We start from the raw sequence: 54,248 nt of genomic DNA, 5'->3' as shown, positions 1-54,248 counted from the left end.
TGCCTTAAGGTGAACTTTAATAGCAGTCTGTCCACTGGTAAAAAAGGCACGGATATTGCCTTTGTGATTAGGGATCATGAGTGTAGGGTGATTGGGGCCGGTAGGCGATGCACCTTCGAGTCATCTATTCTAAAGGTAAAAAAAGCTCAGGGCAGCATGAAAGGGTGTCTCCTATGTGAGGCGTATTCTGAAAGCCTAGTGCGTCATCCTGGAGGGAAACTTAGTGGAAGTGGTAGAGTAGATTCTACAGAAAGAGCCAGAGATCTTCGACCATCCACTTCTAGAGGACGTCAGACGGTTGCTACAGAAATGTACTATTTTTCAGATTGGTTACATGTTTCGAACGAACAGAGCCGTTGACTGGATCGCCTCTTCTGCTGCTCATCATTCTTGAAAGATTTTTTAGACCCACCGTGTACCTTTCTTTCCACCGCTGTAAAATATTTTGTCTTTTGACTCTACAATAAAATATTCACGTGAGATCAGTGTGGGCGGCCGGTTTACCAAAAAAAAAAAAAAAAAAAAATCCGTGCGTCACTGTTGAGCCATTGGGGTGGGGGTGAAAGGAGGCTTACAATGACCGAAGTGAAGGTAACGGATTTGAGTGTTGATCTGGGGCAGCGACATCGGGGGACGAATAATAGGGTTAGGTGGCGGGTGAGAAGGGCCCGAGCGGGGTTTCTTAACGCCCGCTTTTTAGTTGGGAATGGCAGCTGGCGGACGGTCCGCCCCCATGCTCGATGATGACTGATGAGATATGAATGGGATGCTAATTGCAGGTCGGTTCGCGGCCTTTTCTCTACTTTTTCTCTTTTTTATTTGTTTCTTGGAGGAGTGTGGGGCCTGCATGTTTTGGAACTTTTGCGTTTTAATTACGTAGGTTGTTTGTTTGTGAGAGGAAACATTTGATGGTCGGATTTGATCTCTTTAATCATGGATGTTGGAAGAAGGTAACAAATATTTTATTTAAGAAGATGACTTGTACACCAACCAAAGATAAAAAGAAAGGCTTAGTTACCAACTTTAATTGATAAATATAATCTTTATTTTAAATTATATTATTCTCTTTATTAGCGGAGAGATTAGAAGAGAAAGGACTTTCATGATGAATCTTTTGCTATTGTACATGGGACCAAAGACGAGTACTTGCAATGCACTTGAGAGAGAATATGGATAGCTAATGAGATCCAAGCTAATAAAGAGAGATCAGAAAAGGAAATAATAATGATAAATTCGATTAAGAGGGGCCAACAACAATCTTAGATTTGATTATGAATCTTTACAGCTATATCATCCGAAGTAAAAGCTGATATTAGACATCAAATTGTCATAGTATCAAGATGTGGTAGCATTCAAAGTAGAATAGGTGAAAAAGAGGAGAAGGTTTGCCTCAAAAGAACGAGGAGAAGGTGGGAAGTATGGAGGAGAAGGGAGGACGCTTCAAATGTGAGAGAAGAGTGACAACATGGGTATTTTAAATTCAAAGGGCTATAGGAGGGGGACAATTGCCTATAAAACCCGGGTGTTAGAGTATTAACAAGATAATTCATGTTTAAATATTATGATGACACGTGCTAAATTATTGTCTACTCCCAGTTGTTTAAAGCATAAAAGAGATGTCTCGAAGGGTCACAACCCTCTAGTTAGCAATCAAAAGTTCTAAGTTGCATAGTTTATTTCTAGAAAAATAAAAAAAAGAGTGTAGATAGATTTTTTCCGCACCCTCTCCCTTAAAAAAATAAAAAACATAAAAAGACTAACCAAATTTATTAATTTTGTCCAAAAAAAATATAAAAATAATTTTGCAGGAAAAAGTCATATTATTTGATTTTGCATTTTTGTCCAAATTTTCGCTCCTGCGTATCGCATTGATCCTTGGTCATATCTACCTGGATATGAATGAGACATCGTCATCCTATAATCCAAGGAATGGATAGAGAAAATCATGATTTATTCGGTGGAAATGTTATAATGTTCAAACTCTCTCTCTCTCTCTCTCTCACTCTAATTTTTCCGTCATCTCTTTTAGAGATTTCTTATGTCCTTAATCTTCTCTTTTTGGCCCAAGTAAATCATGCTTACTTATCTTAATCATGACGGAGAAGGATAGTGCAAGAAAAGATCCCACAACCATGGTCACACTTGGCATCATTGACCATCTACAGGCAACGAGGTGGGATAGAAATATCGCAGCGGCTGGAGATTTGCACACCATATTTTTTGTCCATCTGAAATTGTTGAAAAGTGTATATCGTTAAATAAACTCTATCCTTAGGATTTGTTTCCTCTAGATTTGTTAGTCAATTGTCCCTATTTTCCTGCCTCCTCTTTTTCCCGGCATGTCCTCTACTCCATCAGCATTGGCTAAGAAAACCACAATTTTTGAATCGGACTTGTTACTGGAAATTGGACCCGGAGGCGACCGTCGGCTGAGAGGGAGGAGCTCCGGTGCTGGAACGGCAGGAGGAGGCGGTCCGTCGGCGGGCGGCGTCCTCCGGAGGACCTGCGAGAAGCCGGTGGCCGGGGTTTCCGGCACCGGTCCTCCGATGCTTAAGTCAGAGGGGGCTAATGTGTAAGGGGAGAAAGGAGATATGCTTTTCTGAGTTTTTTGAGTCCAACCCCCTCTAAGGTGGAGGGATTCTCCTTTTATAGAGGGGTATTGTATTACCTGTGAAGTGATGGGGCGAATGATTCTTTTTTGGTCATAATTGAACACGATCGTGTACATTAATACAGTATCGTGGGAGATCAGACCGGAGCCAGTGAGTCGTCGTGGCAGATCGGACGTGGCGGAGTAGTTCAACTGCCTGCCGTGGAGGGCTTGAGATATGTAGATAACACGCGCATTAATTGTTGAGTAAACCGGAGATCAGCAGAGGCCATACGCTTTAATGGTTGAGTGAATCGGAGATCAGCAGAGGCCATACGCTTTAATGGTTGATTGAACCGGAGATCAGCAGAGGCCATACGCTTTAATGGTTGAGTGAACCGGAGATCAGAACAGGTCATGCGCATTAATTGTTGACGGCAAAGCAGGGTATGGTCTCCGATTGAGCTGCGGAAGGGCGTGACATTAGTAGGTGAGCGGTGAGGTTGGACTTTTGAAACTAGGCTCCCAAAGGAGATTAGACCGAGGTCTTATACTATGACGGGGCATCTCGGAGTCCAGCATCTGGCCGGGCGTCGAGCTAAGCTAGTCGCCTTTAGGTTGGGCGCCTCCGAGTCGGGCGTCTTCTGGTCGGTCGCCCGAAGGTCGGGTGCTTTCCGGTCGGGCGCCTCCTCATCGGGCGCCCGCAGGTTGTTTTGGAATAATTTAGTTTTTCTCACTAATCAACGATCATGGAGTGGAACTCATGCCTTTCCACCAAATTAAGCATTACTTCTCTCTCTGATTGATTGTACAGTATAGAAAAAGTGATATGCATTCTCAAAGTGCAGGACACACAGATCACACGGTGTATGCAAATATCTTTATGGTCTGATATGCACATAGATTCCCGCATCTTTGTCCCTTGACAAGCTTCATGCAAGTTTAGTACACGTGTGCATTCGTAACTTATCGCTACACATATTCTTAATATCTGATACATAATGACAAATTTGTGGTTGCACTTTCAACACAGGATGATACATGCATCTTAAGTAGGCAATACATGCCTTTTTGTCTCACATGGTGTGCAGCTTCTGGTCAGTTTGATATACACATTCCTCCATCGACCAACAATTGTACACTTACGAATAGGTACAGAGAGCATGCATATATCTTGAAGGAGATTCTGCTATAGTAATTAAATGGATTCAAGGCTAGCATAGATATGACGACGAGCACTTGCTGCTTCGGAGCATACACTGGCTTTTAAGAAAATGTAGCTTCGTTCAGGCCATTCATATCTGTTGGGGGAAAAGCAAGTCATCTCGGAATACATGGGCGCATGACCATCACATGCCTGAAGACGCTCGACCTGAAAACGCCCGACCTTAAGACAAGCAGCCGGGCCCGGCGTCCGACCAGGCGCTCGACTCCGAGACGCCCCATCCAAGCACTCAACCTCGGCCAGATCTTCCTCGGAAGCTTGACTTCGGAAGCCCGACCTTACCGTCCACCTACTACAGTCACATCGTTCTGCAGCTCGACCCGGGGCTATGCCCAGCCACCGCCATCAACAATTAATGCGCATGGCCCCTGCTGATCTCTGGTTCACTCAACAATTAATGCGCATGGCCTCTGCTGATCTCCGGTTCACTCAACAATTAATACCATCTACGGATCTCAAGCCCTTCACGGCAAACAGCTGACTCACTCGGCTACGTCCGATCAGCCACGACGATTCACTGGCTCCGGCCTGATCTCCTACGGCAACACAATAATTCGCACGATCGTGCATTAATTCGGACGACGTGCTCAATCATGGTGGTAATCCGTTCGCCTCGCTACATCACCGGTATACCTGTATCCCTCTATAAAAGGAAAACCCCTCCTCCTTAGAGGAGGTTGGACTCTGAAACTCAGGAGATATATTTCCTTCCTCCTTTTACACATTAGCCCCCTCTGACTTAAGCATCGGAGGGCCGGCGCCGGAAACCCCGACCACCGGCTTTTTGCAGGTCTTCCAGAGGACGCCGCTCGCCAACAGACCGCCACCCGCTATTTCTGCACCGAAGCTCCTTCTTCTCAGCCGACGGTCGCCCCCAGGTCTAATTTCCAGCAACAATATCTATCAGGAGACAAATAGCGATTGTCTTCTTTGTTGCACAACACCTGGAATGAATTTTTTAGAAAAAAATCATAAATCTATTCTATTTTCTTCATCATTTTTTTTGTTGACTTTACTTATGCACAGTCAATATGAGTCGTGGTTGTATAAAAAGAATATAAACTTGGTTATACGTGAATACGTCGTTCAGGATACGAAATCCAAGAGCCACCGCTCCCCTTAGAATACATGCGGAGGTAAGAGTAGAACTAGCTCTATGTTCGTCGAGTCTCCTTCGCCTAGGATAAGATAACGGAGGAGTAAGGATAGCGAGGTTCTAACATAACGCCTTTTATGACGTTATAACGGTTTCAAAGGCTGAGGTGTTAGCTCCCTGATATTAAGGCGCCCTGGCTCCCAAGATATTTCGGCTAGATATGCCCTAGTGCTATATATGTGTATGTGTGTGTGTGTGTGTCTTCGTTATCCGTTGGAAGACACCCCGCTCTGCGGCTGCGAACCCCTGACGAGAAGTCGAACAGCAATGGCTCTCCTCTTCTTTCCTCTCCCCTCCTCCACTTTCTCAATCCCTCTCAAAAGAAGCCCTGAAGCCTCCTCTCTCCGCTCCATCTCCATCTCTAGAAACCCTAGTGCCGCCTCTTCTCGAAAGCCGCTCCTTTCCGCTCGCGCGGCGATGCGCCTCGCCGAGGAGGCGAGGACGGCCGATGCCTCCGCCAACCTCGATATCTCGAAGCTCGGCATCTCTGAACAGATCGTCTCCGCGCTCTCTCGTCGGGGAATCACCGAGCTCTTTCCCATTCAGGTAAACGCTATCCGTTTCTCATGGCAAAAAGTTATCTTTTTGATGGAATTTAATGCGTTTGGATTTTAGGTTTTAGTCAGAAGTTTTTTGTCTTAAGCTTCAAAATAGTGTCTACTATATGAAGAGAAAGAAGGGGATATGTGAATTAGAAAGCGAAGACCATTAGAAGTTAAATGGAGATTTCTTCTTTTTTATTTCCTAATTATTACATGTGAAATTTCTTCTCGTTTTTTTCCATCAGAATTATCTATAATTGAAAGGAAGTTTAGACCGCTATACTATTTGAACTTTAGGTATCAATTTCGGGGCGAAAGACCTTCTGACCGTACCGTTGGTGAGCACTGTATTAAATAGTTTAACTCAGTCCTGCATATGATAGGATCATCTTAGAAATTGTTGCATGTAATGCCCTTCAATCCATCAGGAACTAGTATTTAAATGAAACAGGATTATAGTTCAGTGAAAATGAATTTTAGTACGTTCTGGGAAGTTTTTAAATTTCCATTCTTCAAGAGACATTTTTCTTCCACAGTATAATGAAAACCTAGTTCAGCAATGGACTCAGAATGCCTCAAAGATCGTGTTATATCAACATTGGAGCATGGATGATGATTACAAATATGTATCACATCACTAGTTTGCTAATAATATGGGTTCTAGGGCCCAGATTTGGGAGTTTCTGGGATCTGGTTGTTTAAAAAAGTTTTTGGGTGCATTGGAGATGGAGAATAGTTTGGACCTGGAATGGTTGCTTTTGGAGGTTATTTTTTGTTGCCATCTTTCTCTTTAGCTAATGTACTTATGCTGGACTGTATATAGTGGTGTTGCCGGTGGTTGTTCAGTGGCTGGATGCAACGAGTAGAGGTCCAATATTTGGTGTTTGAGTTTGATAAAAATCTTAGGATGTTGACTTATAAAAGTACATTAGGTCATTACACTGCTTCAATTTTCCCAATAAATTAGAGAGCTTGTGAATTGTGGTGATAGGACTTGTCCGCTCTCTCGAGGGTTTCTTCATCGTGTTGTTTTTCTTGCTTGTTCTTATATGACCAGACTCCTATGTTAAGTCCAAGCTGTGGGATCTTATTGGATTGTCTAAGGTCATGGGTAGTAGGATAATAATACACAAAAATATATTGCGCAAGTCATAATTTTGCATGTTCGGATATTTGATGAAAAGCATGTGGCTTTCTTTTAGCTTTCTAGATATTTGAAACAATCTTCTCTCTGTTAAATGGATTTATTGATATAAGTAAAATACTGCTACTGAGTGTAGAGAGCTGTCTTGGAGCCAGCTATGGAAGGTCGAGATATGATTGGAAGAGCTATTACTGGTTCAGGGAAAACCCTAGCCTTTGGCATTCCCATCTTGGATAATATTATTCGACATCAGAATCACCACAGGTTCATTTCTGTCCTAATTATTACTTTGCTTTTGCTCGAAGATATCAAATTATATATGCATGTGTTTTTGCTTGTAAGTAAGTGAGCAAATGGTATGAGCAATTTGATTTTGAGTTCCCTTCTTCAAAATTCTGAAATAGAACCATGAGATTTGTTGCGTAGGTGTATGTGATTTAGCACACTAAAGGGGCATTTTTAATTTAATCGTGAGATATGTTGGAATATGATCCCAACAATATGGTGTAGTATTGAAGTACAAAATATATGATATCCTTAATAAATGAAATCATCTAAGGCATGAAATTGAATATTGAAAACTGCACAAAAATATGATGCAGAATCAAATGGAATTTTTCTTAAAAAGATTTGTTTAGAGAATTTCTTGGAAAATTTAAAGGTTGGAGACAAGCATGTCAAAAAACTCAGTGTACATTAAAGAATGAGTTTCTTCTTTTCAAGGGATCCCTGTCTTCTTATACTCCTACATCAATTTGGGTTTAGAGTTTCATCTCTTAGATTATCCTCCATTATTTCCCATATGTTCCTCACAAAATTTCTCTGCCCAGGAATTCGTATGCGTTAAAAACTGTTACAATCTTTGTAGCTGTCTATAGTTTCACTGCTGAAAAATTAAAGACTCAGAAAGTTCAGAGGCAGATTGTGTGTCTTTATGATACCCTTTTGGTACTTAGAAAGGCAATATGCAGTACCAAAAATAGACTTAAACTCCTAATAGAAAATTAGGAAGTAAGCTTTAGGTTTGATATTATTTCTCTTTTCTAACTATCCAACAATAATTATTTGTTATAAATGAGTTGTTAATCTTTTGTCATAGATACGTCTAAGGTTTTAAATCTGGTGGGACGGGGGTGTCCTGGTTTCTCCATGGAACAGAACGCCACTGCCCCATCCTGTCCCGGCAACAGTTCCGGTCATGCATCCCAATAGATATTCTCCGTCTCTCTCCCCTTGTTTCCTTTCTTTCCTTCTTTCTTTCTTTTTCATCTTTCTTTCTTTGTTTCTTTTTGTTCTTTCTTTCCTTCCTCTCTTTCTTTCTTTTTCTTCTACCTTCCTTTCTTTCCTATCCTTTTTCTTTCTTTTCTTAACCCTTTCTTTATTTCTTTATTTTTTCTTCTCTTTCTCTTTCCTTGCTTCCTTCTTTACTTTCTTTTTCTTCATCTTTTCTTCTTTTTTTTCTTTTCTCTTTCTTTGTCTCTCCCCACATGGATGGGTTTCGGAGTCCTGACCCCATGCCGGTCCCTTTTTCTCATAGGAATGGGACGGGATGACCGGGACGCCGCCTGTTCCACCAGGACTTAAAAACCTTGCCTCCAAGTATCACCTGTGCTATTTGCAATTCTTAAGGTTAGTGACACATATTTGTATTGTGCTGCAAGTAACAATTAGTAATCACTATTGTTCAAAATTTTGTTTCCTAGAGCGGTTTATGCATGAATTAATCATGCAGATCTGCTTCTACCTAGCCCTCCCCTCAGTGTGCTTGCTTGCAAGACTCCTCAAGAGCAACATTGGTACAATACTTCCACACCAATTCCGAAATCACATATTTTCAAATCATCAATGCTGATGCAAGTAACTTCAGGAAAACCAGAGTAAGTGTGGAAAACTTAAACAAAGCATGTTCAGATTTGAAGCCTAGCCTTAAGCAAGGGTATGTAGTAATAAAGTGATTGGCATATTCATACCTGCATGAAACTTAAGCCTGGTTTCTGGCAGGCTTCGGTCCAACCAATGTCCAAGGCTAGCATATTATTAAAATTACCCTGCACTAGGGTATGATCCAAGCCAATATCTGCCAAGTGATGGATTTTAAAAATAAACATTTGGCAGTTCTCCTTAGGGAAACAAGGGTTTCAAGAGAGAGCTCTCTCTAAAGTGTGGGGCCAGTCAAACAATGGTTTAGAAAAAACAACTCAATGATAATATCACATGGATATTGTGATGCATGAAGTTCATCTTTTGGCCTGTGGCTCATGTGAATGTGCACGTGCATGAAACTGATTTTCTGAAGATTTTTTTTTTGGCAAAAATTCCCATGGAGGGGAGTCAAACTCATAACCCAAAGTTTCCAAATTAGCAACTAACGAGGAGTTAATGCCCCTATTGGTGAAAGCCATGCGTAACAAATTACATATATATATATATATATATATATATATATATATATATATATATATATATATATATATATATATATATATATATATATATATATATATATATACATCTCTTACAACCAATGTCTGTGTGTTTCAGTCATCATACTTTCAGTATGCAATGCATAATGAAGATACAATTGCATTTCAGCAGATGATGTGGGTACTTCATTTAAGCGGGTGGTCATAATATATCCTGAAACATATGAACAAATTGCTCTTTGCTTGTATATTTTGTCTATATTTTGGAGCAAAAGGTCATTTATCTCTATTCTTCAAAGCCTGTAGTGATTAGGAGGCACTTGTCTATCTTATGTTTTCCCTTATTCTTCTATGGGATATTAATAAATTGTTGATATCTAGCCTGTAATTTCTGTGAGTTCTTATGGTTCTGCAATTGATTTATGTCATAAACATTTGGAAAATTCACTATGCTTGCTTGTGGCTGTCTTTAAAAAAAAAATTCTTACTGTTTTGTGCCTTTGAATTATAGGAGAAAACAAGTCCCTTCTGCTCTAATATTAGCACCTACACGGGAACTTGCACGCCAGGTGCAACGGGAGTTTAAAGCGTCTGCTCCAAGCTTGAGCAGCACATGTCTCTATGGAGGAATACCAATCATGAATCAGGTGCGAGCTCTGGGATTTGGTATGGATGTTGTTGTTGGGACACCTGGAAGAATTATCGACTTAGTTCAAAGGGGTGCCTTAGATCTCTCTGAAGTCAAGTTTGTTGTGTTGGATGAGGCTGATCAGATGTTGGCTATTGGATTTCAAGAGGATGTTGAATGCATTTTAAGTTATTTACCTTCAAGGAAGCAATGTATGCTGTTCTCTGCAACAATGCCTTCATGGGTCAATGGTCTCTCAAGAAAGTACCTGAAAGATCCTTTTGTAATTGATCTGGTGTGTTACCCTTTGTGCCTCATTTCTTTCTCTGTCCTTTAACACATAATATGCTTGTTTTATTTATCATGCCAATCAATTATCTCTACACTCCATAAAACAACTTTACACTTTTAAAGTTTTCTTTGACGTGCAGGTTGGTGACTCTGATCAGAAGTTAGCTGAGGGTATCTCTCTCTATTCTATTGCAACAACAACTCCTAATAAGCATAATCTTCTGCCAACTTTGATCTCTGTAAGTAAAGCTATCTTAAGGAGAGGTACTTGTAAGCGTAGAAAGCAGTGCTCTTACAATTCTCAAAGACTTGCTAAAGGTTGGAGAAAGTACAAAATTAAGAATTATCTGAAGAATTATATTATAAGCCTTTTGTTAAAAGAAAGTAAGAAAGCTTGGGTGTTTGTATGCCATGAAGAAAGGAAAATATTTCAAGGAGATAAAATACAAATAGGTTGGTTGCCCTGTCCATTTCATTTGTCTTACTATTTTCGACTTCACTGTTTGGACTCTACCTATTTTATATTTTTCGGATATCGGAGCCCTCTGCAGGCCTTCTTTTCCCGATATCAGAGACCCTCAACTATATTTTATTCTATATATGTATTGTTTACTTTTCCATGGGGTATTCTCTTTCTCTAAAGAAAATTCCCGATTAGTTGATTAATTGTAGTTCCCCTTTCACAGGGACTTGCTCTCTTTTAAAAAAGAAAAAGCTCCTTGATTTATTTGCTCCAACTCCCAGGCTTCCTCTTTATCATGACCCTTGGTCTTCACAATCACTGTGTAGCACGTGCAAAAGTATAGTTATCTTGTAATTGGGGAAGGCGAAAAGGAGGGGGGAGCTATGGGCTTAAATTAAGGTGGGAACATTAAGCTTAGTTTATATAAAGCCTTTTCCCATCATATTTGGGGTTGGCTACAGGAGTATCTTTAAGTTGAAAAGGCTCCATGGAAGGATTGAGTAGATTTTAGGACTGCTTGTTAGCCTTATTTCAACCTTTTGGACAAACTAGAGACAACTTGCTAGGCTTGGCAAATAAAGGTAAGCGAGGCCCTGCCATAAAACCTATATTCCAGTTGGGTGGTAGAGAGGTCTACCTTATTGGTCGCAATAAGCTCAAGAACGAAAATCCATTAGGATGCCCCTAGACTTGCAAGCAGTCTATACAAAGGATTAAAATAACTTTTGATACAGGGAGCTGTGAGTTCATCTAAAAAGACTTGAGCTAGTCAAATGAAATGAAGTCCCAACACGTTGTTGCTAAGTATGTTTACTGATTCTCATTATGAATAACGAGATCTACTTGCTGCCTTTGAGTTGTAAATTAGTTGTTTTGTATCATTAAGATATATTATATGTTCTCATTTAGTTATATTATTTGACATATATAAACTAGTACTTTCTTTCAACTTTTTTCCTGACTTTATAATTCCTTCTATTTGACGATTCTCCTTCATATACCTTGATCAGTGACTTTGTTGTACCTTCTTTCTGTGATTAGTGCCAAAATGGTTCCATTAACCTGATTCTACTTTAGTTTTTATTTTTCTATTGCTACCATTTGAATCTATTATTTAATGTTATAGAGGTATGCACAACGAGGTAAAAGTATAATTTTTACAAAGACAAAAAAGGATGCTGAATCACTTTCAAGGTCCATGGCAAGAATCATTGGAAGCAGACCATTGCATGGGAACATGCAGCAATTTCAAAGGGATAAAACTCTTGCTGCTTTCCGTGATGGACAGTTTAATGTGCTGGTTGCTACTGATGTTGCTGCACGTGGTCTTGATATTCCAAATGTTGACCTGGTACTGCAGCCTGTGATTTTCAAGCAAATGATTTTGTTTAAATCTGGTTGTGTTGTCTAGAATGCTAATCCTCAGTCATATTGTCAGGTTATTCATTTTGAAATGCCAAATACTTCAGAGATTTTCCTTCATAGATCTGGTCGGACTGGTCGTGCTGGGAAAAAGGGGACTGCTGTTCTTATTTTCACTCGAAGCCAGCAGCGTGCAGTCAGAACTATTGAGCAGGATCTATGCTGCAAATTTGAAGAGGTCTCTTATTATCCTAAGAATCTAGATTATTTAATTTCATCATTATTGTCTACAACATGATATATAAGTTTACCTGTTTTATGCTTAAGATTTTCAGTTCGGTAGTTCTATGCTTTTTAAGATTACCTGTTTCTGTTCCACAATCATTCTTCACAGGAAAATCAGCAACCCAGTTGTATAGGTACACTGGGTACTTGTTTTCCAGGGCATTACTGGGTCCCTAGTTCCTTGTAAGCCATCTCAGTGCTGACTGCTTATCATTTTTTTTTGAACAGTTGCATGGAATCACCGGTGGTGTTGGTAGCAGAATAGAATATTCAGATGGGGAAGGGAGCCTTTATGATGAGCATGATTCAGTACAAAAGAAATATCAGCGTCAAGACAATTTTTCCGGCCGCCGATATGGAAATTATGGAAGATATCAAGTATCTAATCCATCATTTAGAGGCTATGAAAGCTCTAGAAAGAACTATTTTTCTGGTCGTTCTAATTCCCAGCATGCTCGTCAAGCTCGGACCAGAAGAAAGCAGTTTCTCGAGTATGATGACTTTCAAGATGACCATCGGAATGAAAGGATCACAGGTCTAGAAAGCTTGCAGTGGCCCTCAAAGACTACACTTCCAAATGGTTATGGTGAGGCAAAATCAAATTCCTCAGACAGGACCTATAATAAGCGTAAGAGCAGAAGTAAACGATCATTCAATTCTGGAAGCACTAATGAAAATTTTGATCAGATAGTTGATTTGTTCAAGGATCTCTATTAAATGGGATCCAGACTCGTCTCATTTTCTGACAGCTTATGTGCCAGGTACATGATGAACTGTAACAAGTACACTACATTTCAAAGCATCAATATGCATATGAAAATCTGTCATTCCACGTCCTTTCAATTCTATTCATCTTTTGTGAGCTGGCTGATTGATTCTCAGGCAGATTTTTTGTTATTTTCTTTGAGAAATGGGTTCTTAGTATTTTCTTTACTATGAAGATCTTACAGTTGTGCTGTTAAGTTTCTAGATATCTACAGATTTCCTCTGACTTGTTTCATATATTTTGAATTTGGCAGTCATTGGGTTCCAAATCTTTTCCATGAACCCATAGGCATACAAGATTAAGGACATTTAAACCATCCTAAAGAAGCTGGCTGCACTGGTGCTTCTGCCTTATAATATTCTTCCACTTTCAGGGATTCAAGTGCCATTCGGTAGTCTTTTTGATGTCATTACAAGGTCAAGCAGAAGAGTGATAGCATTGCTGTTCATGTCCGCTGGGATCCATCTGGTGGTCCTCTTGAAGTCATAGGATTTTCATGCCATCAACCGTTGCTACTGCTAGAAGGATATTTAACAAAAAAAAAAAAAAACATTGTATTGAAGCTGTTCGTGTATATCGAGCAATCTGGAATGATGTTAATGTTACAAAGTGCTTCACATTACACATTGCAAATTGGCTTTTTTTTTAATCTGTCTTGGTTTTCTTCCAATTTCCCTTTCTTTCATGATTAATCCAGTGGCTTTTCTAGAGGCAAGGAATCCTATCAGCAAATATCAGTTTGAGTTACTGATGATTAAGAGGGATGCCAGTCAACTGCCTTTCAACACCTGAAATGTCTGTCAATTGCTAATTGCATCGACTTCAATAAATTTCAGGTTGCTGTCCTGCAATGCATCACTCTGACGCTGTTTATTGTACTAGAATTTTTGTATTGGGTATGGAAATGTCTGACCTGTCCTTTTCGGAATATATCCTAGTCTTCCGAACATATCCTATAGGCTGCACGTACTGCCTGGTATAATCTTTTCTGGTGAAGTTGGATAACAGGATGCTGCTTGTTTTAATCAAAAGTTCTTCCTATTTACCTTGATACTATCATGAGCCCACTCGCTATAAATTATCAGACCACTATAATGGTTGCTGCTGCTGTTCGAGCTGTGGGATTGCTTGTTCCTTATGGGACATGCAACGCTGCTGCAAGCACCATCCGGAAGCTTATCAGACTGGGTTTTGTTCCATTAGTGTCGTCCTTAACGTATAAGAAGGGAAACAAAATATAATTCCCACATGCAAGCTCTGAAGAAATGTTAGAAATAAACCACTTTTAATTCGTCAACCGATGGTAAGAATTTGCAAGTCTTGTTAGCTGATTGCTTTGAGCTAACTGCAGGATTCTAGATCCCGGCATCAACTCAAGCTTGTGATGGCCATGGACTTACTGAACTGGAAGGGCTAACGGCGATGTATTTACTAGATTATGGCTCGTGAAATCGGTGACGGACTCCCGGTGGCGGGGCGGGGCGGGGCGGGGCGCGGGGCGCTTGGGAGCTAACCCTCCCCCTACAATGTGAAGCAAGCTTAGTTGAGGTAGTAGCAGACTAGTTAAAAGCAATCCTTAATGCAAATGGCAAATGTGAATTTTGACATCAGCCACCAGACAAGCATAACTTTCTCAAGTCATTAAGAATAAGATCTGAGAGGGGGTTTTTTCGATAGATAATCCTCAGTAACTGGAGACTACAATAAAGGCCTATGTACCACAAACAAGCATGCACAAGTAACATATGAATGTAAAATTAATTCAACATGCTGCAGAAAATCTAAGATAAATAGTTAAAAATTTGAACCCACAGATATCTACGCACGCAAGGATGAAAATACCATACTCGAGACCGATATTTAAGATGATTTCCTACCATGTGTAGTGGTAACAATAAAACAAGACATGGCACAAATCAATTAACAGGTTGGTTTGCCGCAAACAGCAGTAGGCCTATGTTTCAAATTTAACTGAAATATCAATAAAAATCACAAAATACTAATGTAACAGTGCACCCAAAAAAATGTAATCGACCTCAGCCCTATCTCATGAGATGTATCCATGTCAAAGAACCTAAAAAAAAAAGTGTCATATCAAGGGCTTCTTTACGCAGGAATGGTGTTAGTATAAAAGTTCTCCCAACAAAAGATCCACATATTGCTTCTCTCAATTTGGATGCAGCTTTACAGTTAAGGGAGCAAGAATTCTGATCACTTGTCTCAGCAGATTGAAGCAGTAGCATGCGGATAAAATGCCCTTTACATGCTACTCAGGAACTGAATATAAGACACCTCAAGCTCATCAAGATATTAAAGAATATATTAGCATATGAGGCCTTAGGTGTCCACTCCATCAGCTCTAACTTTGTTGTTAGGTGTTGTGATGGGATCAGGATCCCATTGACACCAACAATGACAACAATTATTCACTTCCAATAGTCTCAACATGCAGAATCTGAAATGCAGGTAGAAAAAAATAAATGTTTTATATTATAGATAAGTCTGGTAATAACCCTGTGAGTGTCATACCTCTTGAAGGTCGTTTTCCCTCCATAGCTTCCCTTTTTGCTTGGCAAGTCCGGCAAAGAAAAGGACCATGCCATGGATGCACTCTTCCAGTTTGTGATGAACCAGCATGCAAAGAAATGCCCTCACCTGGTTTCATCTCTAGCTGGCAAACTGCACACATGAATAACTTGAACATGTTGCAGATTGGATATTCCATATTTAACCTGCAACAAAATAACTGGAAGTCACTTGGCCCAATATTGGCTGCAATATGATTGAATTTACATGAAAAAACAAATGGTAAATCTCAGACAAACATCGATAACCCATGATAGGAATCTAGCTACTACTCGGTAGAGGTGTTTGGATCCCCGACTATGATATCCATGCTATATAACAGTGACAGGAGATACACCTGGCATGGCATACTGAGATGGCATAGTTACCAAGTTGGAGTCTCCATTCACATTGATATTCTGGATACCACAATCCACTTAAAAGGGGGCTTATGTTGTAACCTGAAGATCTTGAAACTCCAAGATCTATGGCCTCCCATATCCTACATACTCCCTTACGCATCCTCTTTTTAGCTAAAAGAATATGCGTAGCTTGTAACTTCCATCCATACATATCACATGGATAGCACAGCAAGCAAGTGAGCAGCCCTCATAATTTGTTCTGTGAGATGATAGCATACTATGTTTCATAATTAATAGCTTAATATAAATAAAGCATCCGTTTGCATAGACTTGTGTCTGATTCTTCCAAGTCAGAAGAATATTACTCGGAACCAGAAATACATGCATTCATTATAGACTGGAATCAAGGGTAAGCTTTTAATTGCTAAAATACCAAGTTATCTAAGGTCCCTAACTATTAAATTTGTTGTCCAGATATCACTTGATAAGCAGCTATCAGCACATAATTTGCCCTTATTCACTAATAGTGAATTGCATCCTATACAACTCACCTAGATGCATCCAAATCTTAGGTAAAACCTAAAATGATGGCAACGAACAAGTATGAACAGCATTGCAGGAACAAGTAAAAACTAGATTGACAAAACGAAGGTCCTCCTAAAACATACAGACCTTTGAGCAAGCACTGCAGATCCATCTTCAAACATTTCCTCAAGCACATCTGGTTCAAATTGTCCTGTACCTGAATGAGATGATGACTCACATGATTGTTTGCAGAACATAAATTTGAACATCCCTTTGCCTGACTTCTTTGGAGGTGGAACAGGAGGAGCCAGTTTCTCTGGTGGTAATATATCAACCACAATGCATGTGGTATCATCTCGTAGTCCCTTAATCTGTACTGCTTCCTGTAAAAAGAAGTCCAATAACATGAAAAAACCAGCAATTATGAGGTAATTCTTGCATAGGAAAACCATTAGAATGAAGTACCTTAACAATTCTAGCGGCTGCAGCTTCTGCCGACAAGCCACGGCTGCAACTTAGAGCCTTTTCAGAAGTCAAAGCATCCCACACACCATCACTTGAGATGATAAGCCGCCCTCCAGCTTTGGGCAACTATAGCAATTATATAAACAGTTCACTAAGTATGATACTATTTATGTAGATAATGTTAACTAGTATCACATCTAACAACACAATGGAGAAGCCAGATAGTGAAGATATTGGTCTTAATCCTATGTAACTCATTCCAAGGCAAGGAACCTTTTCCATCACGAAATTGATTCCTTATCAATCAGCTAAAATAATGTGAAAATGCAGGAGAAATCTCTTTATATAATTCTTACTTCAAAAGCACAAATAAGTCCAGCCAGAACAGTTGGGAACCAATCAGTATTTTCAACTTGAACAGGTTCACACTAACTACTTAAGCACTGGAAATTTCTGAAATGTAAGCACGTACCTATTTGATAAAGAAATAATACAGGGGTTTCTACTTGCTATTTAATGCATAATGAATATTGGATAATAACCATGCCAAATCTTTTTTATCAATTAGTGTTATTTGAACCTTTTGTTGAGCAAGCAATAGCACAGGAGAGCAAAAGCTACATATCCACCATGAAATATTTCAAGTATTTCTGTATGTTTTGATGCAATCTAGAACGACATTATGAACATAAAATATTGTAAACATCACCAGTCAAACATGAGCGGCATGCAGTAGAAAGGTCACTATAGCTGGATCATCTGCTTGATTTTTTTCTTATAAAAATGATTGTTTTTTTCAGAAAGAAAATACAAACCTTCACTTGTTTCACATGTGGAATAGGAACAATAAATTCACCGACATCCATATCTCCAATTGATCTTGACAAACACAAGCCACCTGGCCAGCACCTAAGAGGGCCAAGCTGAAAAATACACTTTATATTAAGATATAGCAAAAATTTGAAACTAAATTGGTTTAATGAACTTTGAATAAGTATAAAAATCCTATCTTCTAATAATTATCTGTAAGCTACATCTACAGAATGTAAACAACAAATGCCAAGCACTCTTTCTTGTTCTATATCAGTATATGCTATTAATTGTATGGTTTCATGCTGGAAGTTACAGCCCCAACTTTTTAATTTCTTTGTAATACATCACCATCTCAACTTTTCTAGATATCAAGACATCATTATGACTTGCCAAAAAAATATTGACATGACATCCACCATTCATTTAGGGAAAAAAGAACGGCCACTTTATTTTCCCCTATCATGACCCATTGATTAAAATTTTTGATTAAATAATCTCTAAATGTTCCACAATGTTGGGGTCAAGCAAACCAGTTGAATGTAGCATAATGAGAATGTTGAGATGTATATATGGTAAAACTAGGAAGAACATGAACAAGAATGGGTATATAAGAGGAGGCATATGGGTTGCACCACCTGAAGAAAATGCTAATGCAATGCAAGCATGTTCTATGAAGCTTTGACAAAAGCTTGGTAAGAGGATGTTCTTAGAGGACGAGAACTGGCGCAGTGGTAAGATTGCTTATTGTGACCTAGAGGTCATGAATTTGAAATATGAAAACAACCTCTCTGCACACGGGGTATGGTTGTGCACATCTGACACCGTCCGGATCCTGCAATAGCGAGAACCTCATGCACTAGGCCACCTTTTTGATAAGAGGATGTTCTTAAATCTATGTCAAAAGGTACAGGAGGGAAGACCTATGAAATGATGAAAGGAAGTTGAGAGAGGAAATGAAAAAGCTTTCGCTAAATTTGGGTAATCTTTAACGAGAGATATTGGCAAAAGGAATTTCATGATATTATATTGAAATAGTTTCTAGCAGTAAAGATAGTTCTGGTTACACTTCTTATGGATAGATTATCTTCAAGAGGAGAAAGTTGATGATGCAAAACAATCATTTCACTTATCAATGCTTATATAATTAACATAACTCAAAATTCTGAGCAGTAAGCTGGATGATTAATGCCACTGGACAACCCTACAAATACTAAAGTGTCGAAGAACTTGTTCCACTAATTCAAACAAAACACTAAAAAATTAACTGGATATGCATGAAAGCATACCTCAGTAACCCCACCAGTATTTATTCTCCCAACTTCTCCACCACTTGCTCTTATGCGCTTCACCCTGTGACAAAATTAACCATAAGAGCTAGAAAAATCAAAATATTTTAATAAGTTCAGGGAGAATAAATATACTCCTCCTCATTAGCTTCCAGCCGGTGATCCGCTGACAAAAAATAACTTGAGCCTTCAGCAGATTCAAATAGGCAGAGCGAATCACCAACTGATGCAACAGTAACAACCCACCCATCTATAATCACAAATGTCACAGTTGTTCCTGAAGTATGTGCTGAAAAAAATAATCAAGTAAACTAGTTATTGTTGCAAATTAATAGGATAATAGAGAATATCATGTCCCTATTTGAATTCTGTTAAATACCAGTATGTTTTGGGCTGTACACTAATGATAAGTTCCATTTTCGGAGCTACAATACTATTGATGGGTCATCCAAGGTGAAAACCCGAAATTACAATCTTAAATGCACAAAAACCAAAGTTCAAATGTTTTAAAAGGTTTCTTGCCTATGCCTGGTCACACAAAGTCTAGTTTTTGCAACAGGATAAATGGCTAAACTTATTCACTGTCTAAAAGTATCCTAGTCCATTAAATTTTGGTCCATGTGATATTTTACTATGTTCAGATCATCATTGATGGGACGGATTCTCGGTTTGTATGGGTTTCTGTGCAGCTAATGAATTAGTTACACGTTAATGAAGTGTTAAAGTAGAGTTTTGGCAGCCTCCAAGGAAAGATTAATAGTCTTTCTAACTTCACAAGCAAAGAATTAGGCGAAATACAAAATAATGGAACATAAAGTTTCAGTTGTATTCTTTGTTAGACATCTCGCACAGTTTCATTCGCATTTTATTCCCCAGCTGGATACTGTTTGACTGTTTCTGATTAAGCAGCTAACTGAACATGATTCCACAAGCACTTTGCATGTCTATTTTAAATTAGTGACAATGTAATATTATTAGCTATAACAAAGTTCGCGACCACTTCTATGCATGTTGAGTCACTCAGCATGTCTATATAGGAGCTGGCAAAGAGATACTTGATACATAATGATTACTCTATGTGACCAATCAATTTAGCAAGAAAAAGAAAGTTAATTGATGGTCAATGAAGATGCAATCTGTGTTGCTGCTAGCCATATCAAGGTTTAGAAAGTCAAATTCAAAGAACAAATTCCTTATCAGTGCTCATACCTTTATCTTGAAACTCTTTATCTGTTTTAACAAATCCTGCAACCAAAGCTCTTGGTAATGCTGCTATCCACTCATCCCTGCTAAGAATTGAAGGAATGGCACTTAAAACGTTCTCTAAGAGATTGTCCTTGGTGTAAATTGCAGCTGCAGTCCCATTGTGTCCGTCAAAAAGCTGCAAAAAGCAGAAACAGCAGTGTTTACTCTGACCGGTGACAATTACTAGCAAGGTCTGTGGTTGACCTATGGAAACTAACCTAATGTTTGATTTTAATTTATTATCATAGGAACCGCATCATGCAATTAGCATCATATTAAAATTGACATACAAGTGCAAATTCCATTCATAAGTCAGTCTTGCCCTTGTCTTTCCACACCCACCTCCCTCCCTCCCTCCCTCGAGAGGTCACTTTGGCCATTCACATAATTTTAGTTTAGTTTATTCACAATTTCCAAAGAGCTGAAGTCTGAGGCCCTTTTGAGATTCTATGTTCCTATTGTTGAAAATTGCTTGAGGTGAAAGGAAGGTCAAGAATCAACAGCAAATGTATAACTTCGATCTAACTCCTCAGGCATGTCATGGACAGCACGGAGGATGATAAAGCAAAGCTTCTAACAAATTAAGCGGGAAATAAATATGATGGGGATAGTATTATTGCTAAAATATATGCTAACAAAACAACTTACGATAGTGAATTAGCACATATTATTGAGCCAAGCACCCCAGTTTGCTATTGCCTTTTTCCTTAAGACGTGTTTCTTTTTTCAGTTAATTATACTTTAACGTTCAAAAAGATTGTAGATAATTTCTTAGAACCAGGTTGATTTCTCATATGTTATAAGAAAGCAAGAGCATCAAGATTCGCATGTTATCAAGTCATGCAAATAAGAGAAAGTGTTAGCGAGACTCCACAAAGTAGAATTGAATCACCCTACTAAAGCACAACCACAACAGGCAACACCTTTACATGCTTATGACAGTAAATTTCATTACTCTTACAATACCATATTTTCCTACAGTAATTCATTCCTACTAACAAAGTCCATTTAGCACATAACAATAGCAAAGTTAGGTAATTTTTAAGAAATCATGCCCTGATATACTTTTAAAAAGGGGGGAAAACATGTTTTAAAATTTTATAGAATCAAAGAATCTATTCTTTAGGATGCATATAGAAAATGATATCACAAGAAAAGGCAGAAAAAGCCAATAGATCCAAATTAGCAGTATTCACCTCTATGGCTACAATAAATGACCCACCATGTCAACCCTCTATGACTCCCTAAACTTTTTTCCAAGCAAGCCAAAGCCTCCAAACACATTTAGCGTCCACTAGAATCTCCCAACTTTAAACAAAAATCAATGCCATATCACTCATCATACATCAAAAACAACTAATTAGACCATCTCCGCCACAGAAGCTCACGCCTTTTTGACAAAACTCCAAAATATTATTTTTTTTTTCTCATTCAAATGCCCATCAACACATTAAAAAGCAAAAAACAAAAAAAATCAAAACAAGTGCTCCCAATTTTCAACACTACATCGAGGAAAGAATCGAAATCTAGGAAACCAAGGAAAGAATTCCAAAGAAAAGTTGGCAGGACTCCAGAGGAATTACCGCGAAGACAGAGAAGGTGGCGACGTCGTCCCCGGGCACGCGCCGGCATTCGGTCATGGAAAGGGTGAAATCCTCCCCCTTCTTCCTCTGGCTCGCCTGCCCGTGAAGGATGTCCGGCTTCTCCTCCCTCCTCTCGCTCGACAGCTCCCGCTTCAGCAGCAACGCCAGCGGCACCCTGGACCTGGCCGCCATCTGCCCCTTCTCTCCAACGGCACCTCTTTGCCTTCCAAAACTCCAACTTTCTGACATAAGAAAAAGAAAAGATACGAGAATTCACGTTGATTTGTATGGAGATCGACACATTCTATCTTTGAACGGAAGATTTGAGGAGGAAAAGAGGGAGAATCGGCACTCCAAGCTGGGGATTATATTGAGGAAATCAAAAGAATTTCCATTCAGCACAGATTGGATTGGAGAGTGTTGAAAGTTGGCAATATAGCGGAAAAAATGAGAGAGAAAAAGGAATGAATTTTCCTTTAATTTTTTTCCTTTTTTCGCTTTTTTTTCGCTCTCTTGGGAGGAGGGAGAGGAGAGCAACGCGCGCGCCGGTTTCTATCTTGGATGAAAATGATGGACAGCGTTGTAATTCGAAGAGATAAACATATTATATACTACGTATTTTAATCCGTCTAAGTTTATCAGCTAATCTTATATGGTATGAAGCAGTGATTTGAATAGATAAGATCATATCTATTCAAGTCATTTCATATTTGAATCTGCTGTTATCCATTGTAACTGTTTTGAATCCATCAGATAGAAATGGATAAGGATAAAAGAAATATTTGATTTGTATTCCGTTTATCTTTAGCCATATTTATTGTTCTCATAAATTCCAAAGTGGATTTATTGAAGTAATGGCATATTTCTTAGTTTCATTCATGCCATGATATTTTCATCTAAGCATTTTTTTGTGGGCGTGAAAAATTTTATCTCAGCACATGGTACGAGAGAATTCATATGATTTAAATGAGTTTTTAAAAATATTGTATGTTTTATCTATCACTAGGACGACTTTTCTTTTTTAGAAAATACCGTCTAGATAAAAGATGTGAAAAAAAATTATCTTGTCTTCAGCCTCATTAGGGTTGACGAAGCAAATTGTTCATAAAGAATTAAAGCTTGGCTCAAGGGCTAGCTCCCTCAAGCTCATTTGATTTAGAAAAAAAGAGTCTAAATTGGTGCCACATTTGAAGGCTCAGCTCACACATTATCCAAGCTTAAAAACACATGCAGTCATCTTATGAAAACAAATGGAAACCTTATTTTGGTTCAAAACTTATCCTGTTCTAGTAGTTCCTAAGTCACAGCTGGAACTGCCCAAGTTGAGGCGGCTTGATTGAGCTAGTCTTCTGGACCTTTTACCGTACCCAACTCAAGCACAAATAAATTCAGTACTAATATTTACTTTGGACTCGTTTGTTCTGCGAAAAGACTTTTTCCTTACCAGAATATTTATATCTTTAATAAAAAAAAAATTATTTATGAATTTTTATGGCCTAAAAATAGTTTTAATTTTGAATGCTACTTCTTTATCTTTTCTTTAAAAACAACAACCAAATATATTTTTTTTTATTTTTTCGTTGACCACACTTTCTTCTCTCTTTCTCACAAGACAAATTGAGTCTTTTGTTCATACTATCTAAGGGTACATGTATGGCTTTTGTGGTTTGCTTGCTGATTTTCTTTAACTATTATATAACATGAATTGTTGTAAATGTGCCTACCAGCAGATTCTTAGCTGTAATCTCCACCAAGCAATTTGGTGGAGAATCATGGCCCTCCATCAACCGCCGCTTCTCTTGAACAGGCACGTGGAATTCACGTGCGACCAACTCTTGTCAACGGAGACGTAGACGGGAATTGGCTTCCGCTTGTTCCTCCCGTTAAATCGCACCGTCTGTCCGCCGGAGAGAGAGAGAAAGAGTCAAAGAGAGAGCTGATTTCCAATGGATAAGTTGATCTCCCAATTCTCATCCAGTGCACAGCGCTTTTATTAAGCACGTAGAGAGAGATGAGAATCTAGGCAATAGCTGGCTCATTAGAGAATGTAGCATTAGTTTGCTGTTGATATGATTGATCAGTTCTTGCTTGCACATGCTTCGCATTACTTTTTAGGACCACCGTCGCCCTTATAATATTACTTCATATAAAACAACGCAGTTTAGGTGTTCGACATACTCACTCATGGATGCATACGCATATATATGGTTACGAATTAATCATTCAAACGTTGGTTTCGATCTACACTGGCAGCTTGAATCAAATTGAAGAAGCATAAAGATTGACATGGTTTCTCTAAAAGATCTTGTTCTCAGAGCTGAAAAGTATTCCGAGTGGGATAATAGAACCAGCAGTCATAGTGTAAAGTGATCTCGGAAGAGCTTAAGCCACCTCTAAGAGGCCAAGCAAAAATCAAATAGAGCGGACACTACAGAATTATATAGGGTGGCGGGACTCTTTTTTTTGTCACGTTCTCTCTTGCGAACATCAAGAGAATTCAACTCATCACATGTATTATATCTAATTGGAAGGAGTATTTGATGAATGCTAGGATGTCGTGATTCTCATAGACGAGCTTGATGCATCAATTATTGCTTGGTTTGAGCCAATTAGAGATGAGAAGCTAGAGGCGGAGGAGCTAGCTTGGACATGTCGATGGTTGGCAACGGTAACATTAGCCGAGTAGGTTTCTTTGATGCTTTTAAAGGTTATGAGAACTGCGAATAATGGAAGGCATGTCCTACCTAGCTCCAATAGTCTAGGAACTGGGTTTTTCTTGCCCTACGAATAACACGATATGATGATTAAGGTACAATTTCTCCCCTGCGAAATGAACTGAGATCGCTGATTGATGGCTTTTTCCTGCGAAGCAAGCTGCCAGGCGACTTGACTCAAGTGGATGTGCCATGCTAGACCTCTCTCAACGCACGGTTAGGAGATCTCTAGTCAAGTATTTCCTGTTGCATTGCTTTATACAGTGAATAAACACCACCAGAACGAAAAAAAAAAAACTAGCGCAAGATCATATGAACATGTGCACTTGAATTAAGGGCGAGTTTATGAGACTCCACGCACCTAACAGTTCCTCTCAACTCATAAGTTAATTATTTACTCGCAAATCAGATATGTTAAGAAGAAAACAAGGATATGTGCATCCATTAGAATCCACTGCAGAAAAAGAAGTGAACGGGAAAAGAATGAAGAACAAAAGATAAAGTTAGATTAAGAACGGAAGATAAAGTCAGATTACAAAATGAGTCTCCCACAGAAGAGTTGGAGAGCCATGACGCGACGTGCAGCTCCTTTTATACAGCAGTACAGATAAACCAGATGAACAGTTGCTCTCACTTCCTTTCTACCAGACCGGCATGCATGCATTACGAGGACGTCCCGTATTTTCTATCACAGGCTATGAGGTAACGATTTCTCACAACAAAAACTACTAAGGCTGCAGATTACTCTGTACATATTTTAATTTTTTTTAAAAAAGCATAAATAAAGTACAATTATTATTTTCGCTTATCCGTTATTCCAGGCTTCAGAACATATTCACAGCCATCAAAGCCCCACTCAGCAACCTTGTATCATTAAAATCAAGAGCCGCGTTCTACAATCTGGAGCGCCTTATGCATTTGATTGGATTAAACAGACCATGCCGACGAGCAGAAGCAAACGACTGCCTTCCATTCAAGGACGTGACAGGCTTTATATCCCACCCTTCTACATTCTTAGGAACACACACATCAAAAAGGATCTGGCCCAGAACACCATGAGCATTGATGCTCGGTACATTCTGCATGTGGAAAGATTCATCTTTTTTCTCATCTTCTCTAGCTTCATACTCCATGGAGCTTGGTAAGAAGAAATGATCTGTTGGATCAGTCGCGACTCTTCTTAGACTCTCATTTGAGGTTACCGCAGCCTTATGGAGACTGCAAACAGACTCGGATATTTTGTTGGAAGAACCTCCCGCGTGTGCTGTTACCCCATTCGATTGTTGCCTTCTCTCGGAATGGACTAGAGCAGCCCTGCACAGCAGTTCACTCACAGCAGCCTTGTATTCAACTGGATGATGTTTGTAATGACCTGCTGACGGAACCATGTCAGCCAAAATTATATCCAGATAACGAGTACAATAGAGCCCCGGAGAACTTAATAATCATGTACATGATTTTCTTTAATGTGCTTGTATCTAAGCAGAACAAAAGCTTGCCACTGTAAAAGTTGCCTATTGCTTCTCTATTTAATTTCCCATAAAAAGCTATTCCTGTTTTAAGAAGTTCTAGTGAAAATAGATTCCCAAATCATGGGATCAAACAATGCTCTTTCCTTGTGATAAGCATAGGAAGCAGATCTGACTGAGACAGCTACACAGGCTTACAAATTGAAAGGGCATATTTTCATAGGATATGAAGCCAAAATTATTTTTCAAACCAAATAAACAAGGACATAAAGATATCAAATTAAAATTTATTGTTGAAAATGTCTAAACATATCTAAGTCAGCAATATAATTTTCAAGTTGCCATGACTTATTGTGTCATCATGCAGTTCCAAGCAACAATATGACTTCTAAGACTTCTAAAATATTAAATTATGTTGATGACTGATTTGATGAGTTCTCCTTTGGATGAAGTTCACAGAAGATTTTGAATGGCTTGGAAAGTTTTATTTTCATTAAGAACAAACTGAAATTATCTTTAGAGTCTTGGTAATATATACCTTGAAGAAGGCAATATTAGGTTGTGTGTTGTAGTATAATGAACCTTCTTCTCTGTTATTTTCATGTCATATCAAAACCTAGATGGTGCTAAAGACTTCCATGAGATTTCATGAACTCCTAAAGGACTTCATGACCAAGGCTGCATTGAGATGTCATCATAATCTTGTTTAGCAATAACTTTTGAACTTAAGATCCTCGTGTTTATTCTTGGACACATAATATACACTAGTAAACTACCCATGACCATCTAACAACTTCTTAAGCTTTAACATGCTGAATTAATTTTTTTTCATGCACAAAATGACCTTAAGATCATTCTTTGCTTAGCTCAACATGGTAGGTTTCAAGCCCAAATACCGTTCCCCATAGCAACGTAAAGATGCATTGTCACACAGGAAAAAACAGGATGACAACTGTCAACTCTAGACATCAGAATGAAAATAAACTCTTTTGAACCCAACATTTGTTTTACACGTTCAAAAGTTATGTTTAGTACCCTCCATCCACAAGATCAGCCCCGGGAGCATAAGCTCCGTTGCAGACTACCGTATAGGACTCAACTTGAAGATTTTAAGAGGCTATGAGCAAGTTGAAGTAGCTATTTCAGACACACATCAATGAGAGATTTTAGAGATAACAAGATCATCAATGGAGATTGACTCTTTCTCTCTCTCTCTCTCTCTCTCTCTCTCTGCTGATCATTAAGAACTTTTACAAGTTAGTCTAACTGTTGCTACAAGCACAACTTGACATCCAATTAAACTGGGGCAAAGTATATATATAATGAAAAAGGTGTGTAACCAGTGTTGGAAGAGAGAAACATTAAGGCTCATATTAGATAATGCAGTCTGGAGAGGAGTTATTTGATAAATCTATGTTATAGAAATTTGTAACCTTGAAACATCATGGGTTGAGACAGTGTACTTCAGCAAATTTAAATTTAGTTTGACATATTGAAGAATCTGCATATGCCTATAAAATCAGTAGAAATTTGCTTCATTATAGTATTCCGCTTGCTTACTAGCATGATATCAAGCCATTAATCATTTGGTACATGCAAATGTTGATCAAATAAAATTTGTTTGTACGGAAACTTCCAATTCTATGCAACTTGCTTTCGATAATAGTAAGTCTAACATACACATTGATCAGTACTTCACTTTAAAAATATTTCTAATATCAGTAAAATACCTAGAAATGTTCATGATTTGATAGCAACTTGTAATGCACAAATAAAGTTGAAATGAGCTAAGAACATACCTACGTGAGGGGAGCCATTCCATTTTATCAGTTTAACATCACCTCCAAGTTCTTGTAGGCGTTGAGCAAAAGTACACACAACTGGGTAGGGTGCCAATTCATCATCTTCTGAACAGAGTATGAGAAATGGGCCCATGTTCTGCATGCACAAAACACTAAATAAATTGTATTGTAAAGAAACAAAAAGCTCACATGAACACAAAAAAACATACTATGGAAGGTGTAAATGAGTTCAGAGCCTTACAGCTGAAGAGTACAGGGTCTGCCAATACTCAGCACGCTGTGCTTCAAATCTGTTTATGAAGAGAGTATCTAGACCAGATGCAAGGGCTTTGGCCATCCATGATACAACTCTAGGCGGGTGGGACCTCTTGAGGACGGATGGATGAAGAACAAACCGAGTGCCCAAATCACTGGTAAAATCTACAGGACTAGAATCATATATTTGACCACATACACAGTCTCTTACCAGCTGATATTCATCCTTCAGGGAGGAAAAAAAATTCTTTCAGAAAAAGTAAAATATTTTGGCAAAGAGTGGACATTAAGAGGGCTGCTGTAAGGTGCACGGTATTAATAAAATCCGATAAGAACTTCCACACTAAAGAAGGCTTGTTGCTTTTAAGATTGAATAAGTTGGGTGGGCAATTGTCAGATAATCTTCAAAAAAAAAAGGTTAAGAAAAGAACCACATAGAAATATGTCTTGCAAAAATAAGATATACCACGTAAAATAGAACTAGAACTCAAGGAATATTAGCATACCAGACTAAGTTGTCCCTCACTTTTTCCGTCAATCAACTGGCACAAAGAAGATATATATTAATCTATATTATCAAGTAATGCCTCGAAAGTGAAAAAAGGAAAAGAAAGGAAATTGGTAAGCTATATATAAAGCATATCGATACATCATACTAAAAAAACACACCTGAAGAACCTTGTACATGCAACCTTTTGGTCCGCCAGAAAACGCTGCAAATGTAATAGGTAACGGTCTAATCTTTACTTCCTGTCACTCAACAATGTAAAAAAGGATGCTGATTATAGTTTAGTCCACAATAACGACGTAAATGAATGCGCAATACAACCTAATAATCACAGTATTATTACATGCACATATGGTACAAAAAGTTAATCTTTTCCTACTGTGAATGCATATATAGACCAGCCACCAATCCTACCAATAACCCACAAAAAGATGGAAACTAACCTAACATCGTTGTTCATTCACACTATATGTGGAAACTTGTTAAATGTCTATTACTTCCAGAATCCACACACATATACCCAAAAAAAGGAGAAAAGAAGCAGGAGATAACCAGATCATCCACAAGGGGAACTGTCTGAGCAGATTGCCACTTATTGTGTATATAAGGAAAACCCAAGTCTCTCACTTCAGTAATGCTTAACTAACCAAAGTAGGATTACCACTCATTGCACAAATTATATGGCAAAAACAGTAGACACATTAGTTCCATAAGTTAACAGGATGATAACTGCTCACTGACCTTAACAAGCTCTTTAAGAACACCATCAGCTAGTAAAGAAGCCTTCTCAGGGAAGAATCTGCATAAATTATTTCTTATGAGCTACAACAAGCTTTGGGTTACAAGAAATATATGATAAAAAATGTTTAAATAAGAAAGTGTAGCTATTCAAATGAAATGATGCAATGAAGAAGGGCCAGATATTAATAAAATTTTGATGGAGGTAATTGTTGGTATCTCAATTCTTAATATTCATTCTACAAATCTTGTCTTTCACTCTCGAATATCAATCAGTATAAAAAAGTCCTCAGGCTCGGTACCGTAACATTAGAACCTTACAGCTGACCTTCCATCATTACCATCCTCACATGTGAGTCATCATCTCCAAAACATGTTTCCTTGGTCTAAGACAATTGGTCCGTTATGCAGTTGAACTAAATTTCTGTAAGCATGGACCAATCGGAAAACAAAAAATCTATATAAGGCTATGTTGCAGTGTGTTATAAGCAAGCTGCCCAAAAAGCATGTCACTTCAAAATGTTTAACTTATAAGAAGAGTTTTCATTACATACGGTTAGCCCCTATATTTTTCTCAGGATAATAATAATCAACTGTCGAATAAGTTATCTTATAGAGCAGACAGTCAAGCTTGAGAGTTTCGAAACCTCTTGTGAAAGTTCATGTTTATTAAAAATCATCCATGTCATTTTTTCATTGTCATATTACATATTTTTTTTGGTACAAATTGTCATATTATATAAAATCAGCATTTTTTCCATGCATATAGTTCCAAAACAGAGAACTCTAAATTGATAAATCTGGGACACTACAATTTTTTCAATTTCCTCAAAATATAGGTAAGGGAATATTAGAAACATAATTAATCACTTAGACCTTGCAAAACAATGGCTCATATGGTATCGATGAAGAAAGGTCAGCACCAAAGTTATCTTTTTGAAACTTTTGTACCATCACACTGAGCCCTGATCAATTCATTTCAACAAACAGCACTCTGGAAATAGCTGTTGTCAAGTAAACGATTGCAACTTTTCCACACAACAATCCATACAGAATCAGAAATCCACATGAAACTCAATCTATCTAAAGATTGATTCTCCCAAAAGTCTTGTGCAGGCATGAATCTTCTAGGAAACACAAATCCATCAATTTTTCTTCTTGTTTTTCTCACGGTTTCAGTAATAAAAGCTACCATTTCCACATAAAGCTTATTCTTTCAAAATCTCTGCTTCCTCATGACATCATGCAAACAATCAGCAATTAAAAAAAAAGATTATACATACATACATACATATAGAGAGAGGAGCATATCCCCTAGATCATGTACTGTTACCTCATCATAATTCCCAATACACTGAAATCATAATAATTAGACATAGGAAGATAAAAGGATGGAAGAATTGATGCTTACAGGGTGAGGAAATCGGCATGGCAGATAAGCGAGCTCCACCCAAGGGACGAATAGAGCTCGACGAAGGGCTTGAGGTGCCTCTCCTGGCTCGACAGCCACGCGAACACCACGACGATCCCCTCCCTTCCGTCCTTCCTCCCCCAGTAGAAGCGCCCTCCCTCCCCCCACATCTGCGAACCAAAATTGATGCCGCCGGACCTAGGGTTTCGTCCTCCGATCCAAAGGAAAGCAGAAATAACCCTACCACGACCGAGTCTGCTCCATTACTCTCATCCGAAAGAGGCGATTCCGAGCTCCGATCCGATCCAGAAAGCCTAATTCTCGTAGACAAAGTCTTGGACTCCTGTCCTCTAAAATTTGCAAAGGGGAGAGGGGGTTGGGGGGGAAGGGAATGGAGCTCGCTCTCCCTCTCTCTCGCTCTCCCTCTCTCTCTCTCGGCTTTATTTCGCTGGAAGAAGCGGTGGGTACTAGCGTGCGCCAGGAATGAGATTAGAGAGATGGTCTAAGCCGCTACGGGCAGATGAAAGGCTATCATCCGGAAACCCGCATAGAGATACCTATAAGAACGCCTGGAATAGTGGAACCCTGTTTTTTAAAAATACACATAGATTAATATATATTTACACATGACTTAGTATACAGATGAAACTCAGCATACTTGCATCTTTGCACTAGGATGTCGCTTGGGCCTGCTATAGCGTAGAATCACATAAGAAAAAAACAAAATACTATTTATAATTGAGCCTTTCTATCTTTCCTGAAAAATATGAGAGTAACGTACATGATACATATCTTGTAAGAAATACTAAGAGAAATAATGTTATATTGAATCTCAAAGTTTATTATGTATGACAAATAGATCTAAAATAAAAGTTTAGTGAATCTAAATTATAATCTTTTGTTTTATGATTTTTATAAGATAATATCCAAGAGGAATAAAAAGCATCCATAGTTGTAGTAATTCAATACTATCAAAAATATACTAATGAAGTTAGATTTGTTACTCGTTCAGGCAGGATGGGATTGAGAAATAATAGAAAATAAATAAATACAGAAAGAAAGAAAGAAAATAAAAATGGTAGGAAAGGAAAAAAGATAGAGAGAGTCGATATGGATGCTCAATTAGAACTGCCGCAAGATAAACAATTTTAGTGACATTTAAGTATCATTTTAATAGACAATTTGCTAATTCTGTATGTTTAACTTCTTTCAACACATAATGTTCAGAGATTGCTTTATGAAATACAGATAAATTATATTTATTTGTTAGTCGGCATAAATTTATATCTTTGGCTTTCAATCAAAATATGATTGTAATGGATAATCAAAAGATTTTTTCTTTTCTTTTGTCAAGAGGAGGTTGTGGGCATCACGCAAAAAGATTAAACCTTTTAAACTTTGAGCTCCTTACAAGCATTGCGTGCGATGGTTCGTTCAGCATACATATCCAACAACGGAAGCTCCAAAGTCAAAATGAGGCATGAAATTAGAGTAGCGCAAATCCTTATCTCGCACTTCCATAAATATTACTATACGACGATGGACGTTGCGCAGGATAGAGTGAATGCAGTACGCGCGTAGGATAGCATTCGGATCACGTTTCCTGGCTTTTTCCATAGGGACCAATCGCATCAGAGTACGGAGGACCAGAAAAAAAGATTAATATACATGGAAGGCTCCCGCGTGGGCCCCCCGGGCTACATTGTCCGTGTTCTAATCAAGCGTGGTTCCAACACGGCTAAGCTACATGGCCTCCTGGTCCATCCAAGAGAGCCGTTTCAAGGTAAAATCTCCAGGTCATCACTCCTCTTGACCTCTCATTTTTCACCTCACCGAGTTAATTAAGGCCTCATTTGACAGTAGGGCTTTTATAAAAAAATATTTATTATTTAATAATTATATTTTTAAAATAAATATTTTATTTTTTTTTTTACTTTACCGAGTTAATTAAATCATTTGGAGTGGGAGGTTGGTGACAAGGAATATTCTAGTGGACAAGTTGGATAGAAAAATAGGGTGTTTGTTGTAGTTGTACAATGGCACAATGGTTGGTTTATCAGACTCAAATAATTAAGAATTTCAATGTCGTGAATCATGATAGCTAGCTAGCCGGCCACTATTGGCTACGTTCTATGTATGTCTAATCTTTGTAAAATCTAAAAACACAAGGATGGTGCTCATGAAGGCTCTGTTTAGATGGTAGGTAAGCAAGTGAAAGGAAATGAAGAATAAGAAAATGGAGCTCAATCATGCCAGGGTCGAAAAGATGATCAGATTGCCAAGATTTAGGAACCACCACCATTTCCTTTCAATCGTCGTAAGCATCCAAGCAGAGCAAAGCCTAGAAATCGGTTTGTAGGGCCTTTATTTGTTGGAATGAGGAGGCTCCAACTTTTTATGCGAGGAGACATGCAGCAACCGCACGTAAAGTGCGAAAAAGGTCTGAGTTGGATCAGAACTCTGACGAGATGACGCATATTGTTACTCATGTCTCACGTCATGTCTTCTGTGGACAATTTAGGAACTCATTGATAAGATTCTTGCGACAGATAGTTGTTGAGTGTTTGTCTGTTTGAGGCTAGGCCACACAAATAAATCCATCAAGAGTTAGCATGTTTCCGTTCGTCTTCTGGTCTTGTCTAAATCTGGTAGTTGAGTACACTGTAGGACCCATGCATCAAAGTCATGCTTTGCGTGAGGGAAGATAGATAAGCATGTGTGAAAGAAAAATAATTCATTGTCGACATCGCCTCCACATCCATCTAGATTTATATTTATGGTGTCAAGTTTATGTCAGCATCTGCAGGATAGCCTTGTTTATAGCTTAATACTAGCAAAATGTATTGATAGCTAATGTTTGAATAAACAATCAAATCTTGTGGTTCAATGCTTCAAGTCCACCGTCATGTTACAAATAAATTTCTAAATAATAAGATATGCAAAGTTGAAGATTTGAGGAAGCATGCACTGTCACAATTCAAGATCTTATACAAAAAAAGCAATCTGCAAAACATTATTTAAGTTCTTTGGTCCTATATAAGTACTCAAAATCTATCCAGCGAATAATTGATATGAGACTAAACACACACCCGCACGGATCATTACATAAATTCCTCGTTTAAGCCTTAGCATCCTCGGCAGGCCAAAAGTTCAAATCCATTCAAATCTAATTATAAGCATCACGATTGACATGTGGTTAGCCTTCATGAACCTGTGCTGCAATTTTTTCTAGTCTACATAGGCCATGGGCCAGATCCGCTTTGATACCATTTGTCACAACCTAGGATCTCACCCAAAAAGGCTAGTCGGAATGTATTATTTAAGTTTCTTACTTCTATATAAGTATCTAGAATCTATCCAGTGAATAATTGATGTGTGGCTCAACTGTGTAGAAACCCCTCAACAGAATGGGGTGGTAGAGCGAAAACACCAACATATTCTCAATGTAGCAAGGGCACTAATGTTTCAAGGAAACCTGCTTTTGAATTTCTGGGAAGAATGCATCCTAACAGCAGTGTACCTTATCAATAGGTTGCCGACTCCAAAACTCCCTGATCTATCACCCTATGAGGTCCTATTTGGTTCAAAACCTTCATATAATTATTTAAGGGTGTTTGGATGTTTATGTTATGGCTCAACCCTAAAAAGATTTAGGTCCAAGTTTGATCAAAGGGCCACACAATGTGTCTTCATTGGTTATCCTCATGGCATCAAAGGCTACAAACTTTATGATACTCACTCCAAAAAGGTCTTCATTTCAAGGGATGTTGTATTTCATGAGTTTATATTTCCTTTTGAACATAATGCTTCTCATCACATTACCCCTGCTTTAGACTCTGCTTCTGAATCTTGTGACTTAATATTTTCCCCATCTGTCATCACCTATGATCAGTTACATCAAACTAAGCCACAAGATACCTTTTCTGTACCCAATGTTGAACTCATTACTTCAACCGGCACGACCCATGGCACGCCCACTGGTACGCTTGATAATCAAGTCCATTTCACTCTTCCTTCTTCACCTACTTTCACATCAAAGCTGCCAATTGTTTCTTCTCAAAATCATCATCTTAGGAGGTTTTTTAGGCTCAATCCCGGCCTCATTTCAGAAACAACACCATTACCTCTTCCTTCATCTACCCAACAACTAAGACGATCTCTTAGAGTCAAGCAACCTCCTGCATATTTGAAGGAATATCACTGTGGTTTGGCATCTGCAAACCACAGTAAACAAGACTCCCATGCACTGTCAGGACAGCCACATGATATTTTAGCCTTTCTGGACTACAACAGATTTTCTTCATCACATCGAGTCTTCAGCCTGTCTATTTCTTCTGCAACTGATCCGAAGAACCATTTTGAAGCTTTTAAATCTCCTGCATGGTGTGATGCGATGGAAGCCGAGCTACAGGCACTTCATGATAATCACACTTGGACTATAACTCCATTGCCTGAAGGGAAGAAAGCAGTGGATTGCAAATGGGTCTACAAAACAAAGTTTAAGGCAGATGGAACTGAGGAAAGGAAGAAAGCGAGGCTAGTTGCAAAGGGTTACACTCAACAAGCCGGTCTAGATTATCATGACACATTCTCCCCAGTTACTAAAATTGTCACAGTCAAAACATTACTAGCAATTGCTGCAATTAGAAATTGGCATTTATCTCAACTTGATGTAAATAATGCATTCTTACATGGAGATTTGATCGAAGAGGTATACATGAATTTGCCTCCAGGATATGAACTTCAGGGGGAGGAAGGGAAGAAGATGGTCTGTCATCTGCACAAATCTCTGTACGGGCTAAAACAAGCTTCAAGACAGTGGTTCGCCAAGCTATCTTCTTTCATTATCTCCCAAGGCTTCATTCAGTCGAAGGCTGATTATTCTTTATTCACACGAAAGAATGAAAGTTCTTACACTACAATTCTTGTATATGTTGATGATATAATCGTTGTAGGGAATGACATTCTATATATAGATACTCTCAAGAAAAACCTTGATGCACAATTCAAACTCAAGGCTAGGAATCTTAAAGTTCTTTCTTGGCCTTGAGATAGCAAGAAGCTCTAAAGGGATTTCAATATGTCAACGAAAGTGTGCCTTGGAAATTCTACAGGATGTTGGTTATCTCGGTTCTAAACCAGTGAAAAGTCCTATGATCCAAAACTTAAAACTCAGCAGCCTTGAAGGAACATTGCTTGAAGATCCCACAGTCTATAGGCGATTAGTAGGAAGATTGTTATATCTCACTATAACGAGGCCCGATTTGAACTTCTCTGTGCAGGTTTTGAGTCAGTTTCTCGGAACACCACGACAACCGCACTTGGATGCTGCATATCGAGTCTTGAGATACTTGAAGGCTACACCAGGGCAAGGTTTATATTTTCCATCAGCTTTCGAGCTTCATTTAAAAGCTTTTTGCGACGCAGATTGGGCATCTTGCTTAGATACATGTCGATCAGTCACCGGTTTCTGTATATTTCTTGGGCAATCTCTCATTTCGTGGAAATCAAAGAAGCAACACACCATTTTTCGATCTTCTGCAGAAGCAGAATACCATTCCATGGCCTCCACATGCTGTGAACTACAATGGTTAATCAATCTCCTCAAGGATTTTGATGTACAACATACCAAACCGGCATTAGTATTCTGTGATAATCAAGCAGCGTTGCACATTGCTGCTAATCCAGTGTTCCATGAGAGAACAAAACATATTGAGATTGATTGCCATATTGTGAGAGAAAAGCTTCAACTGGGCATCATCCGAACCCTTCATGTATCCGAAAACTTACAGCTTGCTGATTTGTTGACCAAAGCACTCGGAACAAACCGGTTTCATACTCTAATATGCAAGATGGGTATACACAATCTATACACTCCATCTTGAGGGGGAGTATTGAGGAACAGCACTCTCAACTCTATTTAACTCCTGTATTCTGGATATACTTCACTTCATGAAGAAGAACTTCAAGAACGGGACTAACTACTTTAACGTCTCTACCTGTTTTTAGTTAATCTGTTATCATGTTAGTTATTCCGTTACTCTGTCAATATAATATTATAAATAGGACGTATCATGTAAGAAGAAAAAATTAACAAAGTCTTGAGTTCTTCATTCAAGCTTCCCTTGTTTTTCAACAGCCTTCTTGCCTGTTTCTTTACACGGCTAAACACATGTCCGCACAAATCCTCACATGTAGATATGTATCTACTCCTATATTGATTATACGTGGGGAAGGTCTTGAATATTTATATAGTGAATAATTTTTGACTAGTCCTTTTTAGATAAGATTTTGGATTGCTACAACTAATATCAAAGCTAACTTAGGCTACAATCCCCATTAACTTGTGAATATTCTAACGAGGAGCCAGTCATGGACACTGGTGCTTAAATAGGGGACGTGCCCCAGCGTGCACCAATTCCTCCTTCAAATAACACACGATTGTTTTATGTTAACTTCATTCTAGTTTCCAAATTCGAGCCGCTCACCATATATCAAGCGGGCTGTTTTAATTAGCAACATTTGCTCACATTTATGGTTCATTTCTGTGCGGAGAACGGGAGAATACACATAATTAGTTGTCAAATAGCAATGAAAAACAAAAAAGTTGATGAGAATTACTATCATGATGTTTTGCTAATAATTAAATTTGCTGCACGGATCTACTTGATTTGTAGAAAGCGGACTTTTTTCTAGCATGTTTGATGTTTCGCGAGGATATGAAAGACGAAGATGATGGTGGTGATGCAAAGAAGTAGAACAAGAATAATAAGAAGGAGAAGAGCTGCAATACTGCCAGTTCAGGGAGGCCAACGTTTTTGAATTGGTTGAGCTTGGGCCCTGAGGGCACTAAATTGCTGCATGATTTGATGCTTTAAGAAGTGAGCTTCACTTGCACTTTTGCTAAATCTTTTAAGCAAGGCAAATCAAACGTACATTACAAGAAAAAATTAGATATAGAAAATGTACATTATTTTTAAGGGACAAAAAAATGAGAACAAAATAACGAAACAGGAGTCTACGTCCCAGGGAGAAGGCGATCTCTGTAAGCCACAATGTCATCGGAAGATTTCTGACACAAATTATTATATCGTGAGTGAGTCCAACTCCAACCCGGAGGTACATAGATTGGAGTCCCTCTGTGCTTTTTTTTTTTCTTTCCTTTTTGGAGAACTGTGCCTCCACAGCAAAAAAAATAACAAAATGCCAATCATTTGTGTTCGTCTCAGCATCACTCAATCGATGGTCGCGGACAGAATCAACTAAAATTAGCCCCTTGTGCTCTTGACTGCTAAAATTATTCCTTCGCCCTTTGCTCTGCTATATTCAGGCCAGCGATATTACCTTCCAAGCCGAGCATATTTATAGAGAAACTAATAGAGCTGAATTGGATAACCTCAGATGTGGCCGATCACTCGGAGGACCATGTGGGTTAGGAAGAGAAAATTGCCTAAAGCACTTCGAGATTTGCTGTTTTTTTACTCTTTTTTTTATGTATTCATACTAAAAATGTATGAATCATCTATTGCAGCAAAAAAAAATTTATCTTCATTACTTCTCAAAATATCTATAGGAAATGATGGCATTATCCATAATCTCATGGTCAATAGCAGTCAAAAGCTATAATGCTGCATCGAGTGATTTATATTTTTTTTTGGGGGGGGGGGGGGGGGGGGGGGGGGTTGGATTGACTGTTTTGAGGCAATGGGTATCAAGTTTTTCATTAATTATTTTAAAAATATTTTAAGAAAAAAATATTTTCTTCATGTAATATAACAGCCGTTAGTATCATTATAATGGTATGCAATGGCTTATAAGAACATCATCATGACATCATAGATCTTCTACATTTATACAAAGTATATCTAGATATGTCCAAATTAAGTATAAAGAATAAGTTATAAATACTATAAACAGAAAAAAAAAGTCAACTCTAAACAAAAAGTCAACTCTGGACAAGTCTACATGCCCATCTTAAGATTGGGCCCTCGCACACGCAAGGCCATTGTAGGTGCTGCCCCATCCTTGTAACGACCATTGTTTAAACCGTGCTCCTTTATTTCAAAGAATAATAATGATGGTGGTGATGATTCTTTCTAGCTAAAAAAGCGCCTCTACGGTGATGATTAGATGTACCTTCAGTTTTGTGCACCCATTTCTTGAGCTAATGGTCAGGCAAGATATGATAGAGAGATTTACTTATGTGTTGGCTAGATGGATACAAGAGACAATTAAGATCAGCTTAGCAGACTTTCATTAATAAAATGCTAAGGTTTGTTCTTTCTTTAGAGTAACATATTTAGTAACCAACGAATTAGTACATGGCAGCCTTAAACTTTAGCATATTTCAGGCACACCTCTGATGTAGACTCAGAGGAAAACACCTCCTAACATGCTACGACTGCCATGTAAATCGTTAAAGAATAAGCAGTCTTCGGATCCTCCCTAAAGTATTTACTTATTCTCCAACATGTCCTCAAATAATTCATTTTTTTTTAATATTTCCTGCTCAGAAGACCATGATGTGCTCAAGCCACAACAATATGCTTCAACTAGACCAATTGTCAAGAAGACTTGATTAAAAAAAAAGGAAAGAAGAGAAACACTTGACACAAATATCGAATTCCACTTGGTAGTTTATACCAGCTCAAAGTCACACATTTCCCATTGATCAAATACATGCAGCATAATGCTGATAAAAATAGATCTGACTAAACTTCAGATCTACATTGAACATGTCCATGACATTGTACAGTAAATTAGAGTTAAATGAAGAAACTTAAATGGTGACTCGATTTCACAGACCCCACGGATCAATATATTAGGCCACCACAAGATCATAAATCAAATAAATAAACCAATGCAACACCAATTAATTCTAAGAGAAACCAAAATAAACTGCATGCTGTCGGCACAAAGGCAATTGCTCAAACCAATTCCTGCAACAGCTTCTCGAGTGCTTCAGAGGCAAGAGGAATATAGAGACAATCTTGGCCATCAGAATGCCTTCTTGTTTTCACTAGTTCATGATCTTTGAACTCAGTGAGATGGGAATTCAATGTAACTTGGCTGCTGACAAGAAAACGCTCGCGACACTTGGTATATAGAGTGTTAACAGGCATACCTGAAAATGGAAGCTCATCTAAGAAGCTGGCAGCTAAAAGTGAGGCATGGTGTAAAAATTACCATACTTGCCTTCCTCTTTTTCATTGGCCAACTGATACTCTGCAAGAATTTTGAACACACTTTGGGCATTTGGTGTCAAACTCTGCAGGATGACTAATGCCGTTTTTGTTGTCTGGGCATTGCCTCCACTAGCAAGAATCAAAGGAAGAAAGACACCTTCTGCCTTGTAAGGTGCAAAGGTTGGGACATGATACCAGCACCAGTTGAACTGTGTGTGGACCATCTTCTTGTCCCACACTGCGAACATACGACAAAAAGATTGCCCGATAAGAAAATGTAATCTGAAGTATTTGCTGGCGAACAATTTCCAATAATTGTCAATATCAATGACAAATTAATCAACTATAAAACAAGAACAAGCTGGTCTACGTGTTCACTTGTTAAATCTCATGTCAATGTTAATAGCGACATGGTGGTGTGAGCTCCAAAGCAGACAACGAACATCTCTTTCAATGAACTCATGAAGAACTTGCCAGAAATGAATTTAAAAGATATTTTATGGGTAATTGAGTTCTGTATAGAAGAATAGTGGTCCATAAGTATATAGCAAAACCACAAGGAGCCTTCGCAGCAATAAGAAAGCTTATGTTACCAAATAGATTCCAAAGGCTCAAACTGGTGATGAGCCAAGGAAGTTACAAGAAACTTAAGATGGTTTAGTGCTTTAATCATCTATGAGTTGTCATGTGAATGACATTTTTTTGCTTGCAAATTCTGGAACAAAATTATATCTGCATCATTGCTTATTTGCTTGATGACTTGTGTCTTACTCCACATAGTTGATTCCTTGTTAAGATTAAACAAACCATCATCAAAAAATGACAATAATAAGAACTCCACATAGTTAGTCCATGGATAATTAATGGTTTTGCTCATCATATTGACTAATTAAACATCCAAATCAAGGTTCCTAATTAAAGATAGCCATGCTAATACAATACTAATTGAAGCATCTTAAGGTTACTTGTCCTTGAGATACATCATGAAAAAAAGACTTGCTGTTGCAAAATCTGAAATGCATGGCAAAAGAAAATAGCAGCCCATTATCATGGGTCAAGCATGGCGTACATGTCGCCGTCAAACACAGGTTTATTTGACCAACTTATAAATGTAAGCAAATTTGAATTGATTATCACAGTTAAAATTCTGGTGAGAACGAAAACATTGCACTTAGTTTCAAGCCAGCCTCACATAATTAATAGAATTTCAGCCTTTGTACCATCTCATATATGAAAATTCTAAAAGAATATGCATAGAAGCTTTAACTCCAAGTAATTCCAATAATACATAGAAACCAAACAAATTCAGATAATTAGAAGATTATTAATTATCACAAAATTAAAATCTAGAAAAGTATAACATAGGTTGAAATGCAAGTTCAATTACTCGAGACAATGAAGGCATTATTAGTCATGTTAAGAAATTAGCTGCTGAAAAGATGGAAACTAACAGATACAACATAAAATACTTAAACAACAAAATACTTACATAAAGCCGCATTGACATGGTCAATAGATGCAATCATACGGACATGGGAACAGCATGCAATTCGAGCAAGATATTGTTGTGATTCAGAGTCTCGCAAAGCAGGTCCATCGATATTGTGAATGACAACGCAAACAAAGCAGTCATTCTCATTTGGAAGTTGCCCACCAAGAAATGACAGAAGATCTTCTGTGGACTGGGAAATAGAAGGATGTTGAATTTTGGGCTTGCTCCCTGTAAAACCTTTACATTTGGCTTTTAATTGGTCCCATAGAACTTCAGCTACAGTAATCACAACCTACAAGAAGAAAATGGTCGAAAGAGTATTATAATTTCTATCTATTTCAATTCATTATTTCTAGCCATAAGGCATATCAAAATTTTTATTATCAACGAATTATAAAGTAAAATCTCTAAGCAATGACATTGCACATAGAGTAGCTTAATTTTAAGGTACTGAGCTGAACTAAAACTATTGGGTTTAGCATGCAGGTCATGAGTAGGCAGCCAATGGCGCTCTCAGAGCTTATTTTCAAGGAGAGAACCTTTTCATACAACAATAAAATATAACAGATCTCATTTCACTCACTCCAACCCCTCCCCATACACCACCACATTCCCCGGGAGCTTCCCATGTAATAAAATTCATTTGTATTCTGTCAAGATATGATCCATGGCGATAATGAAGTATATTTCTGCTCTTAAAGAATGAGAATATTCATAATATTGCAGCAAAGATGCATCACTAAGTAAGCCATGATAACTAAGGCAAAAGTGAGACTGAATCCATACTTATCAACTTATCTATAATGCTTAATGCTTTTGAATTTCCATTGTAATCCAAGTGAAATAAGCATTTCCACAGACTAAAGTCCAAATTACTGAAGCAAGACGTAAACGCACAATGGATAAGTAACCAATAAATACAAAATTTAAGTCCATAAATCTGCTGAACATGAAAGTGCGTAAAATGCTCAGACTTACCTAAGTAAAGAAAAATGGTTATGTTGTCTAACTAAGCATTTCTATTCAAGAGTACCAATAACAATTGCTCTGTACCACTCTGTCAAATCTAATTAAATAGTTAACTGTTTTTTGAAGATGAATTACATAGTTCATTATGTGAAACAATTGCATCATCGAAACATATTCCATGGATGCTTATCACATGGACATATCAATAACGGAACATTTGTGAAACAACGCACAGTGAGAATACAGAGAAAATTACGAAGGAGGAACTTGTATATGAGGGAGAACCATCTTTATTTACTATATTGAAAATCTGAATGGAACCTTCGACAACTCATATATGAAAACCCATGCTTATTAGACACTTGAATGAGTAACTAGCTTTAGGGTTATGCCTTCCAAACAAAATCTCCAAAAATATCACATGGTTTGCATCAGAGAAGTTCCAATATGTTTACTGATGGAGGTGGTTGCAGAACATAAGACAATCCAAACCAAATCAGCTGCAGGAATAAAAGTAACCATCATCCCAAGTCATATAAAGTTGTCCTCTTAAGTTAGGTCCTGCACCAATACCACTTCATAGATTGATAAATATTAATTCTTTTAGGAAAAGGAGTAAAGATTTCACAATCATAACCATGAATCCTTGGAGAAATCTAAGGGTTTGAGGGGAGGGATTGAGTTAGAGGTTTATGAGAAGAAAAATTATGTCTTCCATCTAATTCACCAGAGAAAAAAAAACATATAAATTATAAGATATTGGATCGCAAAAATACATGAATTATTAGCATATGTACTGGTAGAGGACAATACTTGTTTTATGTTGACCGATGGAAGATAGCCATTGATTACAACTACTCCAAAATCTGTTAATGCTGATGAAGCAAAATCTTCAAGCAAAATCTTCTTAGAACCAAAACCATACATTAAGAGGCCAAAGCCGCACCTGTGATAAGGGAAAAAAAAAGTACTCTCACATGATATTTTACAAATTGACAAGGGAAATTATAATATGGAACCAAAGCCATATGTTAAGACGCCAACACCACCCAAAAATCGACAGCTCAACCGACGCAAGAAAGTCCAAGTAACATAGATGCATAGTGCTCCTTATTTAACGTCTTGCAAATGTTTAACAATGCATCATAGAAGGTTGCAAGCTAATTTATGCCTAGAATGTTGCTTCGACCTCAATACTTATCAAGCCAACATTTGCTTCATGGGCATAATAGCATTTAGGACTACACCCCCCCCCCCCTCCTCAAAAAATTAAAAAAAAAATAATAAAAAACCTAACCTCTTTGTCTCCCACTTCCTCTAAAATAAATGATAATTCTTCCCACTTTAAATAAAATCCCAAGCACACTCATAAGAATTGTGATAAGATAGGGAAGCCTATCAGACTAGTTACTTCACCTTGAAGGTCAAACAATTATGTAATCCCCACACTGAATGGATATGGAAGCAAACAATTCGTTTACACAGCAAGAGAAAGTGAAATGTCGGAAGGGGAATTATACCTTATGAATGCAGAAATGACTACTAGATTTCTGCATTCATGGTGATTGAAAAACATATAAACACTCCTATGTAGGCTCAAATGTGTTGTGGCATAAAGGATTACTCTGGATATTCCTTTGAAAAACTATTGTTTAGCAATATCATACACACTCTGCACCCATAGAATACATATTATATTACATGCAGACAACCTTCAATATCTAATTATTGGTAAAGAAATAATGAGTAATGGTGAGAAAACAGGTTACTGATGCTAGTGAAACAAACCATTTTAAATATCATTTACTTTACAAATAGAAGTGCACATACCTCAGCTCAAATAGCCACTTAGAATACAAGTCTTTGTAACTTTTTACCAAAGATGCTATCTCTTTCTCATGTTTCGGTACAATTTCAGGCACTGCTGCTCTCAAAACCTGGCATAAAACATTGATACAATTATAACATAAAAGAAACGAGAGGTCACAATGATCACATCCAAAACAAGGAAAAGAGCAAGTATTTATATAATAGCCAAGAATTTTACACCAAAACTTCAAACACTGAGGTGGCTATGGCACCATTGCAAAAATTGTGGCATATTAATTTCAGCTGCTTAGGAAAGGACAAGTTTGATTCACCTAAAAAAAAAATGACTTGCAAATCATCCAGCAGACCAGCATGTCGAGATAATATAGCAGCAATTAAATTCAACATTTTTAACCTCTAGAAAAGCAGTTTTACATGTCACACCACACAAAATTGAAATTCCATATATGTTGGACAATAACTGTTGTAAGTTAGAGCATCCTTTGTGAAGAAATTTTCTGTGAAAAATGAACAAAGAAAAATTATATACAAGATGTATTGGCTAAGGGTAAGCAATTGGGGACTACTTAATGTTGGAAAATATGTTGCTGAACTCCTCTACAAATAGGCTACCATAAGCTTTGGGGCTAGGCAATTCCAAATGCTTCAATTCCTCCTCCTCCTCCCCTGCCTCATTTTTTTTCAATACAACCAAATGCTACAATTCCACCGACCCTATATCCCCACCCTAAACTAATAGAAAGGCATCTATGAGACATCAATGAATTCAACTTTTAAACCATGATTCAGTTCAAAACAGGAAGTCTTATCTAATAGACCAACAATGGTGTAACACATATGTGACGAGTGCAACTGATGCTAAAATCATAACATTAGCAGAAGGTATTCATTTCCAACCAAAAGATCACATCTTTCATGAAATTGATGAAACATGATTTAGTTCAGCAAAAAAATGGCGCTGTTCCTAATTTTTTTCCCTTTTTTTTAGTGAAGTGGGATACCATCCCTAATATTAAAACACCAATGAAATGCATTCCACTGTGATTCCAGAAAGGTTTGAACAAATAACTCCATCAGTCTTATCATATTTACCCATCACAAGATCAACATCAACACCGCTCCAGTTCAAATTGAGGTCCTTTTCGAATTAAAAATCAAGAAACTATGGCACATCGTTCCAAACCCTCTGGATTAAATCCCGTCCGTCAAAAGCCACTCCTACCCATTTCAAGACTTATCTCAACTGATGCACGACAAGAAATCAAATTCTAATCACTAAACGGTAGAACTAATAACGTACATATCTCAAAAGAAACAAGAAACAAAGATTAAATACAAAGAGAGCTTTATCGTGGGGATTTTTTCCCATTACCTGTTCGTCGACAAGAGCAATGTCGGAGAGCTTGCGGGCGGACTTCCTCCCGGAGCCGGAGCCGGTCTCTTTGGCGAGGAAATAGTTTCGAGAGAGCCCGAACTCCTCCTCATCATCATCGCCGTCGTTGGGATCCATGATCTGTCCGTCGTTCCACCTTTCTCTGGGAAAGGAGGCCTCTTCGTAGCCCTAGCGGAGAAACATCTTTTCCCGCGCTTCTTGACAGATTCTAGCGTGCGCCTACGGTTGGTAACGGGTCGGACTCGGGTCAATCGGTATCAAGGAGCTCCCTGTTAACAAGGAAAATGCTATTCTATTAAAAAAAACCAGGGTAATACTGCCTACGGGGCACGTGTGGCGTGGGAAGAGACATGCCCTTCTTTTTATTATTATTATTTTTTTGGTGGTTAATAGGAAGACGGGGAGGGACCAGCCCATCCGCATAGCTCCCACTGGACGCTCCTTCCACAAGGACATGTTCGATACGGGTCGTAGATTTTCGTGTGCCTTTCCCGACCTGTGGACTCGTCTTACTAGGCTCACTGCCTCGTACGCCATCCCAGCACCATCTTGATACAAGTGGAAGGAAAGCATATCCATCATCGAATCGTCCGGACGTGGGGCATTCGATCTCCTGATATAATCGACGTCCGTGCGTTTCGAATCTGGACAACTCAGGTAGAGTTATTGGCCCTTACCATCCTGCTACCATCTTAGTGGCAGAGACGCCTTTTCATGGCTTTGACGCACATAGGGAGAAAAAGAAAAAAGAAAAGAAGAAGAAGAAGAAGAAAGGAATTTGCACTCGAGCAATCAATTTGCCGGGGGATCGTTAAAACAATAGAAGCTGCGATGGAATTGAAACGAAAATACTAAAAATAAAAGTAACAAAGAAGCAAGAACCTCCCATGGTTCAAGGTACCGTGGCTGAGACCAGCGCATCAAGATCCTCTCCTCCTTTCACTGTGAGGTGGATCTTGAAATCCTAGGGAGGACGCCCTCGCCGTCGCGGGTCGTCCCTGGGAGAGACCCCGTTCGTCCGTGGGAAGAAGCCGTCGCTGGCTGGGAGGAGAGAAGAGGGGAGGGGGAGAGAGAGGATGGGGAGAGGAAGTGGCTTGGAGAGACGGCGATTCAGAGGAAGCTTCGAAGGCGGTGGTGCTGAAAACCCTTCGATGAGAGCCTCCGGATATGGAGCCTGGGAAGCGTGCGGCGAAGGGAAGAAGAGAGAACGAAAGGGAGAGATGGGGTGTTACTTACTTCTCGGAGAAGCGGTGGTATGATGCGTCCCTGTTCCGTTAGATAGCCCCATCCAAATTTGCATCTTTTCATCAAAGCTTGCATGCATTATGTCATAAAGTGTGCACTGCATCATATGACTACCGACGGCAAGATATCATAATTGCAAATCCTTGAAATGTAATGTAATTTTGGAGGAAGTATGATTTATTTTATTGTAATGTGAGCCGGCGAAATAAGTCTACATTCTTTTAAACCTGTGTTTTTTAAATCTCATAATTTTTTTTTTCTAGAACAGTGGACTCATATCTGATGATTACGAATGTGCCCAACAAAATTAGAAAACAAAATATCTCGAAGTGCTTGGAGCAGCTCTCCATTCCCAGCCCATAAGGTACTATCCGCATAACTGGCCATATAGGCAACTATCCAATCTACAGCCTCATTGGCTTCACGGAATATATGCTTAGTCTGAAAGGTCCTTCCATTCCTCGTCATTATCCAGATGTCTCGAAGAAGAGGATGGTTGCCGCCGGCACTCCTCGAACCTCCTTTGATCCACAAAAAATATTTCTTTAATGTAAACCATCCGAGAACATTGGCATACTATAAGTGACATATTTTTTCACCATAAATAAGTGAAATATTGAATCCATTGTGGGCCAAGAAGATATATTACACTTTTTTGCTAATTATAAGTTTAGGACTGGATAAGGTTTCATCAAAGATGTGTCAATCAAGTGCATGGTTTTCTAAGGCCATATTGCATTTCGTTTTGATAAGATGTCCCGGGCGGCTAAACCCCACATCCCATGCACTTCTCCTTTTATTTTTTCAGAAAAGAGAAAGGTGCAGCACCACCAACCTTAGCATTGACATCGACCTCAATGAATCATCCCTACCATGTTCATGCACTACAACAATCCTTACTGCAACCACCTAGCCACCTTATTGTCCCCAAGCATGCCCGGCTCCATTAGATCAAACCCACTCTGATCCAGTCCCGAATTCCCCCCTTTCACTCTGTCATCACTTGAAACATTCTTTGCATTCATGACTCTGCCACTCATTTCGTCCACTTTCTAATTTTCATTCGACGATTGCAACCAACAACAGTCGTGAGATGTCTTGGAGGCACCATAAATCCTATCTACTTCGGTGACGAGCAACCTTAATCTTTATAGCATTATTAGATTTTATTATTGATAAATACTTGTTAAAATTATTTTTTTTAATTAAATCTTTCTCTTATGATGATGTCTTTATTGCAAGTTTTATCATGAAATTTTGCTCAAATTTGATTAATATCTGAAAAATATCCAATTTATATTTGTATTTGGATAACAAAATTTGGATATGTTTAATATTTATTTCGTATCCGTATCCATTTAGAACAAGTATGGATATTAATTTTGATATCTATTTAATATCCATATTCATTAAAAAAATATGGATACAAATATGGATATATCAATATCCAATTCATATCCGATCTGTTTTGGGCCCTAGGGTTATACCTTAGTATATCGATACCCTGTAAGTGAGGACTATACGTTGGCACTTTGATTATTACTAAGCTCATATTTTGGTCTAGCCACGTGGTATAAATATAGTCGTAGTTTATGGCTATTGAGATAAACTTAATATTTTTGAAAGAAATTGATTTATAAATAAAATTTAAAATTTGAAATGACTAGATAATATTTAGATTCGGATTTATATTGATATACTTTGCATGCTTATTTTTAGTTTATTATTATTATTATTATTATTTTATTACTTAATTTATCTAGCTAAAACGTTCATTGCTTACTGAGTTGTCTAGCTCATTATTCTATATTCTACTATTTTTATAGATCCGGAGAACTAGTTTGACTTAGAGATTTATCAAGGCTGAGTAATTAGACTAGATTTTTTTGGTGCAATTAATGCAAGAATTTAGAATATTATTGATTTTGTGACACTTGAAATTTTAAATTAGTTATTTAATTTGAAATTTGAACGTTATTATTTAAATTTATTCTACTGCTTATATATGGTATTATGTTAAAGTGCCTTACATGCATGTGGAAAAGAGTTTTCTATGAGTATGTAACGGTTGCTGCGACTCGTGACTCACGATCTCAGGTTGGAGGCATGGTAATTGCTCCATTTCCTTGTTCCCATACGTTTTATCACATATTAAATAATAGTAATGGTGATAATAGTTATCACAGTGACAACAACGATAAGAATAATAATTATTATTATCGTTATCTTCATCATTTCTCTAATTTATATAGCATACTCATTATTGTCTCCCCTCCTTGCTGGACTCGTGGAGGACCAACTGCTAAAATTCGACACAACTCCGCATTTCGCACCACAGCCCACACACCACAACTCATTGGGAAGCGATAAACGTGAAGCATCGGATATCATCAAATGTTCCCTATCTACTTTGTAGAAAATAATACTGCATATAATATATTATCATTCAAACTATTTCTATAGGATTGAACCAACACATATACAACTAATGGCTTATAATTGCAGCTTTTATGATATATCGTTGATTTGATGGTAGCATTGTCATTTTACCTATTTCCTCCTCTTTTATCCTTTAATAGCTAATGACATTAGGGATGCAATAGCTCCAGACTAATTTGAGAATATGTAAAATATTCAAAGGTGTGCTAGAGAATGTCTAAGGAGCAAAGCAAAATGGAATTTCATCCCATAAAAATGGTCTTGTGAGGTAGGGCCACAAGTTCTACATTTTAGAACGTATGGCTAGAGATAAATATATTTTTTTGGTGCATGAGATAAAGATTCAAAATTCAAAACATATCCAGAAAGCCAACCAAAATCCTGAAAAGGATTTAAAAAACTGGAATATAAGTTAAAAGATTATTGTATTATCTTTATTTATTTATTAACATATAAACATGTATGGAAAAGAAAGAAAAAGAATGAAAATAGCAACACTGCCATCTAACATCGACAATACATAGAAACAATAGGTTAAAGGGCTTATTTATTTATTTATTTAGTGAGGAGATGCGTGAAGAAGAAATAGGATCTATGCCCAAAGCTTTTCAAATATATATATATATATATATATATATATATATATATATATATATATATATATATATATATATATATATATATATATATATATATATATATATATATATAATTTTTTTGGCATGAATATTCTCTTAAATATTGAATTTTGTATGAATACTCTTCCAAAATTAATTTTTACATGTATATCCTCGTAAAATATTTATTTTATTTTTTACTCTTTTTTATTCTTATTTTTGCATATGTACCCATAGCATCTAACGTTGTTAAAAAAAAATTAACGATTTCAAATTAAAACGACTAAAATACTCTCAATGAATATGTGTGCAAAAAAAAAAATATTTATAAGACGATTGTAATGGAGAATAACAAAGTAAATTTTAAAATTTTATTTTATTTTCATATCCTCACAAAATATTTTTTTTTGAGGATATGAAAATAAATATAATTTTTAAGAGAACATTTTTGTAAATTTAAATTTTAGAAGAATATTCATGAAAAGAAAAATCTAATAAAATAAATTTAAAAAGCTAGTTATTTAAGTTTCTGGAGAGGGCTAGAGGTGGAGGACCACCGCATCTCTCACCACGTGCAGTCTTCTTCCACGCCACTTCCCCGTTCCCCTAAGGCCCGGCCCTGGGTCAGCTCACCATCCCGGCGTCGCGTCACCGCCACCCCCCTTCCTCCTCCTCCTGGGTCCTGGCCGGCCTCGAGCCATATCCCATTCCCATCATCAACCACGCCGACTGGTTTCCTCCACAAAAGGTCGATGCATCCAAAAAATAATAATAATAACAGCAACAATAAATGGCAAAAAGAAAAATTAAACAACCGTCCGATGAAAATCTAACAGTGTTCAGAATAAAAATCTTATTTAAAGAGAAATATAAAGAAAAAAGGACACTGAAACGCTGAAGAGAGAGAGGAGAGAGGAAATGGACGAAATTTTTAGAGCGAAGCATTTTTAGCAAAGAAGAAAACAAGTAAGGAGGGAGAGGGGGCGGCAGCTACGAGAACTGTACATTAATTTTGAAAATTAGACAAAAAAGGAAACGAAATTTACGATTTCGTTTTTTCCTTTTTCTTTTTCCTTCTGAAATTCTTTTTTCTTTTTTCTTCATGGGATTAATGGGAGCCACTCGTACCGACCCTCCAGCGGCACGTCGATGACGACGTCGTAGTTATACCTGCGACGGCGAGAAAGAAGAGAAAGGGAAGCTCAGGCTAGAATCTCCGGCCAGTGGTATGCTAGAGCGAGCCGCGAGGAAGGCGTTAGGGAAGACTTACTTGGCCGCGAACCGCTGCCGCTCGTCTCTCTCCGCCGTCGCGAAAAACTCCTCGATCTCCGCCTCCAACGGCATCATCTCCGCCCTCGGTCGCCTCGTCGACTTCCCCTCCACCGTCGATTCCAGATCGCTCCATTCGTCTACTCCGCTACTCGACGGCGTCGTCCGCCTCCTAAACAATAGAAAAATAAAAAATTTTATTTTTACAGCAAAAAGGAAACTAGAGAGAGAGAGGGTGGGAGAGGAAGAGGGAGAGAGCGAGGAAAACCTCTCACTGCTGCAGTTGGAGTGACGCGCGGCGGTGTCCAGAACCTCGCCGACCTAAGAAGAAGAGAGAACGTAAAATTCGAGCGAATAAAGATGCGAAAGAGCTCGAATTCGAGCAGAATTTCGTGTCTCGCTTACCTCCGGGTCGGCAGACCGCGAGAAGCGCTCCTCCGGGGCGGTCTCGCATGAGGCGTTGCTGGAGCAGCGGGAGATCCGGCTGAGGTCGGGGTTGGGGCACCGCCGGCCGCCGGAATTCATCGTGGATCTTGTGATCCGAGGCTTCATGACAAGGCTCCGGTTCCGGAGCCGGAGATACGAGATCTGGATCTCCCCCGAACGCACCACCGCCTTCCTCCTCTTCGAGCTCCCGCTCCCCTCCGCCGCCACCGCAGCCGCGAGGGCCAGCGTCCGCGCCCTTGTCCTCACCCCCACCACCTGCGTCACCTCCATCACCGCCACTTCTCCGATCCCTCTGCACTTCCTCTTGTCTCTCTGTGTCTATTTCTCTTGGCGGAATTGGGAACTGGAGAAAGTAAGGGTGGAGTGGGAGGTGATCAGATCCGGCTTGACGGCGGGGTTTTGTTTTTTTAAGGGAGCGGTTTACGCTTTCCCGTTAACGGGGACGAGAATCCGAGACGGCGCCGTTAAGCTGGTATGGCCGTTTGCGAACCGGGGAAGGGGCTAGTGAAAGCACTCGAACCATAACGCGACGCGTGGGAGCGCGCCGGCCGTTCGCTTCACCGGCTCGCCCGGTGGGAGGTCCCGTAGCCGGTTACGGCACCGCCACCAGCCGAGCGCGCATGGCAAGTTATGTCCGGTCTCCCCGTGGTGGGAAGCTGGTCTGGCACGTAATCATTGTGCTCCACGCGAATTTACCAAACCACCACCGCTAGCTTTCCCAAATTACAATACTACCACCATGGGATCAACGGTGGACCAAACGAAATACCACCATCCGATCTTGATCGATCGGTAGGAAAGTTCTTCAATCATGTATAACGTCCGTTATAATGGGATTGAGACAGCAGTAATTCTGCCACCACGAAACGCCGTGATAACTCCCAACTCTATGGACCAGCCGTTTGGACGCCCTTAAACATGACGGACATTACAACGCAGTAATTCTGTATTAACAAAGAGTTTTAAACAATTATAACGTCCTTGCGGCGGGATTAGTTGACACGAAAAGTTTTTTTTTTTTACATCCACAGCTCACCCATCCCTCATATGAATACAGTCCCAAGAGTCACACAATAAAAGGGAATACAAGAAAGACAAAATAAAGTTATAGATGTTCCAAATAAAATTTTCGAAATTATGAGCCACATAGAATGCCACTTGCAGCGCTATTGGTCTTTTTGAAGACATGGATAGCCTGAAATATAATACATTCGTCTAATAAATAGCGAATATTATGAAGCAACAGCGTTCTTCTAACGGCACTTCTGGTCTCCAAAATCTCCTCGATCATTATAGTATAGTTTTTCTTAATCATGATGTGGTCTGTTTCTAGCATCTATCCATCGCAAAAGAGGGCCTTTCAAGCAGCACGAACCTCCGCATCTACGACAGAAAAATATTGCCCGCTGCCATTGCTTGACATGGCTTTGTTAGGGGGAACTTTTGAAGGGCTAAAAGCACTTCCTGGCCCTCCAAAAATACTTTTAGATGAAAAAAAATGTTTGGTAAAAATTTCGGAAAGCTATTTTAGCTTTTTCAAAAAGCTGAAAATAGCTTTCTGGGAAAAGCTCCATTTTGGAGCTTTCCGAAAACATTGTTTTCAGCTTTGTCGGAAAGCTCTCTCTCTCACCCTTCCCTCTCTCTCTCTCCCTCTCTATCTTCTTCTTCTTCTCAACATCGCCGCCTGTTTCCTTTTTCTTTTGGTGAACTCATGGCTGCCCAGGGTGGCAGCCACCACGCCGGCCGCCACCCGTGGCTGACGACCCTTCCTCAGGTCGTCGCGACGCCACCCGTGGCGCTCGAAGTTTGAAGTTCCTCCCGGACCTCTTGTAACAACCTTTCTGTCTCCCGCAGCTCTGAAGAAGAGGCAGGCTCCGGCTTAGTAGTTGGGGGGAGGTTGAGATCGGGAAGCAGTCGGTTCGAAGGGTTGACACCGCTTCCACTGCCTCCAATAGAAAGAGGAGTTCCGTCCATTGTAGAAAGTATCCAATCCACCCATTCAAATAATGGAAGAAAGAGGGTAAAGGCTCGTGGAGCAGCCGGGCTCGGCCGTGGGGTGGTCAGGCCTCTGCCAGCCGTGGGACAACGACGTCCCAGCCGTCCTAGCCGTGGAACCATGGCGTCCCAACCGCGGGACCAGGGAGGCGAGCCGCAGCGAAACCCCCATGGCGACCGGCCGTGGGGTGCTCTTTTGGGCGGCGGTGTCTGCTCGCGGCAACGTGCGCCGCGGTGGTGGCAGGCGAGCCGCCTCGGCTCCCTTCCGAGGGAAAAAGAAAAGAAAAAAAAAAGAAGAAAAGGGAAGAAAAAGAAGAAAAGGGAAGAAAAAGAAGGAAAGGAAAGAAAAAAAAGAGAAGAAAAGAAAAAAAAGAAAAAGAAAAGAAAAGAAATAAATAAATAAAAAATGCATAAATAAGGAGAAGAAGAGAAGAAAAAAGAAGAGAAAAAGAAAAGAAAAAAAAAAAGAAAAGGAAAGAAAAAGAAGATAAGGAAAGAAAAAAAAGAAGAAAAGGAAAGAAAAAGAAAAAGAACATAAATAAATAAATAAGATAATAAATAATTGCATAAATAAATATGTATATAAATGAACGAATAAATAAATAAATAAGATAATAAATAAATATATTTTAATGAAATAAAATAATAAATAAATAAATAAAAAATATTAGTAATTATTTAACTAATTTTATCACCTAGCTAGAAAATTTGTTAGAGAGATAAATGATCATCAAAAGGATGAAAATGAATT

The 54,248-nt window shown here is 38.6% G+C and overlaps 5 protein-coding genes across 10 annotated transcripts; 1 reads left to right on the top strand and 4 right to left on the bottom strand.

Annotated features, from left to right (window-relative positions):
• The first annotated feature begins 5,095 nt into the window (after nucleotides 1-5,095).
• LOC103718292 (DEAD-box ATP-dependent RNA helicase 53-like) lies at nucleotides 5,096-13,524 on the top strand. Of its 2 annotated transcripts, none has more exons than XM_008807035.6 (8): nucleotides 5,096-5,517; nucleotides 6,794-6,921; nucleotides 9,592-10,003; nucleotides 10,140-10,238; nucleotides 11,589-11,813; nucleotides 11,901-12,062; nucleotides 12,338-12,870; nucleotides 13,249-13,524. In XM_008807035.6, exons 1-7 carry the CDS (start codon nucleotides 5,149-5,151, stop codon nucleotides 12,824-12,826), a joined length of 1,884 nt encoding a protein of 627 aa, XP_008805257.3. In that variant the 5' UTR covers nucleotides 5,096-5,148; the 3' UTR covers nucleotides 12,827-12,870; nucleotides 13,249-13,524. The 2 variants fall into 2 exon arrangements, with proteins under 2 accessions (XP_008805257.3, XP_008805258.3); XM_008807036.6 differs by having other exon boundaries at nucleotides 5,128-5,517; nucleotides 13,129-13,524.
• Nucleotides 13,525-14,807: 1,283 nt separating this feature from the next.
• Nucleotides 14,808-22,298, bottom strand: LOC103718290 (putative protein phosphatase 2C 12). The gene is made up of 9 exons (XM_008807033.6): nucleotides 21,720-22,298; nucleotides 20,101-20,272; nucleotides 19,027-19,180; nucleotides 18,892-18,955; nucleotides 17,608-17,715; nucleotides 16,793-16,918; nucleotides 16,475-16,710; nucleotides 15,405-15,607; nucleotides 14,808-15,330 (listed from the first exon to the last, which is right to left on the bottom strand). Exons 1-9 carry the CDS (start codon nucleotides 21,966-21,968, stop codon nucleotides 15,317-15,319), a joined length of 1,326 nt encoding a protein of 441 aa, XP_008805255.4. The 5' UTR covers nucleotides 21,969-22,298; the 3' UTR covers nucleotides 14,808-15,316.
• A 2,619-nt stretch (nucleotides 22,299-24,917) lies between these two features.
• LOC103718291 (uncharacterized) lies at nucleotides 24,918-31,145 on the bottom strand. Its single transcript, XM_008807034.5, has 7 exons — nucleotides 30,617-31,145; nucleotides 29,209-29,266; nucleotides 28,629-28,709; nucleotides 28,466-28,501; nucleotides 27,946-28,185; nucleotides 27,702-27,840; nucleotides 24,918-25,805 (listed from the first exon to the last, which is right to left on the bottom strand). Exons 1-7 carry the CDS (start codon nucleotides 30,784-30,786, stop codon nucleotides 25,327-25,329), a joined length of 1,203 nt encoding a protein of 400 aa, XP_008805256.1. The 5' UTR covers nucleotides 30,787-31,145; the 3' UTR covers nucleotides 24,918-25,326.
• Nucleotides 31,146-39,252: 8,107 nt separating this feature from the next.
• On the bottom strand, nucleotides 39,253-50,483 carry ORC2 (origin recognition complex second largest subunit 2). Of its 5 annotated transcripts, none has more exons than XM_039128584.2 (7): nucleotides 50,356-50,483; nucleotides 45,465-45,754; nucleotides 44,093-44,199; nucleotides 43,076-43,208; nucleotides 41,291-41,585; nucleotides 39,812-40,039; nucleotides 39,253-39,740 (listed from the first exon to the last, which is right to left on the bottom strand). In XM_039128584.2, exons 2-7 carry the CDS (start codon nucleotides 45,600-45,602, stop codon nucleotides 39,544-39,546), a joined length of 1,098 nt encoding a protein of 365 aa, XP_038984512.1. In that variant the 5' UTR covers nucleotides 45,603-45,754; nucleotides 50,356-50,483; the 3' UTR covers nucleotides 39,253-39,543. The 5 variants fall into 5 exon arrangements, with proteins under 5 accessions (XP_038984512.1, XP_088578026.1, XP_008805253.1 ...); XM_088721900.2 differs by having other exon boundaries at nucleotides 45,465-47,251; nucleotides 50,356-50,476; XM_008807031.6 differs by lacking the exon at nucleotides 50,356-50,483 and adding an exon at nucleotides 46,368-49,800 and having other exon boundaries at nucleotides 45,465-45,750.
• Nucleotides 50,484-50,622: 139 nt separating this feature from the next.
• On the bottom strand, nucleotides 50,623-52,113 carry LOC103718288 (cyclin-dependent kinase inhibitor 1-like). The gene is made up of 4 exons (XM_008807028.6): nucleotides 51,461-52,113; nucleotides 51,324-51,376; nucleotides 51,057-51,227; nucleotides 50,623-50,956 (listed from the first exon to the last, which is right to left on the bottom strand). Exons 1-4 carry the CDS (start codon nucleotides 51,770-51,772, stop codon nucleotides 50,887-50,889), a joined length of 606 nt encoding a protein of 201 aa, XP_008805250.3. The 5' UTR covers nucleotides 51,773-52,113; the 3' UTR covers nucleotides 50,623-50,886.
• Nucleotides 52,114-54,248: the final 2,135 nt, after the last annotated feature.

The sequence above is a fragment of the Phoenix dactylifera genome, chromosome 5, assembly GCF_051530095.1.
Source record: "Phoenix dactylifera cultivar Ajwa chromosome 5, Ajwa_hap1_PhDact_Kaust_v1.1, whole genome shotgun sequence".
NCBI classification, from domain to species: Eukaryota; Viridiplantae; Streptophyta; class Magnoliopsida; order Arecales; family Arecaceae; genus Phoenix; species Phoenix dactylifera.
The sequence above is the reverse complement of the archived record's forward strand: the minus strand, read 5'-3'. Positions and strand labels throughout refer to the sequence as shown.

Coding starts and splice junctions, on each gene's coding strand:
- ORC2 (XM_039128584.2), bottom strand. CDS start 45,602: ATGGATCCCAACGACGGCGATGATGATGAGGAGGAGTTCGGGCTCTCT. Junction 44,200..45,464: donor TTGCTCTTGTCGACGAACAG/GTAATGGGAAAA, acceptor GTTTTATGCCAG/GTTTTGAGAGCAGCAGTGCC. Junction 41,586..43,075: donor CATCGGTCAACATAAAACAA/GTATTGTCCTCT, acceptor TTCTTCTTGTAG/GTTGTGATTACTGTAGCTGA.
- LOC103718291 (XM_008807034.5), bottom strand. CDS start 30,786: ATGTGGGGGGAGGGAGGGCGCTTCTACTGGGGGAGGAAGGACGGAAGG. Junction 28,502..28,628: donor GCATGTACAAGGTTCTTCAG/GTGTGTTTTTTT, acceptor TCTTTGTGCCAG/TTGATTGACGGAAAAAGTGA. Junction 27,841..27,945: donor AGACCCTGTACTCTTCAGCT/GTAAGGCTCTGA, acceptor TTGTGCATGCAG/AACATGGGCCCATTTCTCAT.
- LOC103718288 (XM_008807028.6), bottom strand. CDS start 51,772: ATGGAGGTGACGCAGGTGGTGGGGGTGAGGACAAGGGCGCGGACGCTG. Junction 51,377..51,460: donor CGCGGTCTGCCGACCCGGAG/GTAAGCGAGACA, acceptor TCTTCTTCTTAG/GTCGGCGAGGTTCTGGACAC. Junction 50,957..51,056: donor CGGCAGCGGTTCGCGGCCAA/GTAAGTCTTCCC, acceptor TCGCCGTCGCAG/GTATAACTACGACGTCGTCA.
- LOC103718292 (XM_008807035.6), top strand. CDS start 5,149: ATGTGTATGTGTGTGTGTGTGTGTCTTCGTTATCCGTTGGAAGACACC. Junction 11,814..11,900: donor ATATTCCAAATGTTGACCTG/GTACTGCAGCCT, acceptor TCATATTGTCAG/GTTATTCATTTTGAAATGCC. Junction 12,063..12,337: donor TATGCTGCAAATTTGAAGAG/GTCTCTTATTAT, acceptor TTTTTTGAACAG/TTGCATGGAATCACCGGTGG.
- LOC103718290 (XM_008807033.6), bottom strand. CDS start 21,968: ATGTCAGAAAGTTGGAGTTTTGGAAGGCAAAGAGGTGCCGTTGGAGAG. Junction 16,919..17,607: donor CACATGTGAAACAAGTGAAG/GTTTGTATTTTC, acceptor TAATTGCTATAG/TTGCCCAAAGCTGGAGGGCG. Junction 16,711..16,792: donor CAGCCGCTAGAATTGTTAAG/GTACTTCATTCT, acceptor TTCTTTTTACAG/GAAGCAGTACAGATTAAGGG.